Source organism: Leucopleurus acutus, assembly GCF_964270905.1.
Source record: "Leucopleurus acutus genome assembly, chromosome: X".
NCBI classification, from domain to species: domain Eukaryota; kingdom Metazoa; phylum Chordata; class Mammalia; order Artiodactyla; family Delphinidae; genus Leucopleurus; species Leucopleurus acutus.
The window spans coordinates 63,432,826-63,504,914 of NC_139148.1; the positions used below are offsets into that span (position 1 = coordinate 63,432,826).

A 72,089-nucleotide genomic window follows, 5' to 3' on the forward strand; every position below is an offset into this window, starting at 1 on the left:
CAGCAGACAGAAACAATGACCACTCACCATGATAAAATTCTGGGACACATTTGTTGATCACATGATTAAATTAACATTGGCAGTATAACAAATCACGGATCTATGGTTTCACAATACAGCAAGTAACAGGCCCTCCAGAACCACTCAGTCCATGGTTGGCAGATCCTAATACCTAACGTTTTGCTAATTAACAAAATTACAGGCAGTCAACTGGAGGAGCAAAGAAAGGCTAAATGGTTAACAATATTAGAATACCCCAATCTAAATAGCAACACTGAACTAAAAGTAAACAATGAAAAGTTCTCCATGTAAAGCACTATAACGTACTGAGCAACCTAGGTGACAATACTAAAGCACACCCCCTAAACAAGTTTTGCCATGACAAAAAAAGCAAAAATTTTTGAAACCAAGTGAGATGCAGCTCAAAGTACTGTTTAACAAACAATAGTGGTTACTAGAGAACACCAGCAAAATTAAACCACCACTCATCACTGCATTATACATATGCATGCTAGATAATTTTTAAAATAATTTGGAAAACAGAGCACAATTATAACCAATAATACATTAACACATACTATGCTTTTTGGTATCCATATCAGATTATCACAGAGCATGTGCTTACTAGGGCAATGTTATGTTTGACAAAAGTCAGCTGAAGTTACTGCAACAATAGTACAATAAAAGTATATCAAATAACAACACTTGGAAATTTCGGAATAGCACAATAGAGTAAGTCTTTAACAATACACTCCCTCAGGCATTTTTTCATATATGGAGTAATGTACTCCAGTGAGGTCAACTGGTTTTAGGAGAAACACGGTCCTTGTTATCTGATATAAAGACATCATCCATGTGTTTTTAATTTGCTAGTGAAATTTTTAAATTGCTAGTGATAAACCAGGACAAAGCTAATAAGTAGGAATATCGAATTAAACCAATTATACATCAGCACTACACTATACTGCACACAAACACCAACGTCAAATTTTATAAGCCAGAGCCTGTAACTGGGCAAAATCAAGAAATGAAACAAACACCCTTGAAATTCCTCAAATATATTTTTGGCTCACTGCACAGTCATCAGTTTACTGTACTCTCAATCAGAACCATACTTGTGATGCAAGCAATGCAATATCACTCAAAAGGGCGACACGTTGTGGACTAATGCGGTACTAGAGTCTTGGGGGGAAAAAAACTTCGTGTCCACAAGGTGGCAACAAACCTTGAAATATTTCCTGACAAGGGGCACAAAACCCTCCATAAATTTGGAGGCAAGACACCTAAAATTAAAGAAAAACAGCCACTGTAATATACGTAATAATTACACTGACCTACTTTAAAAAGGTCACACACCTCAGTGAATGTGGAGATAAAATAATGATATTACAAGCAAATAAACAGCTTTTATCAACACTAAATTATTTTTTGCTCTTTAGTACTATTAGACTGTGATGTTAATGGAAGTTTTCATTCACAAACTTCCATTTCTAGAAGAGACTGAAGAGACCAAATTTCTGTGAGAATGATGAACCTAACATATCCAAAAGGCATCATATTATGGGTAAATTGAGTAACAGTTTCCGTTATGTTTCCTCTTTGTCCACTAAGCTATGCAAAATCTGGATGAACTTTTCTTGGAGTTTTTATGAGTGAAAACCTCATTCCTATCATGTTATGGAGGATCTACAGTAATTGGCAAGACTACTACTTTACATATCGCATGATCAAAGTGATCTATAAACAAGAAAATCAGACTATAGATGATATACATGCGATATATAACCTACAATAGTTGACAATCTCAATGTCCTCAAAAACCTTACAACATTATTGTTGTCTTACCATCACTGGAGCATTTACATTTAGAGTAATAATCCCTGAAGGGAAATATGCAACCAATACCACTAATACAAGCTGTGGAAAATTTCCACAATCATTGCTAATTGTTCTCAGAAATGCACAAGCTTTGGAGGTATACTGTAAATGGTTGAATAAGACACTAAATGTACCAGTAAATAGCCTTATTAATACCTTTAACAACCAAAAAACACAATTATTGGGGCTTAAAACCCTATTACTCTTTAAAAGTATTTAAATGTCTAACAATAAAAGACACTCAACAACAACCCTGAAATATATTAGTGACTCAAAATGGAGGAACCAGATTGTAATGTTACTGGAAAATTGGGGAGGCATTTCTGATCTGTAGTGATTTCACAAAGGGTGCTGCCCTGTGGACAAATGAGGTACAACATAAAAGCTAACATAGTGGTTATCTTGTATCCACAAGATGGCGCCAAATTCCTACCAATCTCAATATTTGATTATGTAGCAGAGGTATTAAACTGCACTGCTGATGACACTAATTTCCTACATTCACATGAACATCAAACCGTCTAAATTCCCAAAGGGTAATGATGCATGTACCAATTGGCTACAAGTTCGGATTAGCTCCAACTTCTCTACAGTTCAGTTACAAATGTGAAAACACCCATTACAACCTACGAAAACGCCACACTATTACCGCAGATTTAATAGGCAGTGGAATGAGGCTTCTCTGCTGGCACAGTGGTTAAGAGTCCGCCTGCTGATGCAGAGGACACGGGTTCGTGCCCCCGTCCGGGAGGATCCCACATGCCGCGGAGCGGCTGGGCCCGTGAGCCATGGCCGCTGAGCCTGCGCGTCCGGAGCCTGTACTCCGCAACGGGAGAGGCCACAACAGTGAGAGGCCCGCGTACCGGGGGGAAAAAATAGGCAGTGGAATTAATAATGAAACAATGGCTGTAAAATATTGGAGCCCAGAGAATGACGCATATATTTACGACTAAATTTACCTACGTATACTTTTTGGCCTGTCAAGAACCAAACTTAGAATGCAAGCTCGTCACCTGTTAAATAGCAGTGTGGGTAAATTTAGTACAGAGCATCACCTAACTCTGAGACAGTACCAAATCTAACATTTAGAAATATGCCTGGATAAACACATGCTATCAGTGCGTTAGAGAGTGGTATTGTAAAATTATGTGCAAATGATAATGGTGATAAATCAAATACTTTCATGAAACGTTCAGCATAAAGGATCAAGAGCAGACATACAATTTAATTAAAAATGTTTCACCACCAAATGCCTTTATTACTGACTTGCTGGTTTCCAACGTTGCAAGCAGTGCATTACTAAGAGTAATTTTCTTAAAATTCATCTAATAGCTTATAAAAGACAACACTGTAAAGACAAATGAAATATACGTAAGATCCATGGTAATGGGTCTTCTGTCCAAAACACAAAAACACAGCACCAAATTCGTCAAGGCTCGTGAAAGATATGATTGGCAGTGGGATCCTACTTAACATTGCCAAATATTCAGACAAAATTGACTCCCTAAAAAAGTAAATAGGCACCTAAGGATACCTAGCAAACTTTCTTTTTTAAAAAGCCTTATTGTATTGGTATAGAATCAAGGGATCCTAATGAAATGCAACTGGAAGAGACCCTGAGACGTTGACTTGTAATGTCACCTCTGCAGAGGCAAAGCAGAGTGGACAATTGGGGAACTACATTGCAAGCCTCTGGCAGCGTAAACAAAAAGTAGGTGACTGACGTTTTAGGTATATGACAGTAGTAACGCTACTTAATGTAAAGACACAAATATGGAAAAGTATAGCTATCCAGGCTTGCAGTATTATCTGCCATAAAGTGATGACAAGACTAAACTTCCCATAGAAAACTGACCCAATAGCAAATGGCTACATTATTGCACTACAAATTCCAATTAGTGGCTCAATATTTCAAAGACGGATGCCAAACCTGTGACTTTATTGGACAACTTGATTGCATTGCCTGTTTGCACGAGATGGAAGCAAACCAGGTAAATTAATATTGCACCTAAAAAACAGTGACTGGTTTATCATACACGTAAGCATGAATATATAGTTACTAGAAATAAAGGACCTTAAGATACAATGAGTTTTTCAATAAGCAGCAAAATTTTACTAAAATTTTTACTAAGTCTAAACTTTGGAACACAGTGCTCTGCACCAGAGATTTCCAAAGGATAAGTCATGCAATTACATTTGATTTTCTTGCTAATTTGTCCATAGAGAAACCAAAATTGGAAGTTCATTACAACCATATCATAGGAAGATTTGCTGAGCTTAAGCTGCCAATTGGGTGTTACATTCCATCTGAAGAATCAATTAAACTAGAAACATAGAGTAGCACCATGTCTAAGACGTTTATCCTGTCTCAGGACAGCCAATTCTCCAGCAGTGGCTGTCTACAATGCAACAAAGCATCTACAGGAGCATACTTAGGAGACAGACAACTAGAAGAGGAGTTAGGCACTTACATGCTTTCAAAGAACCAAATATTTTAAAGGCATTTCTTGAAAAACTAAGAAAGCTCACCTGCACTACCAATGTAGGGAATTGTCCGAATAACCTTAACTTAATGAAAATTCAAGTAACATGTCCTAGGCAGTAGAATGCTTGAAAGGAATAGTAATGTCTACTAATAGTATTAACAGAGATTATCTGGGAAAATACAACCCAGCCCATCAGGGGATATTTGAGGACCACAAAGTCCCAGAACCCCAGGTGGCTAGGACAAAAAGTGCTAGCAGTATACAACAGCTTCTTGTCCACTTACAGGAAAACTGCCCTTAAAGCCAATGAGTGGAGAATCTATTGCAAACATGATTCCCAAAGAGCAGGGGGACACTATGGGTGACAAAATTATATTAGAATATTTTCAGATAGCAAGTTTGTTGAAGATAGGCACTATTACTAACTAGGCATTAAAGAATTTCACCACCTAAAAGATTGTTGCATATTTACTGACAGCGATGGCAAACTCCCATCTGAAGTTTTGCTTCCTAGTTCACTTTCAGGGACACTTTGACCAATGCTGTCATTAGGCAATTCTGATTTCTTCTTAGTACTGGGGGTGCATGATGCGAGGCACTTCACAATATGCTAAGAGGTTCTAGAAAAGGGCCTTTGTATGGATGGGATCTAGGACAAACTATGAGACCTACATTTCTACTTCACACACTCCAGTGCAACGTAGAGAGGGAGCAGCAAAGGTGAACTAACCTTAACTTCCAACGATGAGAGATCTTTTGTGCCGCTGCATGGGACTCCTTCAAATCAATAAAACAGCCAAGCAGGGAAGTATATTCATGAGTCCCACCCATACTCCAAGGACACATTAAAAAGTATTTATTCCCCCCTTCTTGTGGAAAGCATGCCCAGTTTGTAGTTCCCACATGTATAAAACCATATGCTTTTCACTTAAAAATGCCAATTTTTTTGTGCTGGAATCTGAAACTGATGATTCAGAAGCTGGTTTTATTCCCATCTCTGCCAGTATGTCACTTTTAAAGGTTGAAATAAACAAAATCTTTCCTTTCTTGACTGCTCTTAATATGCGTTTGAGATGTGAACCAGGAAGTGCAAAGGAAGCTCAGAAACTAAGCACCGAAAGCAACTCATCCAAAGGATGAGTAACTCAATACAGGGTAATAAATGCAAAGTGCACTGGCCATTCTGGCAGTGATCAAAGATTGCCTATATCAATGTAGGCATCACAAAGCTCTATGGGCTAAGTATACCACAAACAAAAGGCATCAGGCTCATTCCTCCTCCCGATGAAAGCAGGGGTAATCTTTGTTCTCTTCATCGCAAACCTGCTCCAGATTATTCTTGAGGTCAATACCCGCAACCATCCTTCTGGTTAAAAACCATCTCAGTAAGAGTGGCATGGACATATATACACTACCAAACGTAAAATAGATAGCTAAGTGGGAAGCAGCCGCATAGCACAGGGAGATCAGCTTGGTGCTTTGTGACCACCTAGAGAGGTGGGATAGGGAGGGTGGGAGGGAGGGAGACGGGAGAGGGAAGAGATATGGGAACATACGTATATGTATAACTGATTCACTTTGTTATAAAGCAGAAACTAACACACCATTGTAAAGCAATTATACTCCAATAAAGATGTTAAAAATAAATAAACAAACAAACAAAAAACCATCTCACTACATCCTTGAACACGTGCTCTGGTCCTAACATAAGGTATGGGATTTCTTAAATCTTTTATTTTGGAGTCTCATCTAAGACCTCCTAACTCTAGAGCACATGCTGAACTACTGCACTTAGTTAAAAGGCTGTAAGGGCAGTGAGTTCCTGAGATGAACACCAAGAGTTCATCATAGCAGCATCTGTCTGAACAGCCTTCTGGTCCTGATAAGCAGAAGCCAGTAAAAAGTACAGCTAAGCCAAAGACATCCCATCCCAAAGGACAGCTGGAATTTCAGCAATACTATGATTGGAGACCCCTCAGGGGACCCAGAACCTTGTCTACCATGGTGTACTATTCCTTGGGGAACAGATGTTGCGTGTTCTTCCTATTGTCCTACAGAGGAACTCTCATCTTTGAAGAATACTGGCGTCCTGTATTAAGTGAACATAGTTCCAGCAGCAACTAAAACTTCTCAATAGGTTAACTTCTCTTAACCTTATCCTCAAGTGTAAAACATGCAAACTAGGAAGTGCTTCAAGTCAAATTACTGAATCAGATGGCCTACAATCTAATGTCTGTAGTTATGTATGTTGCTCAACTATCCTGTACTTACCGGACAGGAAGGTTCTTTGAGGCACGTCGAAATCCACAGAAAATCTTTAAGATCTTAACACACTTGATTATCCATCGTAGTTCCGCCATCCTTCTCCCATTAACCCCCAAACTGAACAGTGATAAATACTCAGGAAACACTGGTAGGACACAGGCTGGCCCATCAATCCCACAGGTATGAGAAGCCAGGGAAAGAGTGGAGAGGATTCTTGGATGTAATAATAAAGGCATCTCAAGTTGGAACTTTCTATATAAAGACGATGGTCCCTGGACTCCATTTTCAACATATTGAGCAGCTTGGGAGTGAGAGAGAGAAGAGGCAAAAGAATAATTTTTTTCAAAGTCACTGCTAATAACTACAGTGCCTGCTTGATAGGGTTGTGTAATAGAGCTGCAGCCATCCCCGACTGAGGGCACTTGATAGGTGACAAAATCCTGTGTCCCCTGATTCCTACAGGATATGCATCCTTCCCTCCATGCTGCCCCAAATAGCTCCTCTGCTGCTCATCAGCTTGACACCACATCCCCATTCCACAGGAAACCATCCCTTCCCTGCTGCTTTCGTGGCCTAAATGACAGCCACAAGTGGTCCCTCTCCCAGTGCTTGAGCTTACCCAGAGCATAAACAATCGCTGGGCTCCAAAACACACAGAACCAGGATGGGCATTAAGGGGGCAGAGGTTAGGCTGAGCCCTGCCAAGGAGATGGGGTGATGTGAAGATAGCTGCTGCGATCACATGTCTTCTTGGACTAATGTTTGATTTCTTCAAAGCACTATGCAGTCTTTCTTCTTTGAAACCGATTCCAGATGGATCTTCCATCCCTTCCCTTCTTCCCTTCTTGCCCCAAGCCCTCAGGCCCTCAGCCCTACCTATCTCCCTTACCTAATATCTCTCAAACAGAACTCCTAATAGCATCAACCTGTATGACAGGAAATGCTGACTATCCCACACCTTACTCCCTACTTCCCTCTTAAGCCAAGACTCTAAAATCCCTTAAATACCAAAAGCAAAAGTACTAGAAGGGCTCATGCAGTTTCCTTGAGTTTTCAATCTATCCTGGGCCAGACAAGCCACCCACACCCAACCCACGGATCTCAGTGTTCACACACAGAAACTGACAGGGCCTAATCAGGCAATTAGTCTATTCAGCTCTAATACCCTATAGAATATGGATTTGTATTCTCTCTTAACCACACACCCCTTTCCTTGAGGCTCGGGAGCAGCACTGTCCACCCCAGGACAGCTCTGGTGTTAGCAGTGGCCCCAAAGAACTCAATCTCAAACATCTTCTGAGATGCACCAGTTCTTCTGATGCAGCAGCAGGTTGTCAACCATGGCAAAGTCTAATAATGCCAAGTGAGTCTTCATTCTACCACCCTGCTCCTTGGACCTAAAGGCACTTCCCAGATTCTGCCTCAAGCTATGTTACAGTTTGGTGTGAGGGGACATTAGGCATCCAACAGCAGGGTAAGTGTAAGTGATTACAGTTCCTGATATTTGGCATTCCTTAGGGGCCAGGGTAAAATAAGTGACTTCCTAGACAGACGAACTCATAGGCACTGTGAAATGAGAGCTCCCTAGTGATATGGTACAAGGCTAAAGATTAATGGGGGGAAACCTACAAAGGACTCCCTAAATTGACCTGCCCACCCTCTTAGTAGGTCAGTTCAAAATTCCTCCTTTTGTGAACACTCATTTACTTAACAGTCAAGCTGCTACCAAACTAGCTCAGTCACCTGGGGTTAAAGCCTCAAAGGCAGAAGCAGGGAGGTAAGGCACAGAGAATAAGCTAGAGTCTAAAAACAGAAGCCTTCAACAAGTAAGCCCACCACACACAACCACCATTTTAAAGGTAAAAGGAGAAGTCTTAAAATGAGACAAATGAAAGACACCAAGAGGCACCAAGGGGCACATAACTCATTCTTCAGTGACTCCACAAAGCCCCTCACTTGTCTGGCTCAACATGGACCCCAAAAAGCCAGCACACCACTCTAGCTGAACCACTGATGCTCCCGAGCTCCCAGGAGACAATGATGCCAAAAGACCATGATCCCTACACCCCATACCCCATTTATATTCCAAAAGAAGGATAAATGACCCCACACTCACCCCCATCTGCTTTGCTGAGAATTTTATGAGGATTTATTTATTGTATAAGCCTGCCAGCTTTCCCAGCCAGGTGGTTAAACTCTGAATATGAAGGGTTGGAGAAGGTGGAGGTGAGAAGGATGATTTAAAAAAAAAAAGAGAGAGAGTATTAGACTCAGATAAATGAAAGGGGGCAAGAAGGAATAACTGCACATGCCAGGGGAAGGAGAGTGAAACAGCAATCGATGAGGGGCCTTGATGTAGTGGCTAAGAGTGTAGACCCTGCAGTATGATCACCTGGGTACAAATCCCTGCTTTGCAAATGACTTGCTGTGTGACCCTTGACAGGTCATCTAGACTGTGTAAGCTGTAATTACCCCATCTGTAAAATCTGGATAAGACTACTCACAGAACCTAAAGGGTTACTGTATTAAATGCTTTAATACATGAACAGTGTCTAACACACAGGAATTACCCAATAAATGTTAGTTGCTTCTGAATCTGGGCTCCAGCGATCTGGGTCTATCAGTCACTTTGCTTCGCTGTTTCAGCCCTGACACAGGGATGCTATTCTCACTAGGGCCATGTGGCCAGGTAAGAAACTGTGCCTGGTCTAAGGACTTGCACACATTACAACTGAAGTGACTCACACGTATGTGAATTAAGTATATTTAACTTCAACCTGAAAAAACTTGTGAGCTAGAAATTCAGAAACTTCAAGGCCAAGTCAAGGCTGAAGGCCAATAAATAGAAAGAAAGCTTCTCAATCCCAAAGGAGTCCCTGGAAAAGGAGTAAAGCCTGACTTTCAAAAGGGCTGTAGTTAACAGTGGAGATGCAGGTTTGACACCCAAAGCCCACCCTCCTCCTACCCTGTCGAAGCAGGTCTCTGTCAGGGCAGTGAGCACTAGTAGCCCCAACAACTGCCACAGAAGTGTCTTTGAAGAACAGACGGTGATCAATTCTCCCTCTGTGCACGACCGTTTTCTTTCCTATTAAAAAAGAAAACTTATTGAGAAAAAACCTCCCTGTTGGGGAAGGCTAACTGCACTTCAGTTGAATGAAGGTTTAACTGCTGAGAAACCACATGTATCCCTTAGACAAATACATAAGTGCATAGGGGTCATCTGTTCCCAAGCAAATATGGGGAAATTTTCACAGGTGTGAAGGTTAGCCATGCTTCTCTTCCTTTGAGAAATGTGAGTTAACTGAATCCCAAACAATTCAAAGCTTTCCTTGGAATGTAAAATGCCACAAACAGCAGAGCCTTCAAATTCAAACTGTAACTTAAAAAGCATTCTGATCTTGTTAAAATTATTTTCTCTCCAATTCACACTCTGATTATCTGTACAATGTACATGATATGTACACCAATTATAATTTACTTATCAGAGGATATGGGGAAGAGCATATCTGCAAGGCCCATGGTAGGTAATAATCAATAGGAACACAGATATTCAGTTTAGGCACAGCAAAGCTCTGTTTTTAATGGATTTTCTTTAAAACCAACCAATTGGACTATGCATTATAGTTTATAAATTATTCTGTAGTTTAAAGGAATAAAACTTCCCCCCTCTGACAGAAGGACAGTCCTTGTCCCAACAACATGAAAGATAATGAGATGGAATGATCGCTCACCTGACTTAACTCAGCAATCCTCCGTGGATGAGATGGAAAGTCAAATGGAGGATGAAGACCTGAAGATTGAGGAGCCTGAATTTCCAAGGTTGAACCTGGACAGAAACATCTGGGGTAAAACAGTTGACTTGATAGCAGGTTGGCTCCCAGGAATCTCTCTATCCTGGTAGCCAGATAAAGGAACCAAAAGGCAGATCTCTACTTGGGAAATCAATTGAGTAATTTGGAACCAGTCTCATTCTAAAGTGCTTCTTCAGGGTGGCGGGGGAGGGATAAATTGGGAGATTGGGATTGACATATACACGCTACTATATATAAAATAGAGAACTAATAAGGACCTACTGTACAGCACAGGGAACTCTACTCAATACTCTTGTAATGGCCTATACGGAAAAAGAATCTAAAAAAGAGTGGATATGTGCATATGTATAATTGATTCACTTTGCTGCACACCTGAAACTAACACAACATTGTAAATCAACTATACTCCAATAAAAATTTTTTTTAAAATGCTTCTTCCATGGAGTGTGGTTAAATCACGAAAACATGTGTATAATAAAGGTTAGGATGGAGACATCACAAGAGGAAATACCAGAGAGGTCAAGGGTAATTAAGAAAGTCCAAAGATGACACTGTAGTATCCTGGGGCAATTAAGAGATTAGGCTCTTCCATCATAAGACATGGGTTCAAAAAGGGAGTCTACAATTTACTGTCTGGCCATGCTTGGATGAGTTTTGAACTTCTCTTGGTTTGATAACCTGTCTTTGAAATGTAATAAAAATGATACTAACACCAGAGTTGGTGAGATTATTATATCAAGTAGAAGCAATTAGAACAATTCTAGGTTTGGCTATCTCTAAAATGAACCAAACTTGGGAGGAAATGGCCTTTATTAAAAGGTCTTTTCTGTATGGTTCAATTGTGTGTTTGAAAACCAGATGTGGAGATAAGGGTCATATCCAGGTGTTCTATTAGAAAGGTACCCCAGTTAATCCTAACACACCTATCCTATATACTCTAATGATTGCCTCTACTTTGCTGGTCCAGCATTTAAACTTAAAAAAAAGGACAAATCTTAAAGAGTTCCTGATCTTCCTAGGAGCACAGTTACCCCTGGACATTGAAAAGGACCTCAATTTACCTCCAACTAGAGCATCACTGATAAAAAGATAATGAGAGAGAACCTACAGAGCAGAGACTCTGGGGATGAACTGCTTGAATTGCTCTGTGACATTTCGGGAGCAAGGTTACTGAGTTTAACTGACCTCAATTACGGCAGCTGAAGAAAACAAGGGATAATATTAGAATTTACTTCCTGACCATTAAAACTGAGTCAAAGCACACATAGAACAGTGTGTAGGGCTTCCCTGGTGGCGCAGTGGTTGAGAGTCCACCTGCCGATACAGGGGACATGGGTTCGTGCCCCGGTCCGGAAAGATACCACATGCTGTGGAGTGGCTAGGCCCGTGAGCCATGGCCGCTGAGCCTGCGTGTCTGGAGCCTGTGCTCCGCAACGGGAGAGGCCACAACAGTGAGAGGCCGGAGTACTGCAAAAAAAAAAAAAGTGAAAGAACAGTGTGTAACACTTACTATGTGCTCAGTTAATGTGAACTATTGTTATCAAAAGACTATTATAAAAGAAAAAGGATATTGTATAAAACCGACTGCTGTCTGTAATAGAACAAATAGATATGATTAAGAGGTATTTAAATGAGAAGGAATAGTTTTATTTGGTAGAAAGTGCTAGGAAAACAGATTAAAAGGTTAAAATAATATTTCAACCATTAAAAGTGTTATCAACTAGTGAAAGTGAAAGGAACAGAGGCATCTCATAACATAGGACTGAAAGAGGAAGGTAAAGGATGGTGGATGACAGCAGGGCACAGAATGAGTATGTCTGTCAGAGGTGAGACAATAAATTAAGTGTGAAGGGATGTAGGGATGTATGGACAACATTTGCTTATTGAATGTGGGTCTAATTACTTTACACTAACTGTCTTCACATCAGCCAATCAAGAGGTGCAAAACAAACAAAAAATAATCGCGTCTCTAACAAGTTTATAATAAAAGAAATTATCAGGGACATACGTACACAAAGATGTTTCTGTAAGTATGTTAACTGTACTGATATGTTCAAATTTTATTTTTAAAAATACTTTAAATAATTCTAATGTCTAAAAAAGAGGGAGATGTATACCAAAAAATCACGGTCCAAATGAGATTAGTGTGTATTCATATTTAAAGACAGGAAAATGTTTTCGTTAATTTAAGAGCCATCTAAAAATGTTATCAGTATACATACATATACTAAAAAGAAATGTACCAAAAATCTGAGTGGTTCTGAATATTCTTCTTTTAATTGTGCTATGCTTTTTTACTTCAATTTTTTACAATGAATGCCTATGCCTTTTATAATTTTTTAATACATTGTGTAATGGGGGAAAGAAAATGATTCTTTGAGTGATAGATACGTAGATTTGAACTTATTCCTCCCTAAAGAAATTGACTAAACGTCCTCAGAAAATATGAAGAGAATAAGGAGAAAAGGAAAGTAAAGAGCAAATGTTCAGGAAATAGACAGCAATTCTACACAAAATACTGACCTATATTAAAAATTATAGCTAAAAGAAAAATACATTTTAAATCACATAAAACTATTTACCCAATTAGTATTACTGTTCAATTTTAATCAAGGAAAATAGACATTGATGCCAAAGGTATCTCAACTAAAATAGGAAAATATTTTGTTAATTTTTGGATAGCCTGTGCTGATATTAATACAGATGCCTCATAATTTCAACAGACCAAAGTTTTATCTTAATACTACAGAGCCAATTTCAAGATTTTTATTGCAAGAGTTAAATAATTCTCTACTGTACAGTTTACTATGAACAATTTAATTAGCTTAATAAAATGTAGAAACAATTAACCAAAAACATTACATGCATGTTGTAGAGCAGGGCTATCCACTAGACAATAAACAAAATGTGTTTTATAAACAAAGTGTATATATAAACAAATATATACTAATATATGTTGTATAAAAACAAAATGTGTCATATAAACAAACTGAATGCATAAATAAAGTGTGATACATACATACACACACAATGAAATATCACTTGGCCATAAAGAAAAAGCAATGAAGTTCTGGTACATGCAACACTGATAAACCTTGAAGATATGCTAAGTAAAATAAACCACACACGAAAGGACAAATATTATACTGTTCCAGTTATATGAGGTACCCATAATAGGAAAATTCACAGAGACCAAAATTATATTTAGAGGTTACCAGGGGTTAAGGAGAGAGGGAATGTGACAAATGTACCATAGTAACTGACATAAAATGTTAATATAGGGGACCCTGAGTGGGGCATATATGAGAACTCTTTGTAAATTTGTGTACACCAAAAACTGTTCTAAAAACAAAAAGTTTATTTAAAAAAAAATAACCAGAATGATGACATCCACATCCCCCCAAATTTTACTCTATAAATAGGTCACCACACATTTTGATCTTTCCATGTACTAAAAATTAGACTTATTACAAATTCAATAAAGGAAATTGAATCAAGTTTATAATAACCTTGTTGAGGCCCTGATGTGCAAGGAAAATTTGGGGATAACCTGTTTTGTGATATTGTGCTAAAATACAGGTTAAACAATCCACAGCCTTGTATTTTGAAGAAAATTAATTAAGCAACTATAAAAATGGTTAAGTAAAACATTTCTAGATGGGCAACTGAGAAGAACTTTAATAAAAATTGTTCATATTTTTCCAACTTTTGCAAAGATACCATCATATAGAAATCATATAAAAATACTCACACAAGGAAATATGGATCATGTTTTCACTTCACCATTATTTGTGAAAGGAACAAAAGGTTTTAAAGTAATCTGTTAAATAAATTATATTATGCATAAATTTTAATTTCAAACTAACAGCCAAATATTCTGATGTATAGTCCAGAGTCACATGTTAAGTGCCAAAACTGATAATTTTTAGAACATAAAATTGAATGACTTGTGTATGACAAGGGGTCCTGTTTAAGGCATGCAAAGACACAAGGCAAGACAGAGGACTCTGAATATGGCTGTCATGAAACATCCCATAAATATTACTTTGATAAGACTATCTCAACCAAGAACACAAGCAATGTGCAGCAAATAGGCATGCAAGGAAGCACAGATCATGAAATATTACTTTTTCTGCTTTAGCTCTTCTATTATGCTATGTGTATGCTGATTAAAATCACCCTGTATATTAATTTTAACATGTAAAATTTCCTGTTATAAAGCCCACGTATATATATATATACACCATACATCTTTACGGTACACCTGGCAGGAAAAAAAAGTATAAAAGCAGCTGGGAAAAACAAAAACCCTGTGTAGAACTGACACAAAATAGAATAATGAAAACAATTCAGATGGAGACTACTCTAGTAAATTGTTAAAGTGGGAAAGTCAAGAGCCATGATGAACAGTTATTGACACAAATATTATGTAGAACCAAGAAATTTAGAGTATATGGAATGGTGTCAAATAAATGAATCTAAGTATGGACAGGCAGCAAGTGGGCACAGCAAATAGTAACATCTTACACAATCAAAATAATTCCATACTGTCACAGAAAAGACAGTTAATGGACTCACACACCAATGAGTCCAGAAGCAGACCCAAATAAATTATGAAATTTAGTATTTGACAAGATGTAATTTTAAATGAGTGAGGAAAAGATGAATTTTCAATAAATAGTACTGGGCAATTGCCTAGCCTTTTAAAATAGAATGTGAGATCATTATATGACTACTGACATCAAAATAAGATCTAAATGGAACAATGATTTTGATTAAATTATAAAAATACTAAAAAGTTCAACTTGTAGGGCTGCTCATGTGATGTTTTTTCCCTCTGGCCTAACCATGTGGTACTTATATTCACAGATTTCCTAAAATTGAATCATCCTTGCATGGCTGGCAGGAACACTACTTGCTTATATACTAGTCATGAATTTGCTTCTGGATCCTTCTCACCAAGTTTATATTTAGGTTATTTGCTTATACACTTGACCCTTGAACACCGCTAGGGTTAGGGGTGCTGACCCCCCCACGCAGTCAAAACTCCACACACAACTTTACAGTCAGCCCTCCATGCCTGGGCTTCCACATCCAAGGATTCAACCAACTCGGGATGGTGTAGTATAGAACGTATTTATTGAAAAACTGAATACTCGTATATAAGTGGGCCCTGGCAGTTCAAACCCCTGTTGTTCAAGGATCAACTGCATATCACTGTCAGAGACTGGTCCACAGATCTATTTTTATCAGGCTATTGTTTCTACAATATGCTGACTTTATAACAAGAGTATGAACTTATATATGCAGAGACTATCTCTGAAAAATTACACATGAAATTAGTAACAGTACTTATATCTGGGAAGAAGGAAGATTGAGGATTAGAAACCAGGGGTGGAAAGGCAACTTTTAACTATATCCACTTTAGTACAAACTGAACTATTTACTATTTGCATGTATCATTGTTTTTTGAAAAAAACTATTATAATCTGTGAGTGACAGTAAAACTGGAACATTTTCAAAGGGCAATCTAGCAACCTAATGAATCAAATTATTAAATGTGCATATTCTCTTTACTCAAATCATACAAAATTACTAGTGCAAGTACCTCAGAACAAGTGTACAAGATACAGAAAAATATAAATGACATGTAACACACTGTTTGCATTTAGGGGATGACACATATGGTATTGTAGACATATTGGTATTATATTCATACCAATGTTTATTCAACAGTTAATGAGCACCTACTAAGTGCCAGGCAGTTTTAAGAGATGGAATCACAGCATTCTAAAAGGGTAAAAATGCTTGGTCTACAAAGACACAAACCCTGTATATATCAGCAAAGAGCTTACGTATCAGCAGCAACAACCAAATTGCCACTAGGCTGCCAATCAAGCAGGGGTTATAGGGAAATACACCAATGCAAGACGGCAGGCCACCTTATGATATTCAACCTAACCTGAGTTGAAAGTGTTAATGCTCAGCAGACTCCTATAAATTCTACAATATACCTTTGAGTTCCATGACTTCGGTAGAAATTCATTGGTTTTAAAGATGTTCATACAACCTGTTGGAAGTAGATATGTCTACGTCCTACATTACAATGTAATTTCAGACCCAGGGTGCAATGCTTGTATAATATGATATGCCAACTATTCAATCCCAGGTACTGACAGACATCATGTAATCTCTCAACTAGAAAATAATAGAGCTGAAAGTATCAAACTACCAATAGATCAGTCACTAAAGTTACTATAAGATATACTGACCCCTTGGGCTTGATCACAATATTTGGTCTAACATCAGAGGGAACATTCTGCGTCAAAGGAACCCCCCAAGCAGAACTTAAGCCAGACACTTAACACTACTTCAACAGATTTTTAAGTTTCTACAAAGTGAAAAAAAACTGTAAATTATGCCAGGGTACCAAGGTATCATGATTCCAAGAGAAAGGAATGGGTGATGATCAACAACGTGAAATTAAAAAATGACAAAATTTATCTAGAGACATCATGAAAAAGGCTGCATTTATGACTGACATGATTCCTGACCCAGAATTACAAAAATTTTAGCAAGAACACCTAATGGACAAAAGCAGGTCCCTTGGAACCTCTAATAATTGGAATTTAAGCCCCTTGGTGGCAATATATTGATATATATGGTGGCTAAGTCCACTGTAAAAATACCAAAAGTCCTTCAGAGAACAAGATCTACCAATGTTAGCTTGGTTACTTGGCCCCAAATATGGGTTCTGCCTTAGGGTTCAGCTTTGGTGATAAAATTCCCCTGAAGTCCAATGTTGCAAAGTCCTCCTCCTCTCCCCTCCTATCACCTCTACTGTTAGGTAACCTTCCTTCCTACGTACCTCGTACTTAACTCTATTATACTTCCCCTAGCTTATTGATCTCCCAGAGAAAACCTAGAACCTACTGTATGTATAAATTATGTACAGTACCCATGCATGGTACAGGAGGCATTTAATGTATACAAGTTGAATAAAAAGCTTATCAAGAGGAAAAATGAGTGAACATAGCCTTTTTTTAAAAAAAGAAAACCTCTTATTAAAACATAGTTTATCCTCAAGTCCATTCTCTAGTAGGTCTGTGTCTTTATTCCCGTCTTGCCCCTAGGTTCTTCATGACCTTTTTTTTTTTTCTTAGATTCCATATATATGTGTTAGCATACGGTATTTATCTTTCTCTTTCTGACTTACTTCACTCTGTATGACACAGGGGGAAGGGTAAGCTGTGACAGAGTGAGAGAGTGGCATGGACATATATACACTTCCAAGCGTAAGATAGCTAGTGGGAAGCAGCCGGATAGCACAGGGAGATCAGCTCGGTGCTTTCTGACCACCTAGAGGTGTGGGATAGGGAGGGTGGGATGGAGGGAGACGTAAGAGGGAAGAGATATGGGAACATATGTATATGTGTAACTGATTCACTTTGTTATAAAGCAGAAACTAACACACCATTGTAAAGCAATTATACTCCAATAAAGATGTAAAAAAAGATTAAAAAAACAAACACATAGTTTAAAGACTAGCATGTAAAAGAAATCAACAGATAAGCGAACACAATATACCTTAGAAATATACACAATATATAAAACATTACAGTAAAAATTAAAGGTGTATCTTGTCACCAGAACCTTCCAAACCTATCAATTCTGCTACCTTCCCCCTCTCTATATAAAAAATTATATATAGAACATTCTTGTTCTCATCCCTGGATACACCTGCCCCAGTCTCCCAACACCTACAGGTAACCACTTTTATATAATCTGTTATTTTTTTTAACATAAGTGAACATTGTCCATTTCACTTTTTCACTTAACAATATATCACTGCAGAGACTGCTTCCTCATGTGTTTTTACAGCAACCTAGTATTCCACACTCATGGGCTCCTGGGTTGTTTCCAATCTTTTACTATTATAAAACTGTCTGCAATGTTACATATGCAATTTGTTTCACATGTGCAGATACACAGGATTACTGGATCAAAGAATAAAGGCAATTATAGTTTTGATAAATATCTCCATAGTGCCCTCCGTAAGTATTATACTATTTTGTACTCTAACAAACATTCTATAAATGCCAGTTTTCCCATAGTCCTTCCAGCAAAGTTCTCAAGTATTAACTTTCTCTGTAGTTTTGTTTTGCATTTCTTATGAGCTTGAGCATTCTTTCATAGGTTTAAGTGTTGTTTTTCTGTGAACTGTCTCTGTTCATGCCCACTGCTCATTTTAAACTGTGGTCTTTTGATTTTATTTAGAATCTTTTTATACATTAATGGAGATTAGCACTAAGTAATACATGTTGCATATATTTTCCAATTTCTCATTTTCTTTTGACTTCATTTAGTGTTTTTGACATGAAGTATTTTATTATGTTAGCTGCGCTTATGGATCATTTTATGGCTTCTATGTTTGAAGACACAGAAAGATAAAGATGTGTTTACAAATCAGTGAGCAAAGAATGGATTAACAAATAGAATAACCAAACAATTGGGACAGAGAAAAAAGTAAATCCTTTCCACTTAAAAAAAAAAAATTAATTAAGGATTGCAAGATTTTGACAGAATAAGAAAATATACATAAATATACTGATTTAGCCTTGAGATTTAGAATTCCTTTCTAACAGTAAATCCAAACATTTTTTAATACATTAAACTCGATTAAATGTTATATCATGACATTTATCAATCTTCCATATTAAGAATTTTGCTTTTGGTATTAGGAAAAGCACTGATATCCTTAATGTTTTAAGCACTCTTTAAAAAGAAACATTTTAATGTTGTTTTAGAAGTGCTTTCCATTGTAATAAGCCTCTCTTCCCTTGGCTCCTAAGTGAAACTTCTCTGCAGTAGTAGTCTTCTGAGTCTACTACTGTTAATTCCCAACCTAGCCTAGAAAGAGCCAGTCAGGATGACAGGCTGACAATTTACATGCACTCAAGTTTTAAATATGCATAACGAAGTGAGAGATAGAACTGGATCTCTAAGGATTCATGGAAAAGCATAAACTATGAGTAAGCAGAAGTGTAGAGAAGGATATAAAAGGTCAAAAGAAAGAGCAGGGCTTCCCTGGTGGCGCAGTGGTTGAGAGTCTGCCTGCCGATGCAGGGGACATGGGTTCGTGCCCCGGTCCGGGAAGATCCCACATGCCGCAGAGCGGCTGGGCCCGTGAGCCATGGCCGCTGAGTCTGTGCGTCCGGAGCCTGTGCTCTGCAACGGGAGAGGCCACAACAGTGAGAGGCCCGCGTACCGCAAAAAAAAAAAAAAAAAAAAAAAAAAAAAGCAAAACAATCAGAGGTAAGGTAATGATAGAGCAGAAATGCAGAACAGGGGAAATCCCTGGTGGTCCAGTGGTCAGGACTCCACGCTTTCACTGCCAAGGGCCTGGGTTTGATCCCTAGTTGGGGAACTAAGATCCCACAAGCCACCAAAAAAAAAAAAAAAAGAGCAGAACATGGCCCATAAATAGAAACAAACCCATAAAGGGTTTCTCCTGATGCCTCCATTTCCTGGTAGCCTTCTAGTTACCATGCCAGAGAGGCACAGCCACTCACCTGTTCCTTTGGTGGGTTTCCAGTAAAATTCTTACCTCCCTTACTGCTCACGATCCCTTGTAACCTTGCAAATTATCATCCCCTCATTGGATATATCATTTGCGCTCCTCATAACAAAAAACTTTACAAAACTAGAGATAAAATATAAAAAATGTATAATATAAATTTGGTCTTTGTCCTCTGTTGGAAGCACAGATCTCTAAAATGCATGAGTGATGGAGTGTTCTTTTGTTATTTACAAGAAGTCCATTTTGAGCACACCTGAGTTTATGCTAACAAGGTGACTCAAGATGGGCTTAGTTGCCAGAAAGACCAAGCATATTAGTAGAAGATTGGAACTTTCAGCCCTATCCTCTAGACCTTCAGAGAGGAGAGGGGCTGGAGACTGAACTTAACCAACTGACCAATGATAAGACCCCAATAAAACTCTAGAAACCCAGAGCTCAAGGAGCTTCCTGGTTGGTGAACACTTTGATGTGCCAGGAAGGTGACATATCCTGAGTCCAAGGGGTGAGAGAATGGAAGCTCCTTATCCAGGGTCCTCCCAGACTTTGTCCTATGTATCTTTTTCATTTGGCTGCTCCTGAGTTGTATCCTTTATAATAAAACTGTAATTGTAAGTATAGCACTTTCAGGGAGTTCTAGAAATTATTCTAGCAAATTAACAAACCCAAGATGGTCACAGGAATCCCTGAATTTAGCTGATTGGTCAGTATAGGTTGCCCTAAGATTTACTAAAGGGAAGGCAGTCTTCAGGAAGATGTTGCCCTTAACTTGTGGGATCTGGTATTAACTTGGGGTAGTTAGCATCAGAAATGAATTGAAGCCAGGTGGTGTCAGAGACCTGGTGTCATAGCAGTATCAATCTCTCACTGTCAACCTACCAACTTTTTATTTTTTCCAACATAGTATATTTTCATTAAGAAAAAAAATCAAACCAAAACACCCCATAAGAAATAATAATTACTTATGTAAACTTGTCTCAAAAGATAACCAATGTGAACATTTTGGTGTCTTAATAGACTTCCATATTTTTACTTTTGATGCAAGAAAATACATCAAAGGGGTTACAGCAATTTCTTCAGTTTCTGATAAGGGAGAAAAATAGTATTACCTGAATCGAATTATGCCCAGATAGCACAATCAATCTGCTTTTAAATCTTCTCAAATGGAGAGGCCTGTTACTTTAAACTAACTTTCAGTTTTTTAATTAAATTCATGTGAAACCGTAGAACAAAACTTTAATATTCCCTTGGACTTCTTTCTTAAAGAATGGTTCCTTGAAGGTGAATTTCCTAATTAATGTGTGGGGAAGGAAAGACACCCAAAATTTTAAATTAACACACTTCTCTCAGTTAACTATTTCCAACAGTGTAAGGAGGAAAAAAGGAAAAAATAGCCAGTATATCAAAGATTTTGTTAAAAATACTTTACAAGTTAAGCTTAAGTCACTCTTTGACATAACCTAAAAGGCTTCCCAAAATTTTTTTACATGCCCCAAACAGAACGGAAATCATATATTTGAACTCACTCTTATCACCTTAAGCAGTACCTGAATGTGATCAATCATAGAATGCTATAATTTTGATCTATTCTTATACATTCAACCCATGTACACAGGAAAGAGTTAACATAGCAGGCCTAAGACTACTATCCTCAGAAAGACCTGCTTGCAAGGTTGGCCCTTGGCTGGCATCAGGAAACTTTACTGGTAAACAGTTCCCTGCACTGATAGAAAACTTTCCCTAACTGATAAGGGTGGCTCACTGTGCCTAAATTGCTTATATAAATAATGTGGATCACGTTGAATACCTACTTTCCTTCTGGAAGTCTGATGTCTTGGTATGTGCTAAGCAGAAAGTGCCTATGTGACCAGCCCACAATAAAAACCTTGGTTGCTGAGTCTCTTAACAGGTTTCCCTGGCAGAAACATTGCACACGTGCTGCTGTATTTTTATTGCAAGGGGATGCTCTGTGTGACTGCTCATGGGAAGGAGAAAGCAGATGGAAAGCTGCACAGGGACTCCTCCAGACTCCACGTGTGTCTTTTTCTTTATGCTAACTTTAGAAAGGCTATGTATCCTTACTATGTTAGCCCTGAGTAAAACTATATGCTGAGTCCTGTGATCCAGTGATACCCCCACATATCATCCATTTTTGATATTAAGTAGCCAAATCATATAGGCCACCCTTGTTTTCCTTGAAGTTTCAAAATGCATTTTTACAACCACAATTAAATATAATATATATTTACATTATAACGATTAGATGTTTTGGTTATAATTATCCTTACTGTCACATTTTTTAAATCACTGGATTAGAACTGTCAATAAATGAGGTTACAACTATCATAAAACATACAACTTAGGAACTACTTCTGACTTAGAACAAAATGTTAAGCTGGTTTTTAAGCAGAACAATGCATTTTCTGAACTAGGCAAGGTTTTTTTTTTTTTTGAGAGGGCACTTTACTCCCCATAAAAAGAAAAGAAAGTACATTTGTTTCCCAAACTTGTTCCCAGCAAGACATTTTTCTTCTTAGTGATGCAGAAGTTCTTTTTAGATATTAAGCTGTTACTCTGAGTTAAAATATTTTATATCCTACCTTTAGTTAACGACATTTTTATCAAGTTCCAGGCTACTAAAAGCAGGCACGCACACTTTTCAATTACAAATACTTCATGCAATTCTCCCTAGTTGGATGTATTCAAGGAGTGTAAAAATCCTTTGGTGGCCCATTGTAGCCAACTTCCAACAACTGTGCCTCAGGAACAAGACAAAACATATACATGCTGCTATCTCTGAACTGACTAAAGTAATTCTCTAGGTAAATTAGAAAATGAGGGAGTTTCTCCTAACAAACTGTAACCACTGATTTTTATCATATTCTCTAATACTTCTTCAAATGCATACTTATGCTCATGCCTGCTGCCAGGAACATGTCGACACTATCAGTCTTTTGTCAGGCTCTTTTCCATGGAAACAAACCAGGCCTAAGGGCCCTGAGAGAATTCACTGCAGCTTCTGTGACTAAAAATTATGGTTGGTAAGGAAATGATGAGTCAACTGTGCAAAGATAAATTACAAGGGCATTCATCATAGCTGACATATAATGAGAGGTAAATAATCTTCAACATGCCAATTTAACTTACTACAAGAAACATACCCATCTATGTAACCAGAATACTCGTTTCCACATGAGGAGCATATGCTTTTCTTGTAGCCAAATTGTAATCATGAAATTGCTTAATCAGCACAGAATCTGAACAGGTGGCATAATTAGATAAAATAAATGCTCAATGACAAAGACAGCCCAATACTGAAGTCTATACACCATTAACAGTGGTTTTAGATGAATGATGGGATTATAGCTTATCTTGCCTGCACTCTTTATATCCTTGTATTATTTGAATTGCTTATTATAAGTACCTCTTTATAACCAGGAAAAATAGCACTTCCATTTTGAAATAAGCTAGGAAAAATAAAGTTATTAAAATTAATAGAAAATTGTGGCTACATATGGCATAAAATACCTAAGGAGTAACATAAGAAATACTGGGGAGATCTACATGATGAAAATTATGATTATTAGGACATAAAAAGACTTGACTAAATGTGTCTAGAAGAGGAGAAGAAATGTTTCAAGCACGTTAATTCTGACCAAATGAATTTATAAATCAAATGCTACCACGATAAATATCCCTAAATGAATTTTTTTAGATGAAGTAGAATTTTACAAAGTATTTTTTTTTAATTTTGTAATTAATTAATTTATTTTTTTGGCTGCATTGGGTCTTCGTTGCTGCGTGCGGGCTTTCTCTAGTTGCGCCGAGCAGGGGCTGCTCTTCGTTGCGGTGCGCGGGCTTCTCATTGCGGTGGCTTCTCTTGCTGTGGCACACGGGCTCTAGGCGCAGGGCTTCAGTAGTTGTAACACACGGACTCAGTAGTTGGGGCTCGCGAGCTCTAGAGCGCAGGCTCAGTAGTTGTGGCGCACGAGCTTAGCTGCTCCGCAGTATGTGGGATCTTCCCGGACTAGGCCTTGAACCTGTGTCCCCTGCATTGGCAGGCGGATTCTTAACCACTGCGCCACCAGGGAAGTCCCCAAAGTAATTCTTATATTCAAGTTAATGATGAATTGGAGAACAGTAGCTAAGAAGATACTGAGAAAGAATAAACAAGAAAGTTTACTATGAACAAGGAAGGAACAGACCAGGGGTCAGCAAACTACAGCCAATGGGTCAAATCTGGCTGCAGACGGATCTTGCATTCACTGTCTCTGGTTGATTCCCTGAGTGAATAGTTGCAACAGAGACTCTGTGGCCTACAAGCCTCATATATTTGCGATCTGGAATTTTACAGAAAATGTTTGCCAACCCTTGCAATAGACACTTTAATTTTGCTGTCATGCCATAGGCTCTTCTCTAAGGGAGCTCATTAAGACCAAGAGAAGGCAAATTTACGAGGTAATACAATCCATGAATATCACAAGTAAGCAGAAGCTGGCAGGTAGAGAAATAAAGGTTGGGGAAGCCAGTTAATAGCAAAAGAGGACTTCCCTGGCAGTCCAGTGGTTAAGACTCTGCACTTCCACTGCAGGGGGCATGGGTTCGATCCCTCGTCGGGGAACTAAGATCCCACATACAGTGCAACCAAAAAAATTTTTAAAAATTAAAAAAATAAAAGCAAAAGAAGCATGAAGGAACTTTAAAAATACTGATGCCAGTGGCGATTAAATCACAATATCTCACCCTGGTTTATTTTTAAAGTTCCTCAGTTGATTCTAATGTACAGCTCTGATAGAGAGCCACTGAGCTAGAAGGAACAGCAAACGCACAGTGGCTGAGTGATGTCAGTGGTGTAGCACAAGAGTAATGAACCAAAAATACCTGCTGTTAAGGTGCCCAGAGCTGCTCGAATCCAGTTCCCATACTCAATATTGTTTCTATATTTAGATTCCCATTATAGCCCCATTTTCCACATTGTTCAACATATTTATATAAAATAAACTCCTATTAATGAGGCAGGCTGAGTGATTCTTCATTTCTTGAGACCAAAAGAGCCAATTTTGTATAGAAATTTGTATCAGAAATACAGTTGCATGAAAACAGACCCTCAGGAGAAATATAAAACATTTGGAATTGTTAGGGTATGACTGTAGGGTAGAAAATCATACACAATCCCCTCCAGATACCAGGATGCAAAGTTTTTTTTACAAGTCCAGGTTATGTTGTGGCAAAGCCACTAATTACACAATTGCCTTTGTGACTGATACATACAGCCACTTAAGGTGAAGCACTGAGGCTACTGGTAGTGGTTGTATTATAGCAACAACAAAAAAATAAGCAGAGCAGGGTTTGGCAGTTATTTCTCTTCTGACAATGATGTGCGAATTCCAACATAACCATGAGGTGCTGACCCTGGAAAGCATGATTTTATCTCTCTTATAGCTAGACAGGGTGCTCAGTTACCATTCCAACAGGCACGGAATAACATGGATCAGACCACAGGTTCCCAAGCTTGCGAACCACTGGACTAAATGTGTCCAGTGTTCAGGTTCCTACAAATGTACGCCCGCATCCTTCTAAAGATCACCACCCTATCTATTGTCACAGCTGTAGCACAGCCCTTAATGACCAGCTTTTGTTTCACATTATCTAGTACTACATCCTCTCCAATGAGCACGATTGTCGGGACCAATCCATGTATTGCCAGCATGTCTAAGCATGAAAAAGCACTGCACAAGTAAAGATAAACTAAGCCAATTAGATTTTCACTCTTTGGAATTTGAGTAGAAACAATGAAAACTAGGTAATTACCAGTAAAAGCTGAAGCTGAAAGCCTCACTGAAGTAGTGGCAAAGCCAGTCATGAGGAAGAAAAAAAAAGTAGAGAGGAAGAGAACAGCTGAACAAATAACTGATTTAATTCAAGTCAACAGCACAATGGAAAAGGTCTACAAACTCCATGTGCTTAAGCTCTTAGAGCCACCACAGATTTAATTCCATACCACACTGTTCTTAAGATTCCTATGAAATCCTATCTTCCTTACTGTGTGTGTCTTACTATGTGTATCTATTTGATAAATGTCTATTTCTTGAGCTAATCCTGCGTCTTATTTCTTGAAACCAGAAATCTTATGTAATTTAGAAAATAATGTAGAGTTGGGCTACATAAACAGAACTTCGGCAGGAAGTAAAATATTTAGACCTGGTTATGACTTGGTGGTGGGGCAGAGAACAGACACACACCCCACCACAACCCAGGCTAGAAGGTTAAGGGCCTACAGGAACTGCGGCCAAGTTATTGTCACAGAACCACACATCCAATGAAGGTAACTTGTGGTAGAATCACAAGAGAGAAAACTGAAGTGGCCAAGAAGATCAGACAGGTGGATGCTTCTAAAATTGGCAGGGAAATATCTAAAGTGGCCTCGTGACATCAGACTATAGCATCTGGACGTGACTTAGTTACTCTCCAACATTTCTGCTTAAGTAAGAGCTGGAAAAGTATAAACAGAAGCATCTTTAGAAATGAGAAAATGAGATGCGGGGCACAGGTGATTAGTGGTCAAGATGTAGAAATGCAATACAAACACACCTGAATCAAGTGGTGGCTACACTCACAGTCTCATCTAAGGTAAACTGTTCCACTCATAGTTCTGGAGATGAGGCAGTCTGAGAGAGCAATGAATTTTAGAATATGACCTGTCCTGTCACCCAAAGCTGAATGTACCAGGTGTGGGACACACTACCTAAGTGCTGTGTCATTGCACGACTCAGAAACTGACTACCCAAGCAGGGGGTGAGCTAAGCCATTTAAATTCTTGCATTGAGGAATAAAGTTTGTGAAATACAAAAAGAGTGAGGCCCATAGCAGAGGGAGCTGAATATTAAATGACAGCGCTGGGAAACATGAGATACAGCCAAGGACACTGGAGCAATAAGCAAGGTTTAGTGATGAATAACTGAAAATTTATGAGGAAGCAGAATATAAACAAAACTAGGAAGTAAACTAAATCTTGAGTAGATAATGAGGAAGGCAAAAAAGCAGAGAAAAGGAGGAATGAAGACATGTGATATATGGCATAAGGCCAGTTAATAATACTATAGTGAATACTGAAAATTTGCTAAGAGAATAGATTGCAGGTACTCTCATCACAAAAAAATAGGTAACTAGGTGAGAAGAAAGTTAATTAGTTTGACGGTTGACTATAGTAATCATTTCACTATGTATATCAAATCATCAAGTTGTATACCTTAAATATATAGAATTTTTATTTTAAAAAAAAGATGTTAAAGGTAGCATACTAGATGAATGATACAAACCCCTGTTGCTTGCATCTATCTTGGAACCGTTTCCAATCCTCAAACCATTTTCCTCAGAGAGGAAACTGAATTTCATTTTCTTTATTTTTTAATTGTCTTATTCAAATACTGGATTTTCTTTATTTTGACTCTTATGAAACCTTTGTCTACCTTAGAGGCTGGCCATGCATAGCCATGGGTGGTCCAAATTGCCTGGCTGACCCAAGAGAGGTCCATTTCTTGAAAATAAAAGAACCTACAATACCAGAAATTGCTAACAGAATTCCAGGCATAACTGAAGCTCACCAAGAATGTGAGTTTGCTCGATTTGGTTAGGGTGTCACAGTAGGGGATAAGGAAGTGAGAATCCCCCCACATATTAGAATAGAATGATAATAGCCACTAGGAGGCCATGACAGAGCTGTTAATTAGGCATTTAAAGCCATCAAAGATGATGCTGTGAGGGATCCGGCAACTGTTGCAATAGAGTAACTTTCCAAGTTTTTCTTTAATGGCCAGGTAGTAAATATTTTAGGTTTTGCAGGCCATATGGTCTGTGTCACAACTACTTTGCCACTGTAGCATAAAAGCAGCCATAGACAATACATAAATGAATGTGTGGCTGTGTTCCAATAAAACTGAAATCTGATTTTTGTATAATTTTCACAGGTTATAACATTATTCTCCTTTTGATTTTTTCAACCATTAAAAAATGTAAACACCATTCTCCACTCATAGGCTGTATATATATATATATATATAAAAAGCGGTGGGCCACGTTTGCCCCGTGGGCCATAGCTTGATATATAGAAATGGAAGGTTTTATCAAAGATGGTCATGCAAGTATTTTTTAACTTGATTATATTTGAGATACTCAAGGATATTCTGATGACTGTGTAAACTTTGTTTAATGGGTTACTCCTGTTCTTTTTTTAAACCGTCTTAACCATTTTTAAGTGCACAGTTCAGTAGCATTAATCATATTCATATTGCTGAGCAACAAATCTCCAGAAATTTTTCATCTTGCAAAATTCAAACTCTATACCCAGTAAACAACAACTCCTCATTCTCCCCCTCCCCTCAAGCCCCTGGCAATCACCAGATTTTTTAAGAAACACTGTGTGAGCCAAAGGAGACCTGTATACAGGAGGGATTTAGCCCACAGGATGCCAGCTTACTCACACTATTTCACTCGGTGCCTTATAAAGTTGCTTAATCCACAGTAAGAAACAATTACATTAGAACAAAGATACACATACACACAAACATATAGCTGGAACAAAAATTTCACAAAGTACTTACCCTCTGGCAGATGGAGGCTAGTATTTTCTCATTTTTAAATAGTCTATCTTCATCTGTTCTTTCCTAATCTATTCGAATCTATACTATTCCATTCAAAACTGCGACCTAGCTTTAAACACTACCCAAGGAAAACTGCCAACCCCAGGCCAAGCTGAACGGGTAGTACTACACACTCATGTTTCATACCACATGGGAAAAAGGTAACATTACAAACAAGTCAAAAATATAAAGAAGCAGAAGCTATGGGGTTATAAGAGCATTTATAAACACACTGCGTTTGGGACTTCCCTGGTGGTCCAGTGGGTAAGACTCTGTGCTCCCAATGCAGGGGGCCCGGGTTCAATCCCTGGTTGGGGAACTAGATCCCACATACATGCTGCAACTAAGAAGCCCACATGCTGCAACGAAGATCCCGCGTGCCGCAACTAACACCCAGGGCAGCCAAAATAAATAAATATTTTAAAAAATAAAATAAACACACTGTGTTGGCCTGCAGCATTTAAACAAATTTAAGCTAACAGCTCAAACTCAGGCTCCTTGCAGAGAGCTGGAAATCCTGTCAATGTTGGGCAGCATTTTTACTGGGCAACAATCAACAGGAGCCAAGGAGTAATGGCCTTCTCCTTTGGATGAAAGGTTCATGTGCCACTGGACGACAAACCTAAACACTCCCTCTTAGAAGCATCAACTGCTCTTTACCATTGCATTTGAAATCTTTATTTTAAGAGAATTCTCTTTTCCAATGTCTGTATCAAAAGTAGAGCAACAAAAGAAAAGCCAAAAAAACAAAACAAAACAAAAACAAAGCAGTGTTTCAAGAAGTAAATAAGAAAATAAATATCAGAACCATCTTACACATTTACCCCATCTGGACCCTGCATGCATCTGCAATTGCAACCCCTGAAATAAAGGATGGAGAAGCCAGTTGTTAATGGATGCATTGGAAGCTAGAAGAAATGAAGCAAAGTAAAAGAAACAGAGACTAAGTATAATAATCATATTAACTGCAGAACACAAAAGTAAAGACCCACAAACATATTTCCAAATAAAGTCGCATTCTCAGGTACCAGGGGTTAGGATTTTATCTTTTGGGAGACACCCAGGGTGGCTTCTACGATGTCGTCGTAGTGAATGACTAAGTGGAGTCTGGTGAGAGTGGAGAGCTGTTGACGATTTTTCAAGTGAGAGGGAAACACGAGAAAAAAAAGACTGAACCCTGTTTGTTCTAGGATTTAAGAGATATTCAGAGTAAGGAATAGTATTCTTAGGCATAAGGAAACATCCATCAATTACAGTATGAGAGCTATTATATGTGTTCATAGAATTCCATATCTACCCAGAAGTATTGTAGATTGTAGATTTTTTATCAACTTGCACAAAATCTTAAAAAAAAAAAAAAGACCCACAAACTGCTGCTGTTGGTATATAAATATCTAACTAAACTGGGATAAGTCAGGCCTAGTACATTTGTATTCTCAGGAATTAGAATTGGGCTATCAAAAGTAGTAATCATAGTTAGCAAAGGGAACTGAAGTTGAAAGGATAGACAGCAAGCCAACACAATGCAGAGAGGTGAGGCCACGAGGGCCACAAACAAGCAAAACTTATGATAAAGGTGAAGCCCTCAGAACACTGTCAATCAACTATACTCCAATTTAAAAAATAAATAAAGTATACAATTCAGTGGGGGGAAAAAAGGTGAAGCCCTAAGTAAGCAGAACCTATGAATAAGCTAAAAATATGAGGCAGAGAAAAAAACTAAAACAAAGTGAATAGGTAAGCCAATAGGCAATGGGAGAAATAAGACACAAAACTTAAGAAGACAGAGTAACTCAGTTACATAAATGGCACAATCGTAACATGAAGATCCGCAAACTCCTGCTGCTGAGTTTCCCAAAGCTTCTTTGGACCCAGATCCCATCCCTAATGGGCATAACTATATTAAGGTCCCCCTATAATTGGCATTTCATGTGATCCCAGTCACCATTATTTCCCCACAAGTCACCAGCCAATAACCTGTCATTAGCTCACTGGTGAATTTGTTTCTAGCAATCAGAAGTACCTAACCAATAGTAAGAAGCAGAATAGCCCCTCAAGAGGAATGCAATTTAGGGAATTGGCTATGATCTTCCAGAAAATCCCTTGTTTTAAAGATGCTGTGCAAACCAGCTTGTGACATAGAATTTACATTTTATACCCACTTTAGAAGGTGAGACTTTGAGAGACTTGCTACATGCTGCAAATAAGCAGTGTTAGGCAGCTAAACCAGAGAGAATAAAGTAGACATGTCATAGTGTCACCCATGCCCAAAATTCTTCTAAAGGAAACTGTACTGCAAACAAGTCTAGCTAAGAAAGCATTCTTGTGACCAAGAATCCCTCCTCTGAATCCATGGCTATTCAGATCAAGGGGAAGTAAGGATCAGATCGAAGGACAGATATCCACAAGCTGGTCAACAGCCTATGACTTGCTGTGACATGAAAGCTGTCCACAAACAAGGATGAGGTAAGAAAATTAGATTCAACTTACAACTGAGGAAAAAGAGGGACAAAACCTCTGCAGCTGAAATGAATGGATATGCAATGAAAGAACATACCACAGCCTATGTAAGAATCATGAAGGATTTAAGTAATATCAACTGTAAGCACAGAAATCAGAAGCTAAAAATAAGCAAAAACTCCATTAGCAATAGAATAAAGAACAGAGGATAAGGAAATCAAACAGCAGCAGGACTCGAGGATATAGAGAAAGTAGGGTCGTGTAGTCATTTGTGAAACTGTCGCTTCCAAAGATGGTTAGGTATGGCATCTTTCGGATGTCCCATGACTGGGATGCCTTCTAGTTTTAGAGCAATTAAATGACTCTGGATATACCTATGATAGATGAGTTGTGTTAGTCTAAAGTACTTCGGGATTATAAAAAGGGAAAGAAAAACATTTCCACATAGCAATCAATAGGGGGAAATGTCCTAGACCTGCCAAATAACAACTGCTACCTCTACAGTCTCAGGAAACTTAACCCACAGGCAATCAGAGTCTCAATTTAATGACAACTGGGCAGCATGGAGAACAAGAGTGGAAACAGATAGTTTGCAGAGAGAAAGATGAGGTAGAATGGAGGCCACGCCTACAGAGGCTGCACAAGCTCAAGTTATGAATGAGAAAAAAACATAAAAACATAAGTATTCAGTAGCTAGGAGGTAGAGGAGGACAGAGTATGAGGAAACCAGTTGGAAGTAGAAGCAAGATGACATGCAGAAAACCAGAGAAATAAACTGAATCACATTAATAATGCCACAGTGGAGTCAAGTTCTGTAAACTTCTTAAACTGATCCAAATGAGCCCATTTCTTGCAATAAAATTTGGATTGCAAGGAATAGACCTTGAAAAGGAATGTAATAAATATGGAATTGGTTATATTGAAGCAGCAAGGTAGACAGCCAAGCAAATCACTTTTACATCCCAGAACATAATACTAATGACATACAAAGCACCCAGTCTGGCTACCACCTGTGCTCTCAGAAACTTAGAATTGTGAAATATGTACAGAAACAGGTAATCAGTAGCAGAGATTGGAGGTGAAAAAGTGCTCTAAGAGGTTATGAGGGGAGATGAGAGGCATGAACATGAGGAAGTCCACCATGACTAAGTAGAAACTATGAGAGCAAAAGTTATAAAGCAAAATATCACAGAGCAGATGTTGGCAAACCACAGCCCACAGGCCAAATCCAGCACCATCTTTTTTTTTTTAAATAAATATGGTTTTGTTGGAACACAGACACATTTGTCTGTTTATGTACTGCCTCTGGCTGCTTTCATGCCACAGTGGCAAAAACCATATGGTCCACAAAGCCTAAAATATTTACTATCAGGCCCTTTACAGAAAAAGTGGCCAAACCATCACAGAGGACAGAATAGGCCAGTGGAAGCAAAACTGAGAAGCCACACAAAAGAAACAGGGGCAGACAGAATATTTAAGTCATGTTATAAAAGCAGAAAACTGGAGAAAAAATTCTAAAACTCCTTCTGCTGAGATCCCCACTAGTACCCTATCACCCCCTGAACCCTGAATGTGCTGGACATTCAGAAAAATTAGTTATATACCACACACAAAGAGAGGATCCCCAACAGAAAAAGATTTATATTTAAAAGTAAATAAAGCATGAACTATATGAAACTATAAAGTGAAGATAAACTATATTTATCTTCACTGTGAAATGCAAGGGAAGAATAAACCATAAAGAAAAAAGATATTTGAGCTACATAAAAATGAACTTCTGGGCTTCCCTGGTGGCGCAGTGGTTGAGAGTCCGCCTGCGAGGCAGGGGACGCGGGTTCGTGCCCCGGTCTGGGAAGATCCCACATGCCGCGGACCAGCTGGGCCCGTGAGCCATGGCCGCTGAGCCTGCGCATCCAGAGCCTGTGCTCCGCAACGGGAGAGGCCACAGCAGTGAGAGGCCCACGTACCGCAAAAAAAAAAAAAAAAAAAAAATGAACTTCTATGTCAAATTGAGGGAAACATCTGTGACATATATGGTAGATCAAAAATCAGTGTGAAAAAGAAACTTAAAAATAAGACCCAAGAAAGATTTTTAACTGTTCCATCTCATTAGGAATCAAATAAATTAAAACATCAAGGGAGACCACTTTTCACCTTTGCAACTGGCAGATTTTTTAAAACCACAATATAGTATATTACTGAGGATATGAAAAAACAGGCATTCTCATACACTAGATGGAATTGTACATTTAATCCAACCTTAGGAAACAAACATGGAGATGTGCAAAAACTTATTTACACGGATGTTCACATTAAGCATTATTTACACAAACTTAGAAGGGCAGCAATTGAATGAGGGCCCAAATATCAGATACAAATTATTTTTTATATTATAATGCCAATTAAAACATGTTTAATTTTTTATTATTAAAAATTTTTTTTATTAAACATGTTTCAGATGGCATGGGACAGTTTGAGATCTGCTGAATTTAAAAGCTCAGGCAACAAGGTTTCATTAATGACCCTAACGTCAACAACTGACGAAGACTGTCACTCCAACCAAAAACTCACTTTTGAACACAGAAACAAGGTAGTAAAAAAATAAAATAGAAAATAAAATTTAAAAATAGCGAATTTAGCAGACCTAATTCAATACTCTTGAAAACTAGGAAATTTTCTTCTGGAAATACAAGGTAGGTTCATTATAAGGAAAGCTATTAAATATAACAAATACAACAAAAAGGGTAAATAAGAAGATTTACTTCCATGTTCAACACTTACTAGACTGAGATCCCTGTTACTTTGTTCAGATCACATTTTGAGACATCAATGGAAGGATTAATTCCTCCTAATCCTGAAAGCCATTTAGGGTTTGATATAGCAAATTACCAAAACCACAGCCCCCTACGATGACTGCTAAGAGAGTGATTACATCCAAAGTAACCTCTGTATCAGATTCACTTTTGGACCTACATAGGGTAGAAGACATGCTGGTGAAGAAGGTAAACACTAGAGCTGATAAGGTAAGAATAAGAACAAATAACAGACATAAAGACAAAGTCACTTCTAAGCCATCCAAAGAAAAGACCTGTGGCAAGGAAGAAGATCCTCTAAGGGATGATAATAACGTGGCCCATGAGGATTCTATCACTCTACCAAGAACTCAGGCCAATATCTCGGTGACTATTAAGTCATGCACATAATACACAGATCATGAGACACTTTCCAGTGCTAATTCAAGTAGAGCTGTGTTACTGTCATTGTATTACAAGTATTTTGAATAAAGATCACCCTGAATATTTTCTTTAACGTATCACCTCAAGTCTTATTTTAAAGTCTTCGTGTATATACAGTATAGAACAAGGATAGCATGCTATGGCCCATGGGCTGAATCCGGGCTGTCACCTGTTTTTGTAAATGAAGTTTTATTGGATCACAGTCCTGCCCACTTGTTTCCGTACTGTCTATGGCTGCTTTCATGCTACAGGGAGGGGAAAGATGTATGAAAAATTAGGATAAGCTCATAATTAGGAAACATGAGTAGTACTTCATTGATACTTGAGAATGGCTAAAATTTAAGTCATCCCTGAAAAGAAAAAAGAAAAAAGAAGGGAACCATATAGGATAAACGAATAGCTACAGTGAGGCATATAAAACATAGTTCTTTCTGTATACATAGCAAATTTGTGAATGTGCTTTCTTGGTGAGCTTAATTTGAGTGGGAAGAAATTCAGAGGCAAACTGACTACTATAAGATTCCATACTTTCTAGGATCAGCTGTAAATCTAAGCCCCACAGAAAAGAAAATGGGTTGGGAGGGGAACATCTGTAGTCATAGTACATTTAACCTATGCCAGTGGTTTGCAAACTTTCTGTGAAGGGCCAGATGGTAATGCTTCAGTCTCTGTGGATCATATGGTCTCCGTTGCAACTACTCAACTCTACTGTAGTGTGTAAAGCAGCCATGGACAATAGTGAATGAGCATGACTGTATTCCAACAAAACTTTATTTACAAAAACGGGCAGCTGGCATGTGGGCCATAGCTTACCAAGCCCTATAGTTTATGTTAACTATCTGGACACTGTCACCTTACCAGCAATAAAATTTATGAAAGTATTAATTGTTAGGTATTCTTGTTGTTTTCCACTTGATATGAACAGAAAATAATTTTATCAGCATTGTCTGCTAAGGGAAGGCAATGTTTATGTGGAATTCGCGCTTGGACACGCTGATCTACACAGCAGGCTGCTCCAACCTCTGATACACCTACACCTGAGTTAACATTCTGCAAGCGATGGGATTTTCAGTTGTAACTCTGACTTTTGTGATTCCTTTTTGTTTGTGTAAAAGGAAGTATAACCTCATAGAAACTATACAACATAAACATCATGCTGGAGGGTGGGGGTAATAATAAAAGGTGAGAAGACAATGAGAAATAGTGAATGGTGGTGTGGGAAAGAAATAAATGCTAATCCATCCAAAGTGGTCATCTCTAAAAGTTAGAGGGGCCTACACAACCCTTGCACCATCTCTCTTGTGCATCTGTATCTCCCTTCAAGAATGAACCACTCACATGTGCCCCTATATCCCAGAAGACGACAGTGATGAAGAGCCCACAAGGAGTCAGGAAGTCCCAACAACTAAGAACGTGCTCAAAACATTCTAGTGCTTCAAGTAAGGTAGCTGAGATATTTGGAGTGTGACTCACACAGCTCCACCACTGGCTCCCTGTGTTACATGAGTGACAACACTTCTCTGATCCTCAGTTTTATTATCTGTAAAGGAGGAACAAATCCTACTTCCCAGAGGTAATGTTAATTTAAAATGAGATAGCAAATAGGTGTAAAGCACTCACCTAGAACGTAAAAGCCACTTATAACTAATAAGCACTATTATTAATATTATATGACTTTAGGAAGGAAATTTTCAAATGTTGTATGTGGGTGCTAGATGACTAGCCTAAAGAGAAAAGAAAAAGAAAAAACAACAGACCTGCTGTCACAAAAGGAAAGGAGGATGGATAACAAGGCTAGGGAAGTCCTAGGGCAAGAAATGGCATTCAGACAGCAAAAGCCAAATTTATACATCCCACTTTGGCCCAGATAGAGAAAGTGACAGAAGACTTTTTTAACTGCATGCTAACATTCATATCCTTATACATGAACAATGTCATTTTAAAATAAGTTCTGGTGAAGGATACAGAATGCAGGGACTCTCTTTGTATCAACGACTATTCCAGACTTCTCTGTAGGGAAAAGACCATGTTTCTATCATTCAGGTTCCCAGTGCAGGCTAATCTACCTAATTCTGCCAGCAGGAATTATCCAAACACACCAGAAACTATACCAAGAACATTATGTTATGAAGGCACCATCTCAAGACCATCCATCCTTATGAGAAAAGGTGACTTTTATTGCTTCCATAAAAAATGGCAGATACCAAGGAATGATATGGCCCTCAGGTATTAACTCTGGATGGAGGAGCTACTAGCTTAAGATAGGGGTGGCTTCTGCAGAGATCTCCCAAGAATGGCCATTTTATAGATGCTGTCCAGTTTAATTATGAACCATTTCATTATTCCTTAAAGCCTATTAGGGGGCTGATCCCTGAGGAGCCAAAAATGAATGCTGGTCCAATTGGTTTAAATGGAGTGCACAAGAAGACGCTGCTCCTCTGAAATTACTAATCCAAAGTGCCATATACTTGGTGGCTGCTGAAACAACAAGCTTCTGCTAATGAGCTGGCTTTTGACAAGATGTATGTAGCTCCATAGTCTGATAAAGAAAAACCCTCAACAAGTCTGGTTTGAAAGATTAGACTCTCCCCTAAGGGGAGTGTAATCAGTGTCATGTTGACATTATTTATGACATGCAGCTTATGCCACCGAGTTTACTTGGGAACCATTTCAGTTCTCGTGACCCTCTGCAGGGGTGTTCTCAGACTGGGTAAGCACATAATCCACACCAATTGTTTTGAGAAGGATATATCACAGAATAAACTGCAGGCTTTAAAAGTACTGGCCCCTGGAAATGACATTTCTAAGAGCCTCCCTGACAGGAGCCAAGGCAATGTCAGTCTTTCCTCCCCCCCTACTTACCTTAATCACTGTGTTACCTTAATCACTGAGAAGACCCCCTCTTCTGCTGCACATGCACTCACATGGAAAATCTGGTAGACTCTCTAAAACACTTTTCAAAGATATCCTTCAAAATTCAGCCTAGTGAGGGGTTACAAAAAGGAAAAAGATTGCTTTCATTATCTATGACCCTCCCATACTCAGCTTGTCAGCCTCCACTGCACTGATAGACAGTGGAATGTATGAAAAGGGAGAATGAGAAGGGGGGAGAAAAACACACAGTATTGCTTAGTCCAACCCAACCATTTTTTAATGCCATTTTCACACCAAAATGGAGAAACTTCTGATATAACATTTATGATACATATTTACTTATTTATTGGTTATTTATTCTTTTGTCTAGTCTCATAGGAATGAAAGTCCATGATGGCAGGACTTTGTTAATATCTAGAACAGTCTCTGGCACTTAGTAAGCACCTAATAACTGTCTGTTGAAGGAAGGGGGGAAGTGCCACGTCACAACCATCTCTTCTCTGCCACCAACTGGGGAACCCCACCGAAACCACCACCAACTTACCAAGACTTCCTAACGGCTTCACAAGGACATCCAGGGCAATGATGCTTCATTCTGGCTTGCTGGTGAACCCACTGGGCAGGAAGCCTCAGGATAAGTGACAGGTAGGTCTTAGTGTTGCTCTTGACTCAATGACAAGGTTTCAGGCTGCCCAGGAATCTGCATTTTTAACAAGCATCCCAGGTGATTTTATGCATAATAAAAAAAAATCACACCATGGATATTTCCTTCATCAGAGGAGCACAATCTCAGAGGCTATTATAAAAATCTTTCACAGTATGGAATAAAAATGTTTCTGTCTCACATGGCCTCCTTGGACTTAGATGGAATCTAGAGGAAGCACTGGGTGGAAGACACAGTATTGGGCTTGGATTCAAATCCATTTTCTATACCAACTAGCTATGATCTTGGGCAAGATATCATCTGCAGAAATGGGAGAATGGGAAAAGAAGAGGTTAGGCTCAGTACTCTCTAGTGTACTCTGAATATTTTAAGACCTTTTTTCATATCATAATGGGAAAGGCCTAGTAAGACTACCTTTCCTGGCCCTTCCCACTAACTGGGCAAGCCCACCAGAGCCACTGACCACTTACTAAGACTTCACAATGGTTTGATAACCATGTGCAGGATGCTGATTTGAGTCTCTTCCAATTCTCTAGTAACCTCACTGGGCCAGGCAGGGCTCAATATACCTCTTCACCAGTGGCATGGTTTCTGATCGAGTTTGGTGTCACCTGTAGGATAGGGAGAAGGAAGAAGAAACAAATGTAAGAACAGTTAAGGTATGAGATCTAGCTTTAATTTTACTTTACCATAGTCAAGTCATCCAGTCCACACCATGGACCTCAGATTACACTCTTGCTAAGCACTATTATTAGCATCACAATTATCTTTATCTGGCAAAGACTGTTGCAACGCAAACAATTATTATTTAATAAGGATTCTTGCCTCCATTTTAAATGAGATAACTTGGGTACAGAGGCACCAAGTAACTATACCAAAGTGTTAGAACTCAGATCTGAACTAATGCTGATCCTCCTAGCTACCTACCCTCTTTAGACCTCAATCAATATCCTATCTTTGAATGGAGGTAAACTTGGTATCTTAGGGGCCCTTCTATGCCTGGCAATTATGACCCTTTATTCCATACTCCTGACTAAAAGGCCCCCCTAAAAGTGAACTAAATCTCCATCTACTCATCATATGGCATTTAGTTCACACTGATGAGGAAAGGTAACAAAACCCTGGGCTCTGGACCAAGGCCTGTCATTTACAATCTCAACTCCCACCAGGACTCACTTTTCCCATACCTGAAAAGTAATAGAACATATCTTGCCCCTTATCAGCTGTGTGGGTTACCAAAAGGATCACAAGGAGCTAGGTAGGCCCGTGGCTAGTCCCCTACCTCCAAAGCTCAACCATGAGGAATGGGGCTCTGAGACCTAAGACCCACACAGGACAAGCCAAAGACCCCCAAAGGGTCTTTTCTTCCCTAAGGAAGCAGCCTTCTGCCTCTAAGTTTCCCAGTCCCTAGCTGTTTAGCATGAAAAGCAACCCAGAAATCTAGCAATTCAGTGACGGCCCAAAGACCCCCAAAGGGTCTTTTCTTCCCTAAGGAAGCAGCCTTCTGCCTCTAAGTTTCCCAGTCCCTAGCTGTTTAGCATGAAAAGCAACCCAGAAATCTAGCAATTCAGTGACGGCCCAAAGCCCAGGCTATTAATTATTATCATTAGATGCTGGCAGCACCAACTAGTGCAACTAGGTTTCCTGTTATTGCAGTGAGATGCAGGCAACCCTCAAACCCCAGGAAAACCCAAGGAGCAGTTTATCAGGGCTCATTTTTAACTGTTTCACCCACAGTGAAATATAATAGTGTCTTATAATCTACTAGTGATCATGAGACCCAGGAGAAAGCTCTCCCACCATAGGTGGGGAAGATTCATAATGCCAAGTGGTATGTGTTGGGGGCGGTGGGGGGAGGTGAGGAGGCAGCCTTGATGGGTTTGAGCCTTCTCTTTATTGGATAAAGTAAAGCAGCCGTTACTAGAGCAAGATCTGCACACCCATAAGCAGCTGCTGCCACCAGCAATTATTTAGCTTATGAAAGCCCAGAGGGACATGGGTAGGAAAGGAATGTGTACAGGGTCTAATTGGGAAATAAACAGTAAGTGTAAAGCCTGATGCGTGAGATGCCTGCACTAAGGAGCCAAGAACAGTTAGTAGTTAAGCTAGTGCCTTTCTCTAAAGACAGAGATCTTATTTCCACCATGCCCTACTCCCACCCGGCCCAGCTCTTTTCCAAACTAAACTGCTCCAGTTTCCAGCCCCCTCAACCAACCCATTTATTCCACTTCTGTTCAGGTCAGCATATTTCAAAATGGAAACCGTTTCAATGTTTGTCTTAACTTTCAAAGTCATAAACACACGCTGTGAAAAAAAAATTCCAGAAATACATTAAGAATACACAGAAAGTAAAAATCACAAAATCCCAGAAAGTTTAACACTTGGGGTATATGCTTCCAATTACTTTTATGTACGTGTACAAACATGAATTTTTATTTAACAAAAATTAGATGAAACCATAGCCTTTCAATTAATATACTGGGTACATCTTTCCAAGCCATATACTCATCTACAAGACTTTTCATTTTTAATGCCTAAGTTGTATTATTACATGAATACACCAAAATTTATTTATTCAAATTCTTATTTAGGGATAAGTTTTTCAATTTTTTTTACTGCTATGAACATTGTGAACATTCCCATACCTAAATCTTTTAAAATACCCTTAGAACATTTAAAAAAATATTTAGAATTTATTTAGAATATTTTAGGGGTATATCCCTAGAAATGAAATTGCTGGGTCAAAGGGCACGCAATATTTATTCTGCCCACTAATATATATTGCCAAATTGCTCCTACAAAGGATTACACTAAAATTGGACATATCCCACCAACACTAGTATAACATTTTTTAATCTTTGCCCATGTGATAGGTGTTAAATGTAATATTGCATTTTTTATGAATATAGACATTTTTTACTAGGAGATGAGTAAGATATGGCCTCTGCCCTTGAACTTAAATGAAGGGAGATAGACACAAACAGGTAACATGTACCATTATCATATTCATGATAAAGATAAATAAGATTTCAGTTCATGGTGCTTCCTTTGACTCTGTGGCTATTGCTAACAGAAAAGGTCCAAAAGAATATTAGACAGTAGTCCAAATTAAAAATCCATTTACTAAAATTCCAAGGAGTTGTGTTAATGCTGACTATCACATCAGTGGCACTTCGATATCACTTTGTTGTTTCTCCTTCATCAATTCTTAAAGGAAAGAAAAAGCAGAAGCAGCTCAGAAAACCAGCTGCCCCCCACCCCCTAAAGCCAGTGAAGTGAATGAGGTGCAGGGCAGTATATTATTGGAAGGATTTACTGACACTGGATCTGGACTTCCATTTTTCCTTCACCTATTATTTCCAGTAAACAACAGTGAGCTGCAGCCATTTTCTTTCAGAAACAAAATGTCTTCTCTCCCTAGGACTCTTATTCCCAGGAAGATCTGCTTGTACGTAGTTAGGCTGCAGTTTCCATACCATCTTGGAAAATACAGATAAGAATCAAAAGAGATTATTTTTCTGTACCATAATGGGTCAGATACAGATGAAATCAAAATGAATGACAACACAAGTACTTTAAAAACCCACCCAACAAAGATGGACGAATATGCAATAAAGCAGATACAGCAAAATGTTAATTGTACCATCTAGGGGGTGAGTATATGGGTTTTCACTGTACAATTCTTTCAATTTTTCTGTATGAAAATTTTCATAATGAAGTCCTGGGAAAAATCCAGCAAGCAGCTTGAAAATAACACTGTAAGGCCTTTCCCTCCATTTTACTCCTAGAATGAGACTATCTGATATTCTCTCCATTTTGCTTTTTTAGATCTACATTTCTTGCATCAGACTTGGAGCTCTCCAACTTTTTAATGAAGTGAAATGAATGACAATATACTCACAGACAGGTTACCAAGACAACGTGCGGTGGGTTAGAGAGGGTTGAGGGAAGGGCCCTAAGCTCTTGGAAGGGCAGGCTCACTACCTGTATAAGTCTGAATAAGTGAATGTTTCAGAAATCCCATTTCTCAGTTTAAAAATTAGCATTCAGACCCTCTAAACATTTGCCTCAGCCTACTTTTCTGCTTTATCTCATATTAATTCCTTATTTCCCATATCTTCATTGCAAAGAGCTGTGTAGGAAGGAGGGGGGCAAGGCATAAGGTACCAAAGCATGAAATGTCCATATGCTTCAAGTTAGGATATAACAAAAGGAATTTTAATTTCTAGGGTTGAAGCTCGAAACTTGATGCTGAAGGACACCGTATAACTGACTGACTGCAGGACCCTGGGGGAGGCCTTATAATCAGTCTCCTAGTTTGAAGTGTGTCCTGGCTGGCCCATCTGTAAAACAGGAAAAAGACTCGTCATAAGTAATAATGAATGAAGTAAATAAATGAGTTTCTGAGATGCTAAAAGTTATCTCCGGTGAATGGAGAGGGGAATGAAACCATGACTGTTGAGTGATACTCCAAAAAGGGTAGGCAATCTTTTTCTAGGGCCAGACTTTGTGGGTCACCATGTCTCTGATGTGGCTACTCAACTCTGCTGTTGTAGGTCAAAGAGGCCACAGACAACACATCAACAAATGAGCATGGCTGTTTTCCAACAGAACTTTATTTGCAAAACCAGGCAGCCCATGGGCTGTATTTGCCCACCCCTGATCTAGAATGTGGAGCCCACATGGGAATACCATTTGGAGGATGACCTGAGGAGTGAAAAGGGGATGAGTCTACAAATAGAAACCATTTAGCAAACACTAGACAGTGAGGATGAAGCTCCTGATCTGGCAGCTTTCACCCAGGTTCCACCAAGGAAGAGACTGTCAGCAGTAGCAATAGTAGCAACATCTGTAAATACCAAGGACTGAAATGCAAACACAAAAATATCATTATCTCATGAGAAACTCTTGAGAAGATATATACATAACTAGAAAGAAACAGCAAGTTTCTGACCACACGCATTTTGAAGAAAACAGTTGACAGTCCAGAGCCTGTGGAGATCACGTTAGCAGGCACACAATAAATGTTTGTTGATGAGTCATTCATTTATTCATCCAATAAACATTTACTGAGGCCTACTAATGTGCCAGGCTGGGCTCTGGAGATGAAGACACTGTCCCTGCCCTCAAGGAGCTCACAGTCTAACTGATAACATAGGAAGGGAGACAGGTATATACACAGACAATTACAATACAACCTGATAAGTGCTGTAACACTTATCAGGTTGTATTATAATGGCCGATGTAAAATTTCTTTCCAGGGGGTGCTGCTCCAGGCTGCTGCTGGCTGTAACATCAAGAGAGGGGAGGAACAAATTGTAGAAACCAAAGGTTAAATGCTTTCAGGCTATTTCTAATATCCAGGCTCTCCCTAACTCCTGATCATAAATGGATTTGGGAACTAGACACTGGCATGACGTAAAATGGGACTCCCATCCTTAAGATAGGCACAGACCTCCAGTAAAGGACCTTCCCAATCACTTCCTCTACAACACAAGCTCTGTTGTTGTTGCTTTGTTTCATTTTGTTTTGTTTCATTTTGCTTATTATACATCTGTCAACCTCCCCACCACACGCATAAGCCTAGTTTAACATCTGCAACTAGCAAAATGCTGAAACATGGGAGCTTACAACTAACTGAATTAACCCAGCATAACTGGATAACAAAAAGCAAGTAACAGCTCACTTGACACCTCTAAATCCAATAATCCCCCTTTCACTGACAAAATAAAATTAGAATGTTACTAAATATAAAAGAGATAGTATATAGCTCATGGAGTGGGAATAATAATTTAGAAAGGCTTAACTAATAAATATAATTAAACAGATTCTTTGAACCACAAATAACAGACTCAGTTTCAGGAAACCAAAATAAGATACCTTATCCCCCCAAAAAACCTTTGAGAATATATAATCTAAATCACCTCCATATTATAAATAAGAAAAATGAAACAGAGAGGTAACACACTCTTCCCACCACCTTCTCAAAATTCAGTGAGAGGTAGTAAGAGACTCCTTGAGGAGAGATTACTAGTGTTAACTGGTCATTTGGTTCAGATCATTTTATACAAAGATAGGATGGAATTTTTGTGTATCACATACTGTTTCTTAATAAGGCCTAAGTTTTTTTTTGTTTGTTTGTTTGTTTTTTGCTGTACGCGGGCCTCTCACTGTTGTGGCCTCTCCCGTTGTGGAGCACAGGCTCCGGATGCGCAGGCTCAGTGGCCACGGCTCACGGGCCCAGCCGCTCCGCGGCTTGTGGGATCTTCCTGGACCAGGGCACGAACCCATGCCCCCTGCATCGGCAGGCGGACTCTCAACCACTGCGCCACCAGGGAAGCCCCAGGCCTAAGTTTTTAATGGGTCTTCTGTCTCTGCAACCGCAAATTGAGCTGATGACATCAATAAATTGTTTCCGCTTACACTGAGATCCCTGTCTTGGGACCCAGTGTCTCTGAGGCCACTATTTTGTATGCTTAACATACTAGTTTCCCCTAAAGTCATTACACTGCTCTTATCTACCCTGTTCCATTCTGCCAATTGTCAGCCCACAAGCACAATGTCTTCTCAGGTGTTGTGGTTTGTTCCTATTACCATTTTACATCTCCAAAGAGTTCCGTGTTATCTACAAATGTGAACATTCCACTATGTCCATATCCTCCCCCAGATCACTCATAAATATTCAAGAGAACACCAGTCCCCGAATGGATAGGGGGAGGGGGACTACTGTTTTGTGTCTTGTCTACTTGGTTGCCATGTCTTATTAAGGACAAAATGTTGCCATGTCTTCTCCCCACACCCATAACGAGGGAGCATCACTGCTGTACAGCAAATAGTGCTTTCCTTTTAGATGAAAAGAAATGGTTATCTATTTAAAGAACAAATAAATGTTATTTCAAAATGGCTACCAAGAATTTGACATGTATTCCATGCAGCAGTTTTCTTTGGAATCACAAACATTTCTTCATACTCAATGGCAACAAACATATACCAGGAGTGTATGTGCAACAAATGAGGTTTGTCATTTGCAACAAATGACAAGGGGTAATAGATTCTCACACAGAACACATAATATAGAGCTCTTACAAATAGATAACATTCAGACCCAAGTCGAATAGTTCATAAAAGGAAATAGGAGCTATCAATTAACATTTAAGAGTCCAGCCTCAGCAATAATCAGAGAAATGTACCATAAATCAAAGATACCATTCTTTTACATATAAAGTAAGTAAAAAAAATTTTATGTACCTAAATGACTGCGTACAAAAATTGACAACGTTTGGAATGCTATTTGGCAGGTCTTTACAATGTTCAAACTATTTGATGAATAATGCTAATTCTGAACTCTGTTCTATAAAGAAATAACTCAAAATAGATAAACAATAAAAACTAAATGAAAAGACATTAATTACATAATTTAAAATACTGAAAATCTTAAGCTACTTCCATACAACAAAATATCATGAAACCATTCAATGACAATCACAGAAATGTTTAACATGGAAAAATGCACATTATAAACACAAAACACCATATAAAATAGTACAAATATGTGATCACTGTAGAAAAATTCAGAAAGAATGAAAAAAGTGAACACATTTATTAACACTGGTTATCTCTGGGTGGTGAAATTATGGATCTTTTTCCCTCATACTTGATGGTTATCTTCAGATGAAGCTACAATGGGTATTTACCAAATTTCTACATTGAGGGAACTATTCAAACTTAATGGAAGAAAAATCACGAAACAGAAGATAGAGTGATTTGACCACAATTTCAAATTTCTACTAACCAAAAATTTAGAAACAAAAATTAAAAGGCAAACAATAACCTGTAGTACATATTTCTAACATTACAGAAATCTGAGTAAGAGCCTTTATTTACAAAACACATTCAAATAGATAACAATAGTAAACGCTAAACTAAAAACTCCAACAGATAAATCAGTATAAGACATGAACTAACATCACATGGAAGAAAATAAAACTGCTAAGGAACATATAGAGGAAAACAGAATCCAAACTTACAACCAAAGAAATGCAAAATTAAATACTGTTTTTTTAATCCATTAAAATAATGTTTTTAATAAATACTACTCAAAGCTTGTGTGGGTAAAAATTGGTACAACCTTTTCAGGAAGAAACTTGGCAATACATATTAAGTGTTAAAAATGTTCATACCCTTTGACACAGTAATTCCGCTTCAATGAATCTATCCCAACCAAATAATAAAAGAAATCCATGTATTCTCTTTTATTATAAGAAAGAAAAACAGTACCCTCTCCTTTACTATTGAACCTTGGTATTAACACCAAAATATTAATAATGGGTAAGGAAAAAATCTCTACTGCGGTAAATGACTGGTTGTCTCAAAGCGTCAGACCAGATCTCAAATCAGGCAAAACAAGAAGGGTGTGTCCAGCCTGCCGCAGTCGGCCATTTTAAACCCTCTGCAGAACAAAAAGCACAGAAGACAAGGGTAGGTAAGGATGGCCACCCCACTAGGCTCCAAACCAATTCTTTACTTTTTGTCTTCAACATATGTAACCCTGTACAATGCACTGAATAAAAATCAGGAAACAGGTCTCCTTTCTTATACATCATAGATAAGTTACAAATAAAATTTGAAACCATAAAAGAAGGGTCCTTTAAATTTGCCCCATGATTTTGGTGGATAAATATAATGTTTAAGAGCACAGGATTCCGAAGCCACAGTACCTGGATAAAAATCCAGTCTCAGTCATTCAAACGGATATAAAGCCTTGGATTTACTTTACCTGTGTCCCTCAAATTTCTCACTTGTAAAAGATGAATAACGGTACTGCTATTTCATAAGACTGTCCAGAGTACTAAATTAGTTAAGGCATGTGTAAAAGCATGTAGACCCAGTACTTGGCACACAGTTTAAGCTCCAAAGACGTTTAAGCATAATTATTATTATAGATAGGGAAACAGGCCCAAAGAAGGAAAATGACCGTATGAGATCACAGCTAGGATTACTGAAAAGACCTATCTCAATTTTGAATCCTGTGCCCTTTCTTCTATATATCTAACTGCTAAATTACTAGTTTTAGCAATTAACAGTAGATCCTTACTGACAGCCCTCTAAGAGCCATGACAGTGCTGCTGCCTAAAAAAAAAATAGTCCCCCTAGACGAAACCGTGCTCAAAGTTCTACAGAAAAAAATAATTTAGAAGAAAGGGCGTGAACCGAGGTCACCTTCATACCACCATTATCATTTGCCTAAATCCTAGGTTTAAAGCAAAGTGGAACAAGCACTTGGAAACAGCCAAATCCTCACCCCTACAACCTCAAGGGGAGAAAAACAAGGGCTTCTGACAATCAGTAGGTTCTCACAATATTGCAACCGCTGGGTTCTGCTACTCTGATGGAATGAGAGAACGTGTCCAGAGCCAAGGACACCGGCCCACGATCTGCAAGTCCGACAGAGAGCCCTCCAGAGGCGTACTGCCCGAATGTGGCCTTGTCTCCAAGTGCTCCCGTTTTACGCATTTTCTACACACAGCCTGCTGCCGTAACCTTTTGTAAAGTCATCATCGCCTCCGCATTTTTAAACCCACATTATCTATAGGCCAGAGAGGGGCTAAGATTCTGGGTTATTATCTGGTGGATCTGGCCACAGCCTAAGACAACTCCAACTCAGGCTAAACCCCCTCACCCAATTAGAAAGGTCGATCTGCTCCTCTGCAGGCCCTCCTAGCCCAAGATGGCCAAGCAAAAAGACAACTTACCTCCCCCCTCGCCATTTTGCAATCTTAATTACACGTACGCTACGCACCTCCCCTCCCCGTCATTCCGTTTGAAATACGCATGCGCGCCTCTCCCCTCCTCCCGTTAAAGCCGTCACAAAGTCGTCTCGAATGCGCATGTGCACCTTCACTCTTCCCTTCCGCGCCTATCAACTACCGGCAACTTTGCTTTCCTTAATACGCATTCGACCCATCCCCCTGCCCCAAGCCTTGCGCGTGCGTACCTCCCGCTCTCCCCAATGGTCGCCCCCCCACCCCACCCCCACAGACATCAGACCTCAAATACAGTGGACCCTCCGCGGATACGGAGGACTGACTATACTATGCCGTTCTACCTAGGCGACTCGAGCATCCGCGGATTTTGGTATCCGCGGGGGTCCTGCAACCAATCCTCCGCGGTTACCAAAGGATGACTGCATACCTGCACGCTACCGCGCCGCGCATCCCCACACTCTCAAATGCACGTGCGCACCGCGTCTGTCCTCCCACCTCAGTTTTTTATATAAAAGTGCCTGATGATATATGGATGTGTTTCTTGCTATAGTTGTGCCCCAGTGCTCAATCAAGGAGAGCCATTACCAGCCTTCCCTAATGGGGGTAGGTGTGATAAACTAGGAAGTGGAATACGGGAAAGACGTCATTGCTTGCAGAGCAGATGCCAGATCCAGATAGAATCCATCCCGACCCTCAGGGAGGGGCTTAGAGTACCCTCGGATTCCGTAATAAGAGCCACCACACTGAACAAAGGCAAAGAAAGCTATCATAATCTCCTAGTCCTACAACCTCGACCTTTAAATACACCTTCTACTGCATATGAGGAACTCCAAAAAATTTTAAAGCAAGGAACGTTATGGAAAATGCCGACGCCCAGGTGCCTCAACCCTGATTAATGGAAAGAAGTCTGTATTACTTACACAATGGGAAGTAAATGCTCAACATCCTTTTGTAGGTCTGAGGCGCGTACTGTCCCCCATTTTTTCCTCTCGTGAACCGGGAGAACACACAAATTAAGGATCCCCCTGGGCCGAGTTCCCTCCGCCGCCCTCCATGTTCTTCCCCTATGTCGTTCCTTTACCTCCTGGCTGCATCGAAGGTCATAGCATGAATTCTTAGCGCCGGCCGTCCCAAGACAGGGTGAAGGGAGAGGCGGCACAGAGTTCGCGGCGCCAGGGTGGCAAGAGCAGACCAAGGTGGCAGTGGACAGCAGGCAGAGGACCAGCCGTACCTCCAGCCGCAGCGCAGATGCCCAGACAGCGCCGATGCCCAGACAGCGCCGCCTCTCCAGCATCGCCGCAGTGTGCTTCAGGCGCATGCGCTGAGCCCGCCCTCTTCTCCCCACCCCTCCACCTAGCCCCAGCTTTCCCTGAGGCTGACCCTCCGGTGTTCCCCCTCGCCCAGGTCCCTGGCCCATCCTGCTTCTTCAACCTTTCTTCCTCTTGGTTACACCCGTTTTCACCACCATCCTTCCCTCAGCCCATCTTCCTTCGTCAGTCCCTCTTCTGTTCTTAGCCCACCATTTCATTGCCAGTTGGCTGCCTTTATTCGCTCTGTTATCCTTAGTGGCCTTACCCGTGTATTCTTGGCCTTGCCTGGTCTGCAGCCCTATTGGGCCTCTTACTCCTCCCCTTGTGTGTCTGATGTTGCAAGTTGTAAAACATACGGCAAAAAATGCTGTTTAAAAGATATTGTATCCACACAATCTTCTCCAAAGAAGCTCTCAAGCTGAGCCCAACCAGCTAATGTTGGGCAAACAACGCCTGGTTAGTGATGAACCCACAGAGGAAACCCAGAGGCAGGGGACCAAAAGACCCTATGCACAGAGCAAAAAGGGAAAGGGTGTTCCATCAGTTTGGGGGGAAGAAGGAGTATGCAACACCTTTTTCTTTCTCTTCACAACCCTGGTATTGTCTGAACATTAAAAATACTGTTCAGTGTACTTTGGTGCTAGATGCAAGGCTTGTTCCTGTCTCCTGTGAGAAATTCACAAATTAATCTTAAGAGAAGTGGCATCATTTATTCAACAGGCTCTGAAATAGATTCCTTTTCGGATGTGAGAAGGAGAGAATACAAAATAACATTTTGTTTCTCATTATGATGTTTTACTTTGGTGGCTGGTTCTTGCTTTCTAAGAAAGCCAGTTTGGAAATACCAAAAACTAAGAACCCACAATTCTATAAATTCTGAGACCCATAAAATGTGTACATCATCATCCTCTCTAATTGTTAGGAATGTCATATTAACATTATTTGGAGACATAATGGAAGATTATTTTTTGCCTAATATGCACAAAAAGGTTATATACAACAATGTGCAATATGCAGAAAGAAAAAAAAGAGAAAAATAGAAATGCTTGAAGTTATAGTAGTATAAAAAACCTCACTCCTAAATTAAAAGAATCATTTATTATTGCACAAAAGTTAAAAGGGAATTTTGGGAATTCCCTGGCAGTCCAGTGGTTAGGACTCTGCACTTCCACTGCGGGGGGCATGGTTTTTGTCCCTGGTTGGGGAACTAAGATCCCACAAGCTGCCACAGCGTGGCCAAATAATAATAATAATAAAAGGGAATTTTGCCCACAATTCTACAGCACTATAACAAATGCTTTTATTTCTTTGTGTACTTTTTTTTGTTATAACAGTTCTATTGAGATATAATTCACATGTCATACAATTCACCAGCTTAACGTGTACAGTGCAATGAATTTTAGTATATTCACAGCTGTATGGCCATCACCACAATTTTAGAATTTTTCATCACCCCCAAATGAAACCTTATGTCCATTATCATATCTTTGTGTTCTTTCAATTTTTGCTTAAATATGTAATGTTTTAACATCGACATTTTAATATAGTGTTGTTTTAAATATTTTGACATGGTCCTAAATATCATCTTTATCATTTTAACAAATGGACAACATTCCATTTTTTAAAGTATTCTAAAATTGAGGTCAGCACATAATAATAATTGCAGATGCAGTTACTTGCCCTTTCCACTTCTCTTCCCTTTGACAAAACTTCCCTAATCTACTATGTCCAATCTGAAGAGAAATTCAAGAAAGAGGCACAGCTTGTAAATCTTGAATGCTATAAAATACTTTGGGTCCTGGACCTACGCATTTTTCTGAACTTTGCATTTCCTCAGGAGTGGTAAAGAAAAAATCTGGAGACCTCTACTACCTCCACACTAACACTCTGAGGCTCTGATTCCCTTTTATTCCCCACCCAATACATTTTTTAGAAGAATGACCCTCTTTAGAAAATATGATAGTTAATTTTATGTGCCAACTTGGCTGGGTCATGGTGCCCAGACACATGGCCAAATATTATTCTGGATATTTCTGTGAGGGTATTTTTAGATGAGATTAACATTTAAATCAGTGGACTTTGAGTAAAGCAGATTGTTTGCCATAATGTGGGTGGGCCTCATCCATCAGTTGAAGGCCTGAATAGAACAAAAGACTAACCTTCCCTGAGCAAGAGAGAATCTGCCAGTGGACAGTCTTTGGACTTGAACTACAACACTGGCTCTTCGCTAGGTCTTCAGCCTGCTAGCCCACCCTGCAGACTTTGGACTTCCCAGCCTCCATAATGAAGTGAACCAATTCCTTAAAATAAGTAAATGAATATTTATTTATATATTATATAAAAGATATATATACATATATCCATAGATAGATAATCTCTCTCAATAGATAGATAGATATAGAGATATCATGTTGGTTCTGTTCCTGTGAAGAATCCAAATACAGAGGATCTCCTCAAACCTGTGAACACCATGAATTGAGGTTGGGGTACAGGAATGAAAAATAGTCAAGAATACTCTATCAGTCCCTTGAATACAGCTTTGCCTTGCCAAATTGTACATTGACTAAATCTGACATAAGACTGGCCTTAATTCTGTAGTAGCTAGCATTACAAGGATATAAAACTGAGGAGGGCTTCCCTGGTGGCGCAGTGGTTGAGAGTCCGCCTGCCGATGCAGGGGGCACGGGTTCGTGCCCCGGTCTGGGAGGGTCCCGCGTGCAGCGGAGCGGCTGGGCCCGTGAGCCATGGCCGCTGGGCCTGCGCGTCCGGAGCCTGTGCTCTGCAACGGGAGAGGCCACGGCAGTGGGAGGCCCGCACACCGCAAAAAAAAAAAAAAAAAAAAAAAAAAAAAAAAAAAACTGAGGAAATAAGAGTGAAAATAAATGAAATAGAGAATAGAAAAACAATAGAGAAAGTCAACAAAACCAAAAGTTGGTTCTTTGAAAAGATCAGCAAAATTGAAAAAAACCCTTCAGCTGGACTGATGAAGAAAAAGAGAGGTAAGAATCAAATTTCTAAAATCAGGAATGCAAGAGTGTTCATCAGTATTGACTTCACAGAAATAAAAGAAGTATAAGGGAATATTATGAACAACTGTATGCCAATAAATTAAATAACCTAGATGAAATCAACAAATTCTCAGAAAGACACAAATTGCCCAAAGTGCCTCAAGAAGAAACAGAAAATCTGAATATACCTATAACAAGTTAAGAGACTAAATTCGTAATTTTAAAACTTCCCACAAGAAAAGCCCAGGCTAAAATAGCTTCACTAGTGAAATTGTGCAAACATTTCAAGGAGAAATAGTATAAATTCTTTACAAATTATTCCAAAAAATAGGAGAGATGGGAAGCCCTCCAAAATCATCCTTTGAGGTCAGTATTACTTTGAAATGACAACCAGACAGAGATATCACGAGAATAAAAATTTTAAAACTTCTACAGATTAATATTCCTTATCAGTGTAGTTGCAAAAATCCTCAACAAAGTACTAGCAAACCAAATCCAATAGTAATAAAGGGCAAAACCACATGATCATCTGAATAGCCACAGAAGAATAGCCATAGAAGAAAATCCAATGCACTTACATGTTTTAAAAAAGTGCTTAATAAATTAGGAATAGGAAGGAACTTCCTCAACCTGATAAAGGGTATCTACCAAAAGCCCACAGCTGACATCATACTTAATGATGAGACTGAAAGCTTTCCCCTTAAGATCAGGAACAAGACAAGGATATGCACTTTCACAACTTATATTCAAAAATCTACTGGTGGTTCTAGCAAATGCAAGAAGTCAAGGCAAACTCAAGAGATGCAAAAAAAGCATTTGACAAAATTCAATATGGCTCAGCCATGAGTAGCATTTGCATAGTTATAATTATGTAAATGTTGGCTATTGACCCAATCAATATTAGGAGAAAGGTGCAAGGGTGGGAGGGTGAGTGGAATGCAAGCACATGAAGTGTACCAAAAGATGGTGTAGGTAAAAGAGGGCTAAATGTTCATTCTCTGAAATGGAAAAGCATAGATAATGTCTAAAATTGAAACATCAAGAAGTCATAACATAAGCATAAGCATTGTTTATAGTTATCAGTCAAACTATGAGTAAAAATCATTTAGTGAATTGAAAGATTAATTTAATGGGTTACTACCAGCATTTTTTACACATATCCTCTATTGTGATGTAAAATGCATTTCTTCCTTCTTGTCTCAATTAAACCTTTTTGAAAATCAATGCTTTAAACTATGGGCATGAATTACTTTAATATAACTATAAATCTAAACAGGGGTTTAAATATGATAGTTAATATGGCTAATTTAATAAACATATATCAAATTTTAAAACACAGAGAGAATTTTTGCCATTTGAAACCATTTATGCTGCATCATTTAATTGTTTAGGAATAAAACTCATTCCACTACTCTATATGTGGCAACTGCTCATCCTCTTTGGCTATAACTTTTATTAATTTTTGAAAACAGTTTTCTTTGTGGTTGCATTTATGAAACCAGTTGCACATTCCAATCAAGTCATATTGAAAATAAAGGGCAATTGCTACATTCATTATTCTCACGTCTATGTTTTACCAAATACATTTGTACTGGCTTCCTGAAAAAAATTCATATGCAAAACATAGCTAGCTAGTAACTTAAAGAAAAATATTTATTGTGGATTTTTAAAATTACACAACCTAAAGTCATTTCAAAAAGTGTAAAATACAGAGAAGGAAAATAAGGAGAAAAAAGTCCTGTTCAATCTTATAGCCCCAAAATAGCTACAGTTGGATATTTTGGTGTCTAGTTTTCCATACATATTTCTATATCTATATAAGTGGACATGTCCATAAATCCTTATGAGATTTATATAATAAATAATTGAGAAAACAGAGAGGAAATCTGTCCAATATTTATTCTTTTTTTTTTTTTTTTTTTTTTTTGCATGTGGGATCTTCCTGGACTGGGACACAAACCCGTGTCCCCTGCATTGGCAGGCAGACTCTCAACCACTGCGCCACCAGGGAAGCCCTGTCCAATATTTAAATTAAGATTTTGTAATTTATTTTCCAAAGAACATCATATTCTTTATACTGAGTGCTTCAATTATGTTGTTTTACAACTTAAATGGTGGTGATTATGTTGAAAACTTAGATTCCTGAAATAAAACAGGCTAAATTGTGAGTAAATCTCCCTGTAGCATTTTACACATTTTTTTTCTATCTTATGTATCTCATATCTTTATGGACGTTTGTATTTTATTTTTTAATCCCCCCCCAAATGGGTTACTCTAATTTGTTATAATTTCTTTCATTTACTGGATTAGATACATCTCACACATATCTTTCCTATGTCCAAAGCACATATATAAAAACTGGTCATCTACTGGACCACAAAGAAGGCCTAAGCCTTAATTATAAGAAATCCTACAAGGCACATTTTCTGAACAAGAACAGATTCAAACTCAAACTTAACGACCCAAGAAGTGTTTATTTAACACACAAAAACAAAAATAAACGAACAAAAAACGGAAAACGCCCCTGAGACGGGCTTTGGGCTTCAAGGACAGCAGGAAAGTCAGGCGGGAAGGAGCTGACTACTAGAACGCCTGTGACACAAGAATGGGGCCGTGTGCAAACCCTGTGTGACGTCGCTGAGGCCCCTCAAGAAAAACAGCCACTTCTGTTTAAACCTCCGTAAGGGGAGTTTTGTTGGGGCTTCCGGGGCAGCAGTGGGACCGCTCACCTGAAGATCTCACTGCAGCCATGAACAGCAAGGAATGCTTCAAGTGTGGACACTCTGGCCCTAAAGGAGGAGGAGCTCGAGGGCACGGAGCTAGAGGTGGTGGCCGAGGTGCTCAGTGAAGTTCTGCCACCCTACCTGTCATCTGTTTACCGCTGCAGTGAGCCTGGTCATCATGCTAAGAACTGTAACCTTCTCAATGACATCTGCTCCAACTGTGAGACAAGTGGCCACATCACCAAAGACTGTGTTAAGCCTAAGCGAGAAAGACAGCAGTGCTGTTACACCTGTGGCAGACCAGGGCATCTGGCCTGTGATTGTGACCATCAGGAGGGGCAGAAGTGCTACTCTTGTGGCGAATATGGCCACATTCAGAAACACTGTGCCCGAGTCAAGTGCTACCGTTGTGGCGAGACCAGCCACATGGCCATCAACTGTCATCAACTGCAGCAAAAGAAGCGAGGTCAACTGCTACCGCTGGGCGAACCTGGACATCTAGCCCGGGAATGCCCCATTGAGGCTACCACTTAACTTTTCCCTTTGTTCCTCCCCACCCCTACTCCTTTTGCTGCGTGATAATTGTGTTGTTTTCTCTGAAACCTCTTCTCTGACCAAAGGTTGATAGACTGAGGCTACTCTCAGGCCAGTGAGCTTTAATTACAAAGGTAAAAGAGGAAAGGGCTGGGAAAAAAAATCTCAGAAAAAGTTATTCACTTGTAGATGTCTTATAATTAATGTGTTTCTGCACCACTGATAACTCCAGTCATTGAACATCCTGAGCATTAGGCAGTTTCTAGATTCTTTGGAGGCATTTTGATTTAACATTTAATTAAGAGCTACTGTGTGCCAGCCACTGCCAGAAAAGCTGGAGAAATATCTGTGAACAAATCAGACCAAGTTTGCAAACACAAGCCTGGAATCTATTAACAAGTAAAATAGTGTGTCAGATAAAGATAAATTGCTATCGAGAAAAAAAAGAACACCAGGTAAAAGGATAGAGAATGTGTGTGTGGGGGGGGACCTATGTTTCTGTCTTAGATACACAAGGCACCCTGAGGAGGCGACATCTCAGAGATTCATTGCACAAATAAAGCTGATTCTAGAAATGTCTGTGACTTTGCCAAAGTAACTTTATTATATATCGATTGCTTTGATTTATTTGACCTCATTACCTCTTAAATAACATTGAAAGACATCTCTATCTGGTCTTACAGAGAGTGTATAGTTTATGAAAATAAAACAGAAAAATATGTATAACGTGTATAAGTAGCTTTGAGAGAGAGCAATGAGAAAACAACCAAACAAAAAAACCTTAGCAGCAAATTGTGGACATAAAGATATTGGTGATAAAGTTTGGACTTACATATTTTTAAAAATCTAAGAAAACAGGTAAAAACATTAAGATTAAACATAGATAGGGGCTTTTGTAATTTCAAAAACACACATTTTCACAGGTATGAAAATTATATTTATGTTTAGGAATTTCCGAAAAATGTGTTTTCCCAGATATGAATACATTCAATTTCATATGCTGCGACCAATTTTAAAAAATCAGATCTGAAAAACAACTGAAGTTCTGTAAAATAGAAAAGGCAATTTAAATTCTAAATTCTAAATAAAACCTGGGATGGGGAGAGGTAACCGTTGTGTCAAGAAAAAATTGAAGTTGTAATGAAAAGTGATTTACAAAATAACAGTAATGACAATACTACATATCAAACCTAGGATGTGATAGAATTTATAGCAGAAAAGGTAGTGTAGAGGGTATAGTTTTTGATCCATAAACTCAAACCCAGTAAAAGAAATGTAACTGGTTTTATAATTGAAGATGCACTCTTTTATGAACCTCCATAAGAGTTGATGTGTGACCCTTCATCCCCATCTGAAAGACTCTTTCAATTCAGCTGAGTTTCAACTTCTGTGACCCTCTTGGGCTCCTAGAAATTGATTCTGTCACTCTGTGCTATCTCAACAAGATAAACTCAGTCACTCCCAGCCCCTAAACGGGGCAATCTCAGTCCAGTCTGCCAAGACACAGCTAGAAACTCCTATATCACACTGAGCCAAACAAATTCTTGAGTCTCATCATAGTGCTGAACTCTATTTAGGAAAGGAGGACCACAGGAATCTGCTTTTGAATCCTCCCAAACCATCTGGCATTTCATTTCCCATGACCTCAGGACTTTGGCCCAGAGTTGGAGGGGAGAAAGAGGCTATGTCCCTTTATTAAGGACACACACAGCATTGAAGTCCTCTTTACATTCCCTTTAGGCATTTTTTCTAGTCTAGAGGAAAGGAAGTCTTATTTTGACTCACCTGTACCCTGTGCCAGAAGTTACAAAATGGTAGCTCTCTTACTGAATCAGGTCCACAATATGTTTAGTTTGACCTGAACATTGTTTAACAACATTCATTAATTAGATGCCAACATTTAAAAATTGGAACATTTCCAATGGAAATTCTTTTTCTACTTTCTGGAATAAAACGAAAGATCAGGAAGCAATAGGCACCAATTTCTGTGCGGAAACTTTCATCTGGAGGTGAGTAGTACTTTCTCCCTACAGACAAGTCACAAGTTCCCTCTTTAACTTAAAAGAAAATGACGAAGGAATTTAAACATTTTACTACAAAAAAATCAACTAAACACAAAAGAAGACAGTAATGCAGGGAAATGAGGGACAAAGCTATAAGGCATACAGAAAACAAATTGCAAATGACAGAAGTCCTTCCTTATCAGTAATTACTTCAATTGTAAATGGATTAGACTCTCCAATGAAAAGACAGATATTGAAAGAATGGATAAAAACACATGATCCAACTGTATACTGTCTGTAAGAGACTCACTTTAGGTCCCAAAACACAAATACATTGCAAGTGAAAGGATGGGGAAAAAAATTCCATGAAAATTGTAACCAAAATAGAGCAGAGGTGGCTATACTAATATGAGCCAAAATAGACTTTAAATCAAAAAAGTTTATGAGAGTCAAAGAAGGACATTATGTATTAATAAAAGGCTCAATGGTTATACCTGTTGGCCAGGATATGGAGAGATGAGAACCCCATACACTACTATTGGAAGCAGAAAATTTGTATAACATTTCTGGAAGGCAATTTGGCATTATAGATCAAAAACCTTTAAAAAGTCCTTATCCTTTGAAATAGAAATTAAACTTCTAGAAATTTAAGAGACTGATCATGGATATATACTCAAATATATAGTAAAAATAGTGTTCACCTCAACATTATTTATTGCAGTGATACATAAGAAACATTTATCTTCAAAGGGTAGGGAATTTAAAATATGACACATGTATAAGATAAAATACTTTGCTGCCACTAAAAATCATATTATAGCAGAGTGTTTATCGACACAGAAATGATCAGGCTACCAAATAATACATACAGTGTAACATAGGTAGTTCTTCCTATTATAAAAGCTCTGAGCACATTGTACTTTCTAAAACAAGAGTAAACACCAAAAATAAATTTAAACTCTCTAGCTATTTTAAAATTTATAAATCACTTACTAAATAACTGTAGGTTCCAAAAGGTAATTACAATTACAATTGCCAGCAATTTAGAAGATGGAAAAAAAATTTATGGACTCCAGTCAAAAATAGTATTCAGGGGCTTCCCTGGTGGCGCAGTGGTTGAGAGTCCGCCTGCCGATGCAGGCGACATGGGTTTGTGCCCCGGTCCGGGAAGATCCCACATGCTGCGGAGCAGCTGGGCCCGTGAGCTATGGCCGCTGAGCCTGCGTGTCCGGAGCCTGTGCTCTGCAACGGGAGAGGCCACAACAGTGAGAGGTCTGTGTACCGCAAAAAAAAAAAAAAAAAAAAAAAAAATAGTATTCAGAAGCCAAATATTTTATTACATTATAATTCAGGAAGATTTTTTTAAAAACTTAGACAAAGCTGCAGAAATTAGAGAAATGAAGAAAAAGATTAAAACCAAAAAGTTCAAAAAACAAAAAAAAACAAGTGAATTAGACAAAACAATTGATAAACAAAAAAAAATCAGCATCTTTGAACAAAATAAATATATTTAAAATAGAAAAACCTGCGTAGACTTTGGAATTATACAGACCTGAATTAAGTCCTTGCTCTACTCTGTGACCTTAGGCAAGTCTCAATCCCTGTGAGACTAATCCTTATCTGTAAAATGAATAACACCTCAAAGGGTCATTTTAAGAGTTACTTGAGATTTTATATGTCAGATGCTTGGCACAATGTCTGGTACATGGTAAAATTTCAACACACAAAAGCTGCTATTATATGTAGCAGACTGCTTTTAAAATTATAAGAAAACAGTGATTATAATTTTACTCTTAATGCACTTTAATATCAATGAATATACATTACTAAAAATGGCAAATTATGCAAATAATGTGAATATTACTACTAAGTTGATTATTGCCACTATTAAAATGATATAGCTCAGATGGTTTTAGGGTTATTTCATAAGAAAACTACCAGCAAATTATTGACTATTCCAGAGCATAAGAGAGACAGCACACTAATTTTCTATAAAGCTAGTATATCTATAAAGCTAGCATAGAAAATTTTAGCAAATGCCAGTAGAAAAATTTTAAAAACTCTGCAGACTAATCTTTTTTATGAATACTAGTACAAAAATCCTAAATAAAATTACTAGAGTACAAGTTAGAAATTTCTTAGTTATAAGTGGCATACAATTCTATAATACTAAAACCTGGCTTAAGCAGAAGGGGGATTCAGGGTTGCATATAATGAAGTAGGGGTAGGTGAGGCTTCAGGCATGACTAAAAACAGAAATTCAAACTGTCAGGACCAGTTTTTCTGTTTCTCCAACTCTCAGTTATACTTCTGCATTGAGTAAAAGCTGAATAGGTAATTCAAACCAAGCTGCTTACTATAGACAACTTTAAAAGCTGGTCAAAATATAAAGCACCATCACTGTAAAAGTATCACAGAGCTAACAAGATAGTGAGGAACTGCTGGAATGAAATTCTGGGAAAAGACAGGAATCCTGAAAAGTGGAGGTGGACCTATCAATTAGGTTTACCTCTGTTCTGCTTACATTTGCCAAAGCAAAGAGGTTCCTAAGATGCTGGACTGTGCCTTTTGAGGTTGGGGGACAAATGGGACAAGTGGAGTTCAGGGCACACTGAGGATGAGAACTCTTGTAAACTATAGCCCATTTGTTTTGCCAGGAAGGCAGAAACCACTTCACGTATTTACAACAGGAGGAACATGCTGCAGGCAACTGGCACACTGGTGACGGAGGATCTGAAATCCAAATGGGATACCATAGATTAATAAGAGCAAGATGCCACAATCTTTTCTGGGTTGGAGATACAGAAGTAAGAGGCAATGTCACTGGAGCTCAGGGGTCACCTAGTGGAAGCTAGAACTGTAGCAGGCCTGTCCAGTTGGAGCCACAGAGAAAATGGAGCCACTGCCAGAGCAGCTGCCAAAAGCAGAGAGAAATGCCCTGGCCTCTTTCTTCCTCCCAACCATGGAGGCTTTTCTCCAAGAGGCTGGGAGCCAGGGAAGGTAGAAGAAAAGTTTTGAAGGCAAACATGGCCAGGAGAGCACAGATCCCAAAAGCTGCACCCCAGGGATGAGAATGAACCAGAACTAAAGCATCCCCTTCCATTATAGCTTATTAAACTACTGTTCCATTTTAAATGCAGATGACTCAAGGCATCAAGTCACTATGTTCATAGCAGAGTACAAGTTAGAACACCTGGAACTATGTTAGAAGACGTAGCCTTGTGATTGCTAAGATGACTGGCCCAGTATCACACATTTTCCCCACCTTTGCTCCTGACTGTATATTCATAGAGCCGTGTATTTACCATGTTGCATCTTAGATATCCATAGAAAAAATTTCTCAGGGTTTTTTAAAGTTGCAATAAAAAACACACAACATAGGGACTTCCCTGGTGGTGCAGTGGTTAAGAATCCGCCTGCCAATGCAGGGGACACAGGTTCGATCCCTGGTTCGGGAAGATCCCACATGCCGCGGAGCAACGAAGCCTGTGCGCCACAACTACTGAGCCTGCACTTTAGAGCCCGTGAGCCGCAGCTACTGAGCCGGCATGCCGCAACTACTGAGCCCGTGTGTTGCAACTACTGAACCTGTGCGCCTAGAGCCCGAGCACCACACAAGAGAAGCCACTGCAATGAGAAGCCCACGCACTGCAACGAAGTGTAGCCCCCACTCGCCACAACTAGAGAAAGCCCATGCACAGGAACAAAGACCCAACGCAGCCAAAAATAAATAAATTTTTTTAAAAAAACACAACATAAAATTTACCATCTTAACCATTTTAACGATATATTTTAACTGTATAGTTCAGTAATGTTAAGTATATTCACTTTGTTGTACAACAGATCTTCAGAACTATTTCATCTTACAAAACTGAAACTCCATACCCCTTAAACAAGAACTTTCCATTTCCCCCCTCCCCTCAGTCCCTAGTGACCACCATTTTACTTTCTGTTTCTGTGAATTCTCAAGAGATTTTATGTGCGCACACATGTGCACACACATAAATGCAGACATTAAATCAAATCTGATAAGATGTTAACATTTGTTGAATCCACATGGTGTAAATACAGAGTACATTGTACTATTTTTTTCAACTTTCTTCTGTGAAATTTTTCATAATAAAAAGGTAAATAAAAAGTTGTTAAATGATTAGGCAAAACAGAAATAGTAAATAAAAATAGGCATTTTCAGGCAAACAAAAATCGAAAGATTTTGCCACCAGATGTTCTGGAAGAGGGAAAACGATACCAGATAATAGGTCAACTATACAGGAAGTAATGAAGAGCAGTGTAAATGATGTATGCGGTTGTGGAAATAATAATGTCACTGATACTAGAGATGAGCATAATGTATTATTTAAGGGTAGAAATGATCCAGTTTTTAATTCAATGAATGCCTAAGATGAAGAAAGTTCTCTACATATGCTAGTGATGAAAAATCTTTGTGCTCTAAAGGTTGTGATTGCCCAGGCTTTTAGGATGAAGACGAAACCTTTTCAATGCCAAAATAAAGGTAAAAGTATCGTACGGCACCTCCTCAAAAAATTAAAAATGTTACCATATGATCCAGCAATTCCACTTTTGTGTATATATCTGAAAGAATTGAAAGTCGGGTCCTGAAGACATATTTGTACATAGCATATATAATTCATAGCTGGATTATTCACATTAGCCAAGAGGTAGAAGCAACCAAAGTGTCCATTGGCAGATGAATGGATAAACAAAATGTGGCATATACATGCTATGAAATATTATTCAGCCATAAAAAGGAAGGAAATTCTGATGCTATAACATGAATGAAACTTAAAGATATTATGCTCAGTAAATAAGCCAGACACGTAAGGACAAATATTGTATGATTCCACAGTATGAAAAGGCAACCTACAGAATGGAAGAAAATATTTGTAAACTGTATATCTGATAAGGGGTACTTATACAATTAATTCAAATAGCAAAATTCAATTTGTAAACTGTATATCTGATAATTCAATAGATTAAAAAATGGGCAAAAGACTTGAATAGACATTTTTCCAAAGAAGATATACAAATGGCTAACAAGTACATGAAAAGGTGCTCAACATCACTAATCATCAGAGAAATGCAAATCAAAACCACAGTGAGATATCACCTCACATCTGTTAGAATGGCCAATATAAAAAAGACAAAAGAGGGGCTTTCCTGGTGGCACAGTGGTTGAGAGTCCGCCTGCCGATGCAGGGAACACGGGTTCATGCCCCCATCTGGGAGGATCCCACATGCCGTGGAGCGGCTGGGCCCGTGAGCCATGGCCGCTGAGCCTGCGCGTCCGGAGCCTGTGCTCCGCAACAGGAGCGGCCACAACAGTGAGAGGCCCGCGTACCACAAAAAAAAAAAAAAGACAAAATAAATCGAGTGTTGGTGAGAGAATGGAACCCTTGTACACTGTTGGAAATGTAAATTGGTACAGCCGTTATAGATACACTGTGGAGTTTCCTTAAAAAATTAAAAATAGAACTACTATATAATCCAGAAATCCCACTTCTGGATATATATCCAAGGGAAATAAAAACAGGATCTCAAAGAGATATCTGCACCCCCATGTCCATTGCAGCATTATTCACAATAGCCAATTTATGGAAACAACCTAAGTGTTATGATATCTATATATATGATGGAATATTATTCAGCCATGAAAAAGAAGGAAATCCTGCTGTTTGGGTCAACAAGGATGAACCTGGAAGGCATTATGCTAAGTGAGAAAAGCCAGATAGAGAAAGACAAATACTGGATGGTATCACCCATATGTGAAATCTAAAAAAAAGAAAAGAAAAGCTGAGCTAATAGAAATAGAGAGTAGAATATCTGTTACCAGGGGCTAGGAGGTGGGGGATAGGGGAAGATGGACAAAGTATACAAATATTTGATCATAAGATGGGTAAGTTCTGAGGATCTAACATACAGCATGGTAACTATAGTTAATACTATTGCATTGTATACTTGAATTTGCTGAGAGTAGATCTTAAGCATTCTTACACACAAAAAAGGTAACTGTGAGGTGATGTGTTAATAACTTGATTGTGGTAATCATTTCACAATGTGTGTATATATTAAATCACCAAGTTGTATACTTTAAATATATATAATTTTATTTGTCCATTATACCTCAATAAAGCCAGGAAAAATGGTTAAGATAGTAAATATTATGTTATATGCATACTACCACACTTAAAAATAAATAATAATAAAAGTAATAATTCTAGTTTTATCTCTAGTAGTGAGTTAATATTGATTTGTTATTATTACTTAAACTATACATATTAAAAATATGTTGTATGTATGATAACATGATAACATGTTATGATAACAATTTTCAGAAAACTAATAATTTATAAAGATGCCAATTTCCCCTAATTTATAAATTTAACAGGATCCCAACAAATATAACTACATGGTTTCTTTATTTGATTGTTTTTTGAAGTAGACAACCTGATTCCTTAGTTCATATGGGAAAATATACATGTAAAAAGACACAGAAAATCTCTGAAAAAGAAAAACAACTAGGAGGAAATTTTTGCTCAGTGTTTTTAACGTTAAATGGTGTTGGACTTTGTCAAATGGTTTTACGCATCAATTGAGATAATCATGTGGTTTATTCCCCTTTAATTATCTTAATATAAATTATATTAATTTGTTTTTGTGTGTTGAACCACTCTTGCATTTCTGGGATATTTCCTACTTGGTCATAGGTATAATCATTTTAATACACTACTGGATTAGTTTGCTGTTATTTTGCTGAGGATTTTTGGATCTATATTTGTATGGGATGTTGATCTGTTGTTTTTGTTTCTTGTGATATTTTTGTCTGGCTTTGGTATTGGGATAATGCTAGCCTCATAGAATGAGTTCCAAAATGTTCCTTCCTCTTCTATTTTGAAGGATTTGAAAAGGACTGGAGTTAATTCTGCTTTAAATGTTTGGTAGGATTCACTAGTGCAGCCATCTGGTCCTGACCTTTTTTCTGTTGGGAGGTTTTTATTACAAATTCTGTCTCTTTATTGTTATAGGACTGTTCAGATATTCCATGCTTCTTGAGTCAGTATCTATAGTTTGTGTGTTTCTAGGAATTTGTCTATCTCATCTAAGTTATCTATTTTGTTGGCATACAATTGTTCATAGTATTCCCTTATAATTCTTTTTATTTCTGTAATGTCAATACTAATGCCTCCACTTTCATTTCTGATGTTTTAGTAATTTGAGTATGCTTTCATTTTTCATAGTCAGTCTAGCTAATATTTTGTCAATTTTATTGATTTTTTTTCAAAAAACCAACTTCAATGTCTGTTGATTTTCTCCATTCTCTCTTTCATTTATCTCTACTCTAATCTTTATTATTACCTTCCTTCTGCTGTCTTTGGATTTAGTTTTCTATTCTTATTCTAGTTCCTTAAAATCAAGTAATGAATTTGAGACCTTTCTTCTTTTTTAACATAGGCAGTCACAGCTGTAAAATTTCCCGAGCACTACTTTCACTAAATCTCATAAGTTTTGCTGTTTTCTTGTTTTTTTCTGCGGTACGCGGGCCTCTCACTGTTGTGGCCTCTCCCGTTGCGGAGCACAGGCTCCGGACGCGCAGGCCCAGCGGCCATGGCTCACGGGCCTAGCCGCTCTGTGGCATGTGGGATCTTCCCGGACCAGGGCACGAACCTGTGTCCCCTGCATTGGCAGGCGGACTCTCAACCACTGCGCCACCAGGGAAGTCCTAACATTCTTTTTTAAAATATTCTTTTCCATTATGGTTTATCACAGGATAGTGAATATAGTTCCCTGTGTTATACATTAAGATCTTGCTCTTTATCCATTCTAAATGTAATAGTCCGCATTTACCAACCCCAAACTCCCAGTCCATCCCTCTCCCTTCCCCTGCCCCTTGGCAACCACAAGTCAGTTTTCTATGTCTATGAGTCTGTTTCTGTTTTGTAGATATGTTCATTTGTGCCATATTTTAGATTCCATATATAAGTGATATCATACAGTATCTGTCTCTTTCTGACTTACTTAGTATGATAATCTCTAGTTGCATCCAAGTTGCTTCAAATGGCATTATTTTGTTCTTTTTTATGGCTGAGTAGTATTCCCTTGTATATATGTACCACGTCTTCTTTATTCATTCATCTGTTGATGGACATTTAGGTTGCTTCCATGTATTGGTTATCTTGAAGAGTGCTGCTATGAACATAGGGGTGCGCGTATCTTTTTGAATTATAGTTTTGTCTGGGTATATTGTCAGGAGTGGGATTGCTGGATCATATGGTAATTCTATTTTTAGCTTTCTGAGGAACCTCCATACTGTTTTCTATAGTGGCTGTATCAATTTACATTCCCACCAACAGTGCAGGAGGGTTCCCTTTTCTCCACACCCTCTCCAGCATTTGTTATTTGTAGACTTTTTAATGATGGCCATTCTGACAGGTGTGAGGTGGTATGTCATTGTAGTTTTGATTTGCATTTCTCTAATAATTAGTGATGTTGAGCATCTTTTCATGTGCTTACTGGCCATCTGTAAGAATTTCATTCCTTTTTAAGGCTGACTATTATTTCATCATATGTACATACCACATTTTTGTTTATCTATTGATTGGTCAATGGAAATTCCACCTTTTGTCTACTGTGAATAATGCTGCTATGAACATTGGTGTATAAATGTCTGAATCTCTGCTTTCAGTCTTTTTTGATTTGTACCTAGAAGTGGAACTGCTGGATCATATGGTCATTCTATATTCGATTTTCTTAGGAACTGCCATACTATTATATTTTCCTGCACCACTTTACATTCCCACCAGCAATACACAAGGATTCCAATTTCTCCACCTCCTCACTGACGCTTTTTCATTTCTGTTTTTATTTATTATTATAAAACAATATCCATCTTAATCGTTATGAAGTGGTATCTTATTGTGATTTTGATTTGCTCTTCTCTAATGATTAGTGATGTTGAATATGTTTTCATTTGTTTATTGGCCATTAGTATATCTTCTTTAGAGGAATGTCTAATCAAGTAATTTGCTCTATGCATTTGTCTTTTAAAGGATATAGTGAAAAAAAGACAAGGTTCAAGCCAAAAATACAATGCTGATTCTTATTTTTACTTATATCATACCTTTACCAGTGTTCTTTATCTCTTTGTATGGTCTTAGGTTACTATCTTTTTTTTTTTTTTTTTTAGACTGTATGACTCCCTTTAGCATTTCTCATAGTGCAGGTGTGCTAGTGACAATTCTCTCAGCTTTTGTTTATCAAGGAATGTCTATTTTCATTTCTGAAGGATAGTTTGCTGGATATAGAATCCTTGGTGGGCATTTTTTCCTTCAGCACTTTAAATATGTTCTCTCACTGCCTTCTGGCTTCCATGGTTTCTGATGAAAAATCAGTTGTTAGTCTCATTGAGGATCCCTTGTACATGCTGAGTCACTTCTCTTTTGCTGTTTTCAGTATTCTCTTTGTCTTTGTCTTTCAACAGTTTGATTATAATTTGTCTCAGTGTGAGTCTCTTTGAATTTATCCAATTTGGGTTTCTTTGAGATTCTTGGATGTCATCTAATTTGCAAGTTTACAGCCATTTTTTCTTCAAATATTCTCTCTCCCCTTTTACTTTCTCCATTCCTTCTGGTACTCCTATTCTACATATTTTACTATGTTTCATGGTGTTCCACTGGTCTCTTAGACTGCATTTATTTTTTGTTTATTCTTTTTTCTTTCTGCTTTTCAGACTTACGATTTCAGTTGTCCTACCTTCAAGTTTGCTGAGTTTTCTTCCACCTGCTCAAATCTGCTTTTAAATCTTCTAGTGAATTTTTCATTTTAGTTATTGTACATTTTAGCTCCAGATCTCTATTTGGTTTATTTTTATAATTTCAGTCTCTTTATTGATATTCTCTATCTGGTGATACATAATTCCCCTGGCTTTCTCTAGTTCTTTGTCTATGGTTTCCTTTAGCTATTTGAGCATATATAAATTAATTTAGAATCCTTGTCTAGTAAGTCCAATGTATGTACTTCCTCAGTGATAGTGCTGTTAATTTCTTTTTTTTCCCCCTGTGAATGTGACCTTCTTCATTGTTTCTTTCCATGACTTGTAATTTTTTTGGTGTTGAATACTGGATATTTTGAATATTATAATGTGGTAACTTTGGAAATCAAAATATTTCCCTCCTCAGGATTTGTTTCCTGCTTCATGTATATTCTTTGTTGAGTGTGCTCTCTGAAGTCTCTGTTCTGTTAGCTTGTGGTCAGCTAGTGATTTGACAGAGATGTCCTTAAACTCTCGGAGTTGAAAGAAAGAAAGTAAAAGGAGAAAAGAAAAAAATCTATCCTGGTCTTTACAGGTTGTTTCTGTGTTAGGACCCTCCTTTAATGCTTAGCCAGTCCATTTACAACTCTGGCTTATTCTTTACTTCCCCCTTTCAGTGAGCCTAAATTTCAGCAGGAAGTAAATGCTCAGGGCTTTCTCAGATCTTTTCTGAGATGTGACCAGCCCTGGGCATGTGTATGACTTTCCATCTTCCCCATGATATGTGGGTGCTTTTGAAAGCCCTTATTTCCCAAAGTTGTTCTCTCCCCAGTTTTTCCTCCCAGGCTTTTAGCATTCCTATTGTCTGATGTGACTGTACTCTTTTGCCACAGATAACAACTTGTTCATTTACCTTTCAATATTTTCCAGGAATGACCTCCATTTAGCCACTTTTCCAACCTGAGAGTGTTCCGAGTTAGGTGAAATAAAGGCAAATGCCATGCATCAGTCCTTCAGAATACCTCCAAAAGGTCAAATGAGACAAACACAATTCCTTAGAAACAAAGTCTGCTCTGTTCCTTCCAGAACCAGGTACCCACAACAGGAACACAGGCTGTCGTCATTAAGACAGCCACTGCACCTGGGAGGAGTTTGGGGCAAGACTAAGTTAAAACTCTATAAAGTTCTCCTATCATGTTAAAATGGACTTTTTCCCGATTCATCATTCAGTTGGTTACTATAATCCTTTGACTATTTTCCAGAGTTCTGACAAAGTTGATTCAGACAGTTTTGCTCAGTTTTCGTTTTGGGGATTCCAAGAAGTGATAGGCACTTGAAGCCTCCTACTTTTCCATTTTCTCTAACACCTGAAATTCTTAATAATTTTTGAACAATGAACCTCCCATTTTCCTTTTGCACTGGGCCCTGCAAACTATGTAGCCAGCCTTGACCCTAAAACTTGCTAACCATTTTTATAATTTTTCTGCCTCTGATACCTGTCACTCTAGAACATTCCTATAAGTAAGTCCATGCAGGCATCTTTCCCTAGTGTTGGGTTAGTACTCAACTGAGAATCATCACAACTATGACAATGAATGCCCTCAGTAATGGTGTGGATAATATCAACAATATTTGTTCTCATGTCCAAGATAATTTTTTGGAATTTCTAAGGTGTTTTCTGAAACTAAGGAGTAACACTCAACTGAATTTGCTGAATCCAACTAGGATCCTGGCCATCCCCTCAAGGAATGAGGATTTTTAATTTAATGCTGTTATATGAGTTTATAGATCAGCTTTCATAGGTCTCTGTCACCAGCAACTTCCCAGGGAACTATTTTATGTAATTAATAATCCTGGACACCTCAAACAAAAGAAAGTCTTACCCTCCTGATTGTTCATCAAACCCCACACCACGCATTTCTCTCTCCTTCTCCTCAAAATATGCAAAGGCTCTAATTCTTTGAGTGTCTCCAGCTTTCTTGTTACCTTAGTCACAACCAGTGAGTACCACCACCATCACCAACAACAAATTATAGCATGAGATGGATTAATTTCTACTCCACTTTGTATCAGTTAAGATACTTTCAGCTGAAAACAGGAGAAGACCAACTCAAATGCCTTACATGATGAGGAAAGTTACTATCTCACATATCAAGGGCTTCAGAGATAGGATGGTTTCAGAACTGGTTAAATGAGTGATTTGTGACATTATCAAAGACCCAAATTATTTCCATGTTTCTGCTATGTTATTCTTATTCTGTTGGTTTGTCTTCTAAAACTGACTTTCATCATGACCCATAATGACTGCTACCATCATAGGCACAGCATGTAGATGGCAATATCCCAAAGTAGAAAAAGGTCTTTTTCCTCAGTCTTTGTAAGGGCAGAGAAAATTGTACCCAGAAGGCACTTTCCTAAGCCAATCACTGGCCAAGGAAATGGAGTTACCATGATTAGTTTAGACTAAGGAAGACTTATTCCTCCTCACTACTACACCCATGGCTGAGAAGGGACCCCACTTCTCCTGAAGTTTATGGCCACCAATAAAATGTACAAAATAGGGGTTATATTACCAAAGAAGAAGGTATGGAGGGAAGGAATGCCTGTTGAGTAACTATTCTAGTGATTTAGCAGCCACCTGAAATAAAATGAAGGGAAATAGTAGGGAAAGGCCTGAATCTCATTTAAGGGTATTAATATGACCATGATACAAATGAGTTGTACCAAGACTCACAAATTACTGTATACCAGATGAGTCCCCTCAACTATAACTTTACATTTTAGGATACAAATAACATCAGCCCAGTAGTATCCCTCAATATAAAATTTGTAAGTTTTTTGTGTGTGTTATGAGGGAGTATGCTAGGCATTATTGCTATTTATCAAATATTTTCTGCTCTCTGTTTCTCAGGCACAAGGCAAGGTTGAACTTCCCTGCCCCTTGGAGGTAAGACATGGCCACATGACTTGCTTTATCCTATGAAATGTAGGCAAAAGTAACATGCATGTCACATTCAATAGGAAACTTCAAGAGCCAGTGTATAATTTGTCCCTCCCTTTCACATTTCTGTGGTAATCACAGAAGCACATGAAGGGATGAAACTTTCATCATCCTGGTTTACTGAGTGTCTACAATGAACAAAATCCTTTGGTCAGCATTTCCTTTGGTAGAGCATGAGCAAGAAATAAACTTTTATTATACTAAGATACTAAAATTGGGGCTTAAGTATTTGATACAATAGAATAATCTAGCCTGTCCTGAGTAGTAACAAGGGGATGGAAGCCAACCCCTTCCACATTGTTGAAAGGTTGGCTGGGTCCCAGAGATGAAATGAGGTACATTCTCAAACTGGAAAAAAATCCTACTAGAGAAGATGATGTCTCCTTATTTTCCTTTGCTATGCATGATACTCGCTCCTTAGATCTAAAACTGAAAACTCCTGGTTTTCTTCCAGACAATCTACTACTTACTGAACACAAACAATGGTATGTTGATCAACCTTAGGCTATTTGTTTAGTGTATAATATTCCACTCATAGCCTACTTTCCCCAAGGTTTCTATGCATTATTGTTAAATCAAGAATGCATAAGGGGGCTTCCCTGGTGGCGCAGTGGTTGAGAGTCCGCCTGCCGATACAGGAGACGCAGGTTCGCGTCCCGGTCTGGGAAGATTCCACATGTCACGGAGCGGCTGGGCCCGTGAGCCATGGCCGCTGAGCCTAGGCGTCTGGAGCCTGTGCTCCACAACGCGAGAGGCCACAACAGTGAGAGGCCCGTGTACCGCAAAAAAAAAAAGAATGCATAAGGACTTGAAGACTTGAATATAATGCCCTAAATAAAAACTTTAAAAATATGCTCCCTTAAATGACTAATTCTTCTTGAATGTTCCTGAAAAGGTAAGAATCATGTAATATTATTTGATACTGTTCTAAATTCTATTCATGGATGGAGCAAAACTTACTTCTAGCTCATACCTTACCTTTTAAAATTATTTCACTTATTGTTGATCTTGAGATGTGTGTGTGTGATGATAGTATTGTGATTATGTTTTAAAAGGGGAATCCTTGCTTTCTGTACATATGGATACATACCAAAATATTTACAGATAAAATTATAAAATTTTTTGAATTTGCTTCAAAATAACCCAAAGATTGGAGTGGGGCAGAAGGGATGAGGAGGATGAATAGAGATATAGAAGAAAGAAGGTTGGCCATAACTTGATAATTGCTAAAGCTAGGTAATGGGGTTCATCTTGATATTCTCTCTGTGTTTACATATGTTTGATGAATAATCACTAACATCAAAGTTTTCTAAACTCAGTTCTTTGTCAGCTTTTCCCTACCCCCTCCTCCAAGAGCTTCCTGGCTGGGCATATTAGAAACTGCCTCATGCTGGATTTGGTTCATGGAGTATACAGAATGCAACTAAATATAGCTCTGGAGGTGCAGGTGTCAACAATGCACTAATTGGTTCATGCACTAATTGGTTCATGGAGTATACAGAATGCAACTAAATATAGCTCTGAAGGTGCAGGTGTCAAAATGAACCAAAATACTAATGAGCTTGAAAATGTCCCCAGTGAATGCAGCACGTCCTGTTCAGCCTGTGGAGACTAAGCTGCCCACTAAAGAAATGTCCACACCTGTTCTCCCCTAAATAACCCCTTCTACACCTTAACCCCAAGTTATCTGCACTTATGCCACAAACTCCCAGTTCTAGTATGTTTTGGAAGGGGACAGATGCCATTCATAGAATGATTGAAAAATGATAGATAGTATCTGAGGATTTCAGTTAAAAATTGTGGACTGAATACTCCAGAAAACTCACAAAAATGACATTGATGGGATATTATGAAGGTATAAATCTTCTAGGACCTAGAGGAAGGGAGACAACAGCAATTTAATTTTGGAGGAAGAAAACAATGAAACTGACTTTGCACACATGAGAAAGCTGAATCTCAAGCATGGAGAAAACTGAAAAGTAATCCAATTCACCCTGAGAAACCCCCAAAACGGTAAGGAACTGGCAGCATTGAGTACTTCTAAAAGTGGGAATGAAGATGGTGAGAACAGCTGAAGGGTTGATTGCCT

General features: G+C 38.6%; 1 protein-coding gene and 1 long non-coding RNA gene across 2 annotated transcripts; one reads left to right on the top strand and one right to left on the bottom strand.

Moving 5' to 3' along the window:
* Positions 1–2,761: 2,761 nt before the first annotated feature.
* On the bottom strand, positions 2,762–48,875 carry LOC309978449. The gene is made up of 6 exons (XR_014327125.1): positions 48,737–48,875; positions 38,362–38,502; positions 37,772–37,927; positions 37,233–37,335; positions 10,361–10,455; positions 2,762–9,714 (listed from the first exon to the last, which is right to left on the bottom strand). It is a non-coding gene; the product is annotated as an uncharacterized lncRNA (long non-coding RNA).
* Positions 48,876–54,722: 5,847 nt separating this feature from the next.
* Positions 54,723–55,230, top strand: ZCCHC13 (zinc finger CCHC-type containing 13; the record flags this gene model as incomplete). The annotated part of the gene is given in 5 exon segments (XM_082865117.1): positions 54,723–54,818; positions 54,822–54,848; positions 54,850–55,128; positions 55,130–55,175; positions 55,178–55,230. Coding segments are annotated over 5 exon segments (501 nt in total).
* Positions 55,231–72,089: the final 16,859 nt, after the last annotated feature.